Source organism: Ursus arctos, unplaced genomic scaffold (assembly GCF_023065955.2).
Source record: "Ursus arctos isolate Adak ecotype North America unplaced genomic scaffold, UrsArc2.0 scaffold_4, whole genome shotgun sequence".
Classification (NCBI taxonomy): domain Eukaryota; kingdom Metazoa; phylum Chordata; class Mammalia; order Carnivora; family Ursidae; genus Ursus; species Ursus arctos.
In genome coordinates, this window is record NW_026623056.1 from 89,210,705 (window position 1) to 89,271,652 (window position 60,948).

Genomic DNA, 60,948 nt, shown 5'->3' on the forward strand with positions numbered 1-60,948 from the left:
CAGACAGGGACCCTGGCATCCGTTTCTGTACTTGGCAGCTGTCCCTCTGCCCACAACAGCAGGTGGCAGTGGGGACACGAGACCAAGGTGGATGATGAGTACCACCCCTGGGAACTTAGAATTGGAACCCAAGGCGCTACTTAGTCTCTGGTGATGAGGAGATAAAAATGTAGGAGCTGGGAGGGTCCTGACAGTGGAGATGGAGGCAGCGGGGAAGGGGGAGGAGGGGAGGGAGGAGGAGGAGGAAAAGGGAGAAGGAAAGAGAACCACAAAGAGAAGCAGGGGCCCCGTGGCCTCAGCTGCACCTGGGAGCCCAGGCCCGGCTTCCTGATGCCCTCCCAGCTCTCAATTCTAGAACCTTCTGTCAGAATGAACCTCATGTTCCAGTTGTGGAAGCTCCAGAAACCTCCATGTGTTCCCGGCAGCCCCTCTGCTTTCTTGTCCACAGGGCAGGCCGCCGTCAGCACTGTCCTCCTAGATGACATCCAGCACGTGGTCCAAGAACCACAGCCCCCATCCACGGGGTCTCCCCTTCTATTCAGTATGGAGAAACACTGCTTATCGCCGATTTACCCAGAAACAGGTATCTTTGGAGACTATTGCCCCAGGATGTTCCCCCGTAAGTGAAATACGGGATCTTGGCCTCATGCTAAGTCTACCTCCCCATGGGTCAGGAGGACCCCCTTATCGCTGAGCTGTAAGGGTCCCACACTTACCTCAGGCTTTCCCCATCTTCTCCCTGCACAAGCCCTTCCCCACATCCATGAAGCATCTGCTACATCCCTGCCTTGGGGACACGCCTGATGTTCCAGTCTTCCAGGGATCCCCTCTGAAGGACTTAGGGGGTTTCCTGTCCCAGAGGACAGCGTACCCTGGTAATTGTGCCTGCCCTGCGAAGTCTGTCACCATCTAGTGGCCTGGTGTGGCCAGGGGAGAATTCATGCCCAGAACAGAGGTGGCATTCTCTTGGGCCAGGTGAAGTAGCCCAAGATGGAGTCACTTATGCTAGGCCAAGTGAAGAAACTGGGCCCTGATACCTAACCTCATTGCAGTTTCAATCTCCCCCAAAATCTAAGTTTAAAGCAGGTCAGCCAGGAATTTTCTTTTAAGCGCCAATGAGGTATTATGTCCTATGGGCCCTCTCCATTCCCCGGAGGAAGAGGAGGGAATCCACCTAGACCTCCTGACCTTCTCCCTAAGGGAAATTGACCTTGCTTCAAACAATCCTTTCTTTTCTTTTGCTAATAACTTCCTTGCCCCCCTGTCCTTCCTCTAAAAACCATTTTTTAACAATTCAGAGCCCTCTTCTACTTACTGCTGGGGCGCTACCCAATTTGTGAATCACCTAATAAAGCCAATTAGATCTTCAGATCTACTCAGTTGAATTTTGTTTTTTAACACCATGAACTTCCACCCCTTACCGTGGCTTAGACTATGGACTCACTTGTGGGATTTCTTTGTATTGCACGCCTTTCTCTTCCACCTGACTGTAGCTCCATGAGGCCGGAAACCACGTGTGATGTATGCACCTGTAGCAGGAAAACTGACCCTTGACACAGAGTAAGTGCTCCACATGTGTCGAGAAAACAGTGGGAGCAGGACTCCCTCTACGGTAAATGACAAAACTCTGGAGGTGACTTCACCTTGCCCGGGGTCAGTCTGGGCACAGAATGAATCCCAGGCCCTCTCTACCAGGACGTTGGCTTGGCTGAGGGCCAGCCTGGTCTGTTCTCTTCCGGGTCATGGTCAGGAGGACAACGGATGAGCATTAACTTATATCGGGGGGAGACCAAAGAAACAGACAAGAAATATAATCCATGTATGTCCTGTGAATATAACAGCCACCAAGTTTGCTTTACGCTGCCCCACAGAGTATTGCTTAACACCTTTTGTCCCCCAAATATTTTCCTACAAATATTACATGTAGAATATGGGAAACAATCCATTTGGTTTGGTATTAATGTATATTTCTGCCATAGCGTGTGCTGGCCAGGGATGAGGGAAAGCCCCCCGACGGCCTGATACACATGGGATGCCATTTTAGATGTCTTTCTAAGTCGTCGTGACTGCACATAAACTTTACATCAAAAGCCTGATTTATGGCCTGCCAAGCTTACATTGTCTGTAGCCTAAAGGAAAATTTCTTGTCTCTAAGATATTGCTCAATGGTCCTCCAGCTTCCTGCATTCCTCGACATTAAAACTCGTGATTCCTGCCTGTATGCTAATCTATAATCTTTCGAGGTTCACAAGACGTAAAGACAGTTCATTCTCTGGAGGACTTTCTTCACTGCGAAGACCTTGTTTCCCTGGCATCTGTCTTAACTTGGGCTCAAAGAAAACTCTCTTTCTTTTAGAGATTCTTTTTTTTTTTTTAAAGATTTTATTTATTTATTTGACAGAGATAGAGACAGCCAGCGAGAGAGGGAACACAAGCAGGGGGAGTGGGAGAGGAAGAAGCAGGCTCACAGCGGAGGAGCCCGATGTAGGGCTCGATCCCATAACGCTGGGATCACGCCCTGAGCCGAAGGCAGACGCTTAACCGCTATGCCACCCAGGTGCCCCTCTTTTAGAGATTCTAAAAGGCTTCTTCATTTTGCATCAACACCAGTGAGACCTAGTGAAGCCGACTGAAGCCGACCTCTATCGGCCCCAGGTAACCCCAAAGTTGACCTTTGTACTAACAGTCACAAAGCAGTCTTTCTCAATTTGGCTTGTGCCAATGGTATCTTGATGATTGAGCCTTCAACTTAACATTTTTTTGTCTTAGGCTTTTAAATTTATTTTATTTTATTATTATATTTTTAAAGATTCTATTTATTTATTTGAGAGAGAGAAAGAGAAAGAGAGCGCGTGTGCACACAAGTGCTGAGCAGGGAGCCTGACGCGGGGCTCGATCCCGGGGCTCTGAGATCGCGACCTCAGCTGAAGGCAGACGCTTAACCGAGCCACCCAGGCACCTGTCATAGCTTTAAAAAAAAAACTTTTTATTTTGGAATGGTTTAGGTTTACAGCAAAATTGTGGCTATAGTACAGTGGGTTTCTGTGTTCTCCTATAATTAACATCTTACATCTGTATGGCACATGAAAAACATGAAACAAATCCCAATTGGGGGATTCTACAAAATATCTACCCGGTCCTCAAAACTATCAAGGTCATCAAAACCAAAGAAAATCTGAGAAGCCTAAGGAGACAAGGTGACTACATGTCACACATGTGGTTTCCTGGACAGAATTCAGGAAAGGATAAAGGACATTAGAGGAAAACAGGACATCTGAGTAAATGACGGACTTTGACTCATAAGAAGGGATCCATATGAGCCATGAACTGTGACAGGTGTCACACTCATGGAGATCAATAATAGGGGAACCTGGAAACTTTGTGTCTATCACTGCATTTTCTCTTAAATCTAAAACTGATCCAGAATAGAAAGTTTACTTAACAAAAAAACTCATTTGAAATCTAAAAAATACAAAGACAAAAACCCCCTGAGCTCACAGATAAGAGATTGGTGGTGGTAGAGGCGGGAGGCAGGTGAAGGTCGTCAAAAGGTATAAACTTCCAGTTATAAAATAAGTCAGTCCCAGGGATGGAATGCGCAGCATAGTGCCCATAGTTAACAGTATTGTTTTGTGTATTTGAAAGTTGCTAAGAGAGTAGATCTTAAAAGTTCTTACCACAGAAGAGAGGCAAAAATGAAACAAGACAAAACCAGAGAGGGAGACAAACCATAAGAGACTCTTAATCTTAGGAAAGAAACTGAGGGTTTCTGGAGGGGGGGGATGGGGTAACTGGGTGATGGGCATTGGGGAGGGTATGTATTGTGGTGAGTGCTGGGTATTATATAAGCCTGGTGAATCACAGACCTGTATCCCTGAAACAAATAATACATTATATGTTAATCAGAAAAAAAAAGAAGAGAACAGAGAACTGCAAAAACAACTAGAAAAAAACAGTTCTCACCACAAGAAACAACGTTCTGTAACTATGTGAGGCAAGGATGTTAACTAGACTTACCCTCACAATCATCAGCAATATATACAAATGTGCACTCGAAACTCATATAACGTTTTACGTCAATTATATCTCCATCTAAAAAATCCGGACACTGTAAAACAAAACAAGTCACCATCACCCTAACGGAAAGGATTGTGATAGATGAAGGGGCTGATGAGTTGAACTGCAGCTGGCAATAATTTCATCCGTAGGAGTGGACATTTGAAATCACATCTTTCACTGTTAAGACAGTTTTCCAAATGGGAGGTTAGGTTAGTGAGGCATCTTATAAATCTATCGTGAATATCCTAATGGAAAGACAGTGCAGTCGCGTGGGAAGACCACGGGGTGTCTTTGGGGGCAGAGTCAGAGGCAAAGCTGGCTTCTGGATGGCAGGGCTCTGGGCAACATAATGAAATGTTGAGAGCCTCAGTTTTCACCTCTGTAAAATGTGTATAATAATGCTCACCTCTCACAACTGTTGAGCTGATTCACAGGCTGTAGAAACAAGCCCTTCCTCGATGCCTGGCTCAGGAGAAGCGGTCCTTCCAACTTCTGCCAACGCTGAGCCCGCAAATGGATATGAATCGCAGGGAAAGCTTATTTGGAAGTGGAAGCTCTTTGTGGACTGTATTTAATTCAGGGAAGTTCGTTTTTATTCAAGTGCATATACTGTCTAAAGCAGGAACACAGATTGGAAATGGTATTGCCTACCGTAGGTTATTGGGGTCTGCGTGCAGATAGAACTGATTAAATTAAACTCTCTGAAAATTAAACCCCAGGATCTTATTTGCATTGCTCAGTTGATTCGGAATAGTTTCAAATAATAACAAATTTGATATTATCATGAATTCCAAATTAAAGAAATCTAAATCCATGAGGTTTTAATTTACAGTTAAAATAACCAGGTGCTTAAAAGAATGTGGTATCCTTCCCCGTATGGATCACATTCCACTCTGGACAGCGTCAGATCCTGGATCTAATGGGGCAGCGTTAAATATAAATAATGTGCTTCCCCCTACTGCCAAACCCATGACAAACTCGCCCGCGGGGGGCAGGGATATTTACTTTCAGAACATTGCAGGGAGTGTCCTAAGGACGAAAAGGGAATCAGAGTGATGTAGGAAGACAAACAGCCAGCTAGCCAGCCCGCCACAGTAGTTTAAAAAGAGCTTCCATGAATAAAATCAGAGGAAATCAGAGAGGGAGGCAAACCATAAGAGACACTAAACTCTAGGAAACAAATAGAGGGTTGCTGCAGGGAGGGGGTGGGGGGAAGGGGTAACTGGGGGATGGGCATTGAGGAGGGCACGTGATGTCATGAGCACTGGGTGTTACATGCAACTGATGAATCACTGAATTCTACCTCTGAAACTGATAATACATTGTATGTTAATTAATTAAATTTAAATAAAAAGAGAGTTTCCATTGTTTGGGTTTGGGGTGAGATGATGCTTTAGATATTCAGAAATGTGCTGAGAATGTCTCTAGGGGGCTGAGTAGATCTGCTGTGAGGAATGACCTGAGAGGAGCTGGGCAGACCCATATAGAGCTACGGGGCTTCCAGAATAATTTCTGAATACAAGGTTTTCAGGCTTGGGTTCTCAGATTGCAAAGGTAGCGTGTTCATTGTAGCAACCTTGGAATATGCAAATAGGAAAAAAGAACAACATTTAAAAAAAATCTAATTTTACCATCCAGAGATAACCGTGGTCAGTGTTTTGGCGTACAGGTTTTTAGTTTCTGTTAGGGACCGAATGTTTGTATTCCGCATCAAAGTCACGTGTGGAAGCCCTAACACCCTAATGCTATTAGGAGGTGGGGCCTTTGAGAGGTGATGAGGATAAGAAGAGGTCACGGGGGTGGAGTCCCTATGATGGTGTCAGTGTCTTTAGAAGTGGAAGAGACACCTTCCTTTTTCTTTCTGCCATGCGAGGACTTGGCCAGAAGGTGGCCAACTGCAAATCTGGGAGAGGAAGGGAGGGCTCTCATTGGACACCATCCCTGCCAGCACCTTGGTCTTGGAATCGTAGCCTCCAGAGTTGTGAGAAATAATTGTCTGTTGTTTAAGGCACCCAGTGCTTGGTATCTTGTAATGGCAGCGTGAGAAGACTAAGTCAGTCTCCCTCTCCTTCTCCTTCTCCTTCCCTCCCTCTCTCTGACAGTCTCTCTCTCTCTCTCTGATAGTCTCTCTCTCTGACAGTCTCTCTCTTTCTGACAGTCTCTCTCTCTGACAGTCTCTCTCTTTCTGACAGTCTCTCTCTCTCACACACACACCCATAAACACCCTTATACATACATTTTTAAAAATTGCAATTATGTTACACAATTTTCCTCTATCTTAATGTAGAGTTTATCTTGTCTCATGACATTATTCCGCAACTTGGTTCTTATCAACTTTATAAAGTTCCATTAAAGAATTTCCCATTCTTTAGTTAGTTAGTTAGTTAAATGATCACCATACTGTATTTCAGCGATTTCTGCTTTGTTAGTTTGCTTCCATTCTCTCTCTATCTCATTGACCTGTGAAAACGACTCCATATTTCTCCTCTACTCAGTATTCCTGTTGAACACGTCTGTGGCCAGATATGCAAGGTGTTTCTCCCTGATACCAAGCGGTTCCGTGACACCAGCTGGCTGTGCTCTGATTTGACTCAATCCTGACTTACCCGCCTGAATAGCATCAGATTCCACAGGTGAAGGGTGCAGCCCCACAAAACTGCCCCCTCCGCTCCCACCCCCACTTCAGACACCAAGTGCAAGTCCAGGTTGTCTCTGTGCTTCTAACTGACTGGCTGTAAGTTGGAGGATCCTATGACCCCACCCCCTCCAAATGTGATTAATTTGCCAGAACCATTTGCAGAACTTGGAGAAACTGTTTACTTGCCAGATTACTGGTTTATTACAAAGGCTATTAATGGATATGAATGAATAGCCAGGTGAAGAAATACACAGGGAGAGAGCCAGAAGGGTCCTGAACACAGGAGCTTCTGCCCCTGTAATTTGGGCTGTACCCTCCTCCTGGCACATGGATGTGTTCTAGAAGCTCTCCAACCATCATCCTTTGGGGTTTTCATGGAGCTTCATTATGAAGACACAATTGATTACATCATAGGCCTTTGGAGATCATATCAACTTCCAGCCTTCTTCCCTCTCCAGGTAGAGGCAAAGCATGGGGCTGAGAGTTCCAACCCTCCAGTTCCGGGGTTGGTTCCCCTGGCACTCAGCCTCCATCCTCAGGGACTTTCAAAAAGTCACTTCAATAACATAAACTCAGGTGTGATAGAAAGGGGCTCTTTAATGAATAAAAAAATACATCTTTATCTCTCTTATTATTTAGGGAATTCCAAGGGTTTTAGGAGCTCTGTGCTAGGAACAGGGATGAAGGCCAAAATATGTATTTCTATCAATCAGTTGATCAACCAATCACCATCTATCTCTCTACTTGTATAAATGAGAGTTCCTCTAGAGAAGCAGAACGAGTAGCATATTTTATACATATATTTCCAGTGAGGCCAGTCTGAAATCCCTAGGATAAGTCACCAGGAAGGGCAGGCTGGAAATCTTAGCATGAGCTCAAGCTGCCATCTGCAGGTGGAATTTCTTCTTCTGAGAAGTCTCAGTTCTGCTCTAAAAGCCTTTAGATTGTTTGGATCAAGCCCACCCAGATTATCCAAAATAGTTTCTTTTACTTTGAATCAATTGATTATAGACATTAATCACATCTACAAAATGCCTTCTCAGTAACACCTAGTATTTAATTGAATAACTGGAGACTGCAACCTATCCAACTTAACACACAGAACTTACTCATCTGTCTGTCTGTCTATCTATCTGTCTGTCTGTCTGTCTATCTATCCATCCATCCGTCCATCTAATCTATCTATCTATCTATCTATCTATCTATCTATCTATCTATCTACTATCTACCTACCTATCCATCCGTCCATCCAATCTATCTATCTATCCATCTATCTATCTAACTGTCCGTCCGTCTGTCTAATCTATCTATCTATCTATCTATCTATCTATCTATCTATCTATCCGTCTGTCTATCTATCTATCATCTATCTATCTATCTATCTATCTATCTATCTATCATCTATCATCTCTATCTTCTATCTATGTATCCATCGAACACTCATCTCTCTATTGTGAGCTCTGTCTTATTGTACATTCTTTTGTACAAACTATGTGCATACTCCTGGTTGTTTTTTTTAGAAAGGGGAGTTACTGAATGAAAGGTGACACTCATCTTAAAGTTCTGAATTATATAGATCAGGGGTCAGCAAACTTTCTCTGTAAAGGGCCAGATAGTAAATATTTTGGCTTTGTGGCCCATATGTCTCTGTCACAACTCCTCAGCTCTGCGGTTACAGAGCAAAACCAGCCACAGACGGTGTGTAAAAAAATGAGCAGGGCTGTGTCCCAACAAAGCTTAATTTATAAAAACCAACGATGCGCTGGACTTTATCCCACTAGAGACTAATTACAAAGGGACGTTTTTAGGAGATAGTGGAAAAGGAAACTAGCAAAAGAAGCTGCTGAGGGCCAGTATGGAGGAAAGAGAGAGGACAGGGCACCTCATTAGTGCTCAGAGCAAGAGTGGGGGCACTATGGCTGCTGTGTGAAAACCGTGACCACGGCTGAGCTCCATGGGAGGCCAGCAGCGCTGCTCACCAAACATGGAGTTTCCCTCTTTCCAGGCATGTGGACTTCCCTGCCCCCTTGATGTTAGGTGTTGATTTGGACAGTGAAGTATAAGCAGAAAGGACATGGTACTTATGAGGTGGGCACGTGAAGAGCCAGTATGAGGTTTGTCACGTTTCTGTCCCAATGCAGCAGTTTTCAGAGAAGCCTTCATCCCCTGGGTGTCTGACGAAGCAAGATGAGTGGGATGCTCTGGCCAACCCACATTATGTGGGCGAGATGTAGACTTGGGCTGTGCGAGGCCAGCGAGATTCGGGGTAATTTGTTACTGTGTCAGAGCCTAGCCTACCCTGACTGCTAGACCTAACATCAACCACAGCCCTTGCCTGAAATAGTACCCCGTTACTGTCTGTTTTTGTACCCTACCTTATTTGTCTTTATAACACGTACCGCAATCCAACGTACACTTGTCTGCCCATTTATTGGTTGTTTTCCCCTCAAGTATATGCGCGTCCCCAAAACGGAGACTTCTGACGTGCTCATTGCTTTCAAAGCTCAGTGTGTATGTATTATGTGAATTAGTCAACATCACTGAAAACATCAACAATATGAAGAAGCACATACTAACTACAGGGTGTTGCGTGAGTTTACAGCAGTATCTCAGTTAGTCCTCACATACCTGTGTGAGGTTGAGTATTGTTATGCTTCTTTCCCCTTATAGGTGAATTATTCTCATTTTATCTACAGGTGATGTGTTTATTAGCTATTTCTATGTCACAGGTTACCACAATGGCAGCTTAAAACAACACACATTTATTATTTCCTAGTTGCTGTGGTTTAGGAATCCAGACACAGCTTGCTAGGTCTCTGTTCAGGTCCTTGCATGACTGCAATTAAGAAGTCGGTTAGGACTGGCATCTCATCTGAATGCACAACTGGGGAAGGGTCCACTTCCCAGCTCACATGGTTGCTGACAGGATTCAGTTCCTTGTAAGCTGTTGAGCCGAGGGCCTCACTTCCCAGCTGGCTGCTGACTACTGGAGCCTGGCCTCAGGCACGGTGCTTTGCCCCTTGGACCTCCCCAGCCTGACTGCGTGCTCCATCAGAGAAGGACAGCAGAGAAGGCAACAGTGAGCATCTGCTAGTCAGATGGAAGTTACAATCTTATGTGAGTACAGAAGGGACGTCCCATCACTTCTGCTGTGGTCTGTGGGTTAGAAGCCACTCAGAAATCCCACTCATGCTCAAAGGGAGGAACTTACACAAAGGCACGAATACCAGGATGCAGGGCCATTGGAGCCATCTGGGAGTTCAGAAAGGTGAAGTCACCTGCCCAAGGCGTGTGGTAGGTAGGTTGGTAAAGGCCTTGCTCCCTAGACCTTACCTCACTGAGATGGTGGCAGGACTAAAGGTGGGGTCACCTGGGTGGCTCGGTCAGTTAAGTGTCTGACTCTTGATTTTGGCTCAGGTCATGATCTCAGGGTTGTGAGATCGAGCCTGGGGTCAGGCTCTGTGCTGAGCATGGAGCCTGCTTGCGATTCTCTCTCCCTCCCTCTCTCTTTGCCCCCCTACCGCCTGCTCCTGTATGCTCTCTCTGTCTTAAAATAAAGAACTATAGGTGATTATGGATCAAAAGGTAGTTTGTATTCCCTGAAGCATGATACAAATATTGACTTTGTTCCCCCTAGGGTCAGAATCAGGGATCTGACTAATACACATCCTCTTTTTTCTTTTTTAAATACGAAATAGAAAATTTAGACTTACTTTAAGAAAGAAATCAGCTCTTAATGGTCTGAGATGATGAAACAAATTTCTTGAACCTAAAAGTACTTTGTGTTTTCAGGCAATGTAATAAATTTGTGTCTCTACACTGGTCACAGAAGCCAGCGGAACTATTTCTGTTCACCCCCTCTTTGTCTTTTTATTTGGGCCAACAACGTGTCCACCTGAAAGACTACATTTCCCCTCCTCTGCAGGCGGCATGGACGTCTGACTGAAGTCTGGCCACCGTGTTATGTGGGGCTCCCAGGGAGGTGCCTTGCAGCCGGGTGGCTCAGCCTGCCCGCAAGTCCTCTTCACCTCTCTTCTCTGCTCCCCAGCCACCAGCTGGGCAGTGAGAGGATGCTGGGAATGAGAGCTTCATACTGAGGGCGGAGAGAAGAAAGGACTCTGGGAGCTGGTTCAGGACCACTTACTGCTGGACTTCTTCTTCTTTTTTTTTTTTTTGGTTTTATTTATTTATTTGAGAGAGAGAGAGAGCGCGCGCGAGAGAGCACGAGCTGGAGTGGGGGGGCTGCAGAGGGAGAGGGAGAAGCAGACTTCCCACTGAGCGGGGAGCCTGCCCAGACGTCTGACCGACAGAAATAAATAGGTGCTCTTCTAAGCCGCCAACTTTATGGTAGTTTGTCACTCAGTCACAAAACGAATCCAGTGACACTGCGAATTTCTTGGTCCAGGCTTTAAAAGACTAGCAGCCTCCAGTTTTTGTATAATGGAGCAAAGGCTCTTCGACCCCAGCAGCTGTGCTCTAAGGAAACCCACAGCTCCGAGGAGAGGCCCGCGTGGAGAAGAATGAAGACCCTCTGTGCAGCCACAGCCAGGCTCCCAGCAAATAGCCAGGACCGCTCTCCAGCCTGGGAAGGAGGTGCCTTGGCAGGGCAGTGGCGGGGGAGTCCTCCAGCCGTAGCCGATCTGTCCCAGCTGACACGGTGTGAAGCAGAGAGGCCACCTCCCCTGAGCCCACCCAGATTGCAAAATAAATGGTTGTCCTGGTTTTCAGCAGCTAAGTTTTGGGGTGTTGTAAGTACAGGGTGAATTTTCTGCTCTGGGCCCTGGGCCACCATCTCTAATTGTTTCACCCATGATACGAGTGCCCTTAAAAGGAAAGTAAATTCATTAAAGACATTTCTACATGAGGGAGAGAAAACAGCCCTTGCAACCTGAAGGGCACATTATTCTAGCTGACTTTCTTCCTGGGATTTTGTGAATCAAGGAGCACAAGGGACAAAGAGCATTTTGCAAATTCCTGGTCACTAGGGGGTTTATTAACTTTGCATTCCAGTTAATCGCACTCACAAATATGACAGTATCCGCGCTGTTGAGGGCGTGGTGAAACAAGTCATCCTCGATACTGCATGTGGGATTGTAAGCTGGCATAGTTCTGGAAACTCTCTTAACTTTATCAATCATTTTAAAGTGACTAATATTTTTATATGATCCTAATGAAAAGAGCCTAATGCGGATAAGGCACCAAATGCATCACGCCCCCCCCCCCACCTTCTCTGTACATAAATTCATTCATCTCAGTATTACCTGCAACACTCAGAAATGGGAACCACGTGATGTTCAACCACGTGGGGTTTCTTATGCTCATTATGATACACTTATAATGATGCTCTATTATGTATCATAATAGAACTTGTTATTATGAAGCCATTAAGACGGTGCTCACGAACGGTTTTTAATGATAAGGAACAACGCTTATGATGTAGTGTGAAATTAAGAAGCCTGTAAAATCACATTCTACTATGTAATACATGAAAGTAAACATGGTTCTTCAAGTAAAAGATCTCTACTAGCTAAAGTATAGATGCAACTTAATGTTTAATAATAAAGAATTCTTTAAATAACTGATGGTACACCCATCAAACAATGCTTTTAGCCACTTAAAATTGTTTTGTAAGGACACACACATTTATGGAAAGACACTTAGGCGATTTGGTTAAGTGGTTGCACGAGTTCCCTACGGCTACCGTTACAAAGCACCACAAAATAAGACACGTTATTCTCTCTCCGCTCTGGAGGCTGGAGGTCTGACAGCGAGGTGTTGGCAGGACCGTGCTCCCCCTGAAGGCTCTGGGGGAGACACCTTCCTTGCCTCTCGTAGCTTCTGGGGGTCACCAGCAGTTCTTGGTATTTCTTGTAGGTATGTCACCCATCGCCACCCCTGTTGTCACGTGGTACGCTCCCGTGTGTCCTCATGCAAACGTCCTTCTGTGTGTCCTTGTGTCCACCTTTCTCTCTTCTTATAAGGACACCAGTCATACTGGATTAGGGCTCTCTCTAATCCAGCATGATCTCACCTAGTTTAACTAGTTACTTCTGCCAAGACCTTATTTCCAAATAAGAGCACATTCTGGGGTTCTAGGTAGAGAGGAATTTTGGGGAGACACTATTCAATCCAGTGTAGTGGGTTAGGTAAAAAAAAACCACCAGATTTTGTATATAAAATTATATATAATATTTCAATAAAAAGCTAAAAATTATATTTGACATACACACGTACACACAGTCATAGACATACAGATGCACAGACGCACGCATTCGAGATCGGAAGGCTTTATAACAAATATCCATGGTGGGTCTCCCTGGATGGCAAGGTTTTGCGTTCCGCTTTAATGATCTGTTATTATTTTTCCTGAATTTTCCCCATTTTCTACATTGACAACACATTCCTTTTGTAATGAAAACAATACTGAATTAAACAAAATTTGCCAAAGTGTCAAAAATTAAAATAGCTAACGGTGTTGATTGCATTGGACATTAGCCCCGAGGGGCCCTATAATGATCTTGGGGAGATTTTGCTAATCCAGGATATCTCAGACTTCTTGCAATGTGCATGTATTTTGCGGCAACAATTGCATTAAAAATAGAAGTTTATTTTTTAAAGCAGTTTTGGGATCACAGCAAATTTGAGCAGACGGTACGAAGAGTTCTCTCCACACATGTATAGTCTCCGGCACCGATGTAACCGGGCCAGAGGGGTACTTTTGTTGCAATTGATGGTCACAATCACACAAAATCCACAGTGGGCCTTAGAGTTAACTCTTGGTGTGGTACACAATATGGGTTTTGCCAAATGTGTAAGGACACCCACCCACCATTACAATACTGGGCAGAGTATTTCCACTGTCCCCAAAATCCTCTCTTCTCTGCCTATTTATTCACCCACCTTCCCAGCAATCACAGATCTCTTCACTTTATCCGTAATAGCAATTGCATTTTTCAGAATGGATCCTGAGGGAAGTGCTGGGGGTAGACTCCCGATCCAGCCGAGATGGTGTTCGCCACCGGCATGTGGCACGAAGCCTGATAGGACAGGCTTCGGTAAGTGATGCTACTTCCCGCTGATGGCATTATGCGCAGTCACTCAAAATCAGGTATTTACTGACTGCAGGCAGAGGGTTGTAATATATTAAGTAAATAAAAACTGGCTCTTAAACAGTAGATCTCATATGAGCCTCTTTTAGCAGATACTTGCCATGCTGTTAACAGTGCTTGTCTGGGTGGTACGCTGAAAAGCAATCTGTTTTAAATTTTTCTCCTTTTGGATTACCTGCATTTTCTAACTCTTTTTCATAGTGAATACGTCTCACTTTTTAATTAAGGAAAATAACAAGCCATTCATTAAAAATGGCTCATGCTTATCCATGGGAGATATTGAGATTGTAGATGGTTTTTATTTTATTCTTTATATTAGGTTGAGCCTAATACGACATTGCTTTCTGTAGGAAAAACAGTGGTCACATGTAGGCACGGTTATATTATCCACCCTACTACTTTCGATATTCTAAGAAAGTTCTACAGGGATCATGCCACTCGCTCATTTAAGTTCCTCAAAGGGCTCCTGCTGAGGGGTTTTAAGATTGTGGCTTTCATAGAAATCTGAAAGGAATACGTGTCCGAGATTTTATTTAACTCTCTAATTAACGAGGGAACCAACCAGCAAGACGTTGCAACAGCTCGATGGAGAATTCAAAGAACACACACGTACATGCTATCACGAATGTTGAAAAATTGACGAATAGAGGCAAAACTGGTCAATATCTGAAGAGCAAATATCAGGCGCAGCTTCACCAAAATTCACCTGCATCCCTATATTCTAGAGTCATTAGTATTACTGTCAGTCTTACAGCTTTGAGTTCGTCGGCTTCTCCAGAAATAGGTGCAGTAGGTGTGTTGCGTGGTAAGGTGCTGGATGGCTGGTTTGCACAAACACACCCGGAACGTCCCTGTTAATCACTGTCTCGAGAATATACAGATCCTGTCCTCCCACTTTATTCCCATCAAGCAAGAAACGTAGAAAAATGTGTTGTTCAAGGGGTGCCTGGTGGCTCAGTGAAGCGTCTGCCTTCGGCTCAGCTCATGATCCTGGGGTCCTGGGATGGAGCCCCGTGTTGGGCTCCCTGCTTAGTGGGGAGTCTGCTTCTCCCTTTTCCCTCGGCCTGCTGCTCCCCCTGCTTGTGCTCTCTTTGTCAAATAAATAAATAAATAAAATCTTTAAAAAAAAGAAAGAAAAATGTGTTGTTCAGTGTTCGAGGTCAGGTGCTGGGGGGGGTGCGACCAACCTGGAATGACCACCTTTGTAATGAAGGTGTCCAGATGGCAGGCCTTGATGGCCTTGGAACACTGGCCATGCAAGGAAGGGACAGGTGACACATAATTGCTGGGCTAGTGGCTCCCTTATAAAAGCAGCAGATGCTTTGTCCAGTGGGCTGCTCCTGGTCTCCCCATACGTAAGCTCCCCCAATAAACTGGTATCTTGATTGGTGTCTCTGGGTCAATTCTCTGGTCTTGTGGAACCATCACCCACCCTGGGCTTAGAGTCCGCTGGGGTAGGGCTGTACAGTATGTATGTATGTCTGTATTATGAGAAACTGACTCATGCAATTTTGGAGGCTGAGGAAGGGCAAGCTCAGGAGATCTGGGGCTGTGGTCCCCGTCCAAGTCTGAAGCCCTCAGTCCAAAGGCCTGAGGACCAGGGGCACCAATGTCTACAGGCAGGAGAAGAACGATGTTCCAGCTAAGAAGTAGAGAGAGACATTTCACCCTTCCTCACCCTTTTGTTCTGTTCAGGCCCTCAGTGGATGAGTGGAGGCCCGCTCACACTGGGGAGGGATATCTGCTTTACTCAGTGTCCTGACTCAAGTGCTAACATCCTACAGAGACACCTTCCCAGACACACCCAGCAATAATGTCTAACCCGCTCTCTGGGCACCTCGTGGTCGAAGTCGAAGAATGAATCTCAAGGACAATAGAGTGAAGTGAAGTGAAATTTATTAAGTGAAGTTGAGAACAGAGAAGAAAAGTTCCCTAGAGTGAGAGGGGTCCTGAGTGGGTTGCCATGGAGGGCTTTTATAGTCGATCTTTTCTAGAAAACTGACCAGGGAACTTAAATCTTGACGTCATCACCGGTAGCACTGCGTTTATTTCTGGTTGGAAGTTAGGTAACTTTCAGTGGTCAATTTGTGACGATTATGAAAATACCCGTTTATAACATTTAAGACAAACAAGATGGTCTCCTTATGTTCTCCTCTCTCTGGTTTTGTATCCCTCTGCATTTCTACTTCTGGGATTTCTGTGAGCCTGGTCACATAGCCCCCTGTGTGAGTCTGGTCAGGGCAGTCAGGGGCCTCCTATCTCTCCCTGCTTATACCTTAACCTTTCCTTAGGCTCATTGTTCTGGAATTATTTGAGTTTTGAATTGCACTCAGCCTTTAGGGACATCATAAATAAAACACTACAACCCTGGGTGTATGTGGGAGACTATTTGACTCATGCATTGCCTCCTGGAATCTCTCTGTTTTGCTCACCATTTTTTATGACCAGCTTCTAACACAGGGCCTTGTAGGGGAGGAGGAAAAAAAAAAAATCTTCTTTACCCTCTTAGGTGCTACACCTGGGACCTGTGAATTAAACTGACAGAAGACAGGTTAACAGGATAAAGGTTTATTCTGCATGCATATGGCAACCGACAGAGGAAGTATCTGGCTCACTAAGTGGTTAGAGTTAATGACTTATATACTTAATTTTAGAAGGGCAAAGTGAAGGGGCAAAGAAAGGCTTCTTATGGGAAAAACGAGTAGTATTTTTGGGTTTTGTTTTTTTGTTTTTTGTTTTTTTGTTTTTTTGGAGGGGCAAATAGATTTTCAGGAGAACAGACGGGAGATGGGGAAGTAGTGATAATGTTTATCTATACAGGTATGCGTGGTCTTTCGATCTTACTCACAGTCACAAACTCCCCCTGGAGAAAGGATCTGGAGTGGGCTTTGTCTCCCTTCTGTGGGTAGACCCACCCTGAAGGGGAATTTATGGCCACCTTATTTCCCAGTAGTTTTTGCTTTTAGTCGGAAAAGGGAAGCTCTGAGAAGGCTTTAAAAATATAATCCGTTAAATGTCAAATACAATCTTCATGCCAAACTCACATCTTTTGAGGTGGTGTATTCTGATCCTGTTCAACTGGGGAGAGACATTTCCCCCTATTTATTTGTGTCGGTGTTGTAGGCTGAGTGTATGATCCACGCCCTCTGTTGGTGTCTATTTTGGTGAGATGCCCTTGACCCTGAGTCCCCGGCAAGATGAAAACGCAGTGGGGGAGACAAGGCAGACACTCAGAGAGAACCCAGTGAGAGCAAACCGTTCAGCACGGTGCTGCGCATCCCGATTCTGGGTGGTGGTCTTTTCCAGAAACTGCCATGGTGCTCAGAGAAGCCAAGTTCCTTTGTTCACTGGGGGGGGGGGGGCACATTCCAGAGGGCTTCACCCTCAGGGCTTCTTTCCTTTCAGCCAAGAACCTGTTCTCCTGGAGGTGGAGGTGCCGGGCTGGAGAAGGAACCGGCTCCGCCAGCCCCGGGCCTGCGCTGACGTCAGAGGGAGGTTGTCCGGACCCATGTCTGCGGGCGGGAAGGACCCCCAGCCCGGGCAAGAGTGACCACCGCCCAGACCAGGGGGGCCTGGGAGGGGCTTGGCTCTGCGGGACCGAGAGCGGCCCAGAGCAGGAGGAGCCGGGGCAGAGGCCCAGGGGACGCGGTCGTGGCCCGGAGGCCCTGGCATACCCGGCCCAGCCACACTGCCCCGGCTGCTGTTTGGGGCTGGCTAATGATTAGCAGGAAAAATGTCACTCTGGGGCACGCACACCTCCCGGAAGCTAGGGGCCGGTGGCAGGCAGAGGCCGCCTCTGTGTTTCGAGCCCGGCCTGTGACGTGACATTTCGCGGGGAACTTCCTGTTACCTGGTGACTCCGGTCGGGATTCTCCGGAGTCCACACAGGTGTGTGCCTGCGTCTGTGCACGGCGAGAGAGGACGGTGGCCCAGATGCCTTTGGGACCAGAGAACCTTCTCTGAGGCCCCGAAGAGGAAGAGGGCCTTCCTGCCAGAGGTAAGCCAGCTCGCCAGTGGCCGGGCGTCTGTCCAGCGGGCTGGTCCCCAGGCACCTGTCTCGGGCTGAGGGGCGGGTCCCCGGCCACAGGCCTTTAGCTGCTCTCGAAGGAAAAGTGTCCCACGACCAAACACATCCTCTTTGTCGCCCACCTTCCACGAAGTTAAACATTAAAAGAGGGGGCTGCTCTGGGAGTTTAGGAATTCAGGATCATTTCTCATCGCGCGAGAGCCCCATTCACTGTGAGCCGTGCTCCGGGTACAGGGAAAGCCGAGACCCCACTGGAATTTGGGAGGTCAGGGTTCCAGGGCTGGAAAATCACTGCGCCTCCGTTGTTCTCTCCATGCACCTGTAAATGCCGTCTGTCCTTCTGTGGGAAGGAGAGCTACTCGGGTCTCTGGAGGCCAGCGAGGGCCCTGAGTCGGACAGGCAGGGCAGCCCTTCCAGATGTCCGAGTGGAGCTGTCTTGTGCCTGTTTATATTTACGCACGGACGTCTGCAGGCCGCCCCTTGCATGGATTTTGCTGTAGCTAATTTTCACTCACCTGACAAGCACTTGTCCTTACTTTTGGGTTTTGGCTTCATGCGGCTGCCTGGAACGGAACATTTGCAGACACCTTCAGATTTTACGATCTCAAGTTATTTCCAGGGACCCAGAAATAAGGGCTTGTGTGTGTGGGTAATCAAGTGACATGGTAAAATTCAGCACTCTCCTTCCGGAGATCATTCTTTCTGACTATTTTTGCCTTGTCCGGGCAGTAAGGAATCCCGTCTATTTGATACAGTTTATTAAGGTGTAAGATTATAAGAAGACTGCAGTTTTTCACCCAGAAGTAGGTACTTCCAGTCTTCCATCACAAAACGAATGAGAAGTTCCATCTCAGGGATCTGTCAAACTACTCCCTAGAGATATTAACTTGCAAATTACCTGCCATAGGTCCTAATTTAATTAAAGCGAAGTATCTGATTTCAGTTAAAGCCTGAAATCAGCTTCCTGACGGTTTCTGCCTGCGCACACCGCTCACACGGAGCCGGGCACACACCAGCGTGTGCAGTAATCCCGCCACGGGGTTCCTGTAGCTCTCGGGGTTCTCCTACCCCGCCCGCTCTGGGGGTTCTGCTGGGCTCTTTGGACACGGAGTCCCCCTCCTATGAAGAAAAAGCCGGAATGGCCTGAGAGGACGGCGGCAGAGCGGAGCCTGTCGTGAATGCAGCCATCTGGCCGCAGTCCGGGGCCTGACTCAGCGCGGTTATCAGTATCCCCTGGTGGACCTTAAGCTACCCCCGCAGTTTCAACAGCGCTGGCGGCGCACTTGGCATTTATTGCTTTCGGTGAAATGTGTAGGCTTCTCTGACGTGGTGCTTCAGTTTCTCCTCCCGCTGCTGCTGGGATGTAGCCCTCTGGGTGACTGTGCAGTGGCTGGCCTGTCCAGTTGTGCTCATCGAACCTTGACAATTAGTAAATGATTTATTTGGCGCTTCATCATTCAGGATTTGGAATCGGTCTGGGAAGGCTGTGATTTCAGTTCGGTTTGTGAACAGCTGCTGTACAGCTTGGGGCTGAGGTGTGTTTGTGTGTGGGGGGGGGCTCTAAGTCTGTTTTAGATTACAGCCAGGGGCCGGGCCCGCTGGGGAGGGGGCGGGGTCCTGCGGGGCCGGGGGCGGGGTCCGGCAGGGCCGGGGGCGGGGTTCGCCCGTGCAGGGGCGGCAGCATACTTTGAACCCTACGTTCTGCACACGAGTGGTTAGAGTTGAGCACACGTGCTGAGTTTCGCTTTCCCAGCACATCAGAGAAACCAAGGGGTGGAAAGCCTATGTTCCTCATGATTTGTGAAAAGCCAGTATTCACATCAGACAGGCCCGACGTCTTTACGATGCTTCACACCACCGCTCAGTTTTATTCGGCAACCTGCATGATGTGTTCTGCAGACTGAGGTGTGGCGGTTATTAATCTGTGCCCTGTTTCACTGCTTGCATTTCTGCCTGTGTGTTGCTGTGGGGTCTGCCTCTTTCGGTCTATACCGGAAGAAAGGGGACTGAAGCCCTGGACAGGTGTCAGCTCATTACAAAATCCCACGGTGGGAGGGGGGGTGTATCTGGCGGAATCCAGCACCCCACATTTCGGAGGGTTTGGATGGATTCCCCCGGGTTCCCCCCCACCAGCTGATGGGGCTGTGAAATCCGTCTGGATGCCGGAACCACAGAAAACCATCCGCTGGTTAGGGCGCTGTGGGCCACACGGTGGTGTTGAAGAATGTTTGGAAGAAAAAGACCCTTTTCTGAGTCTCAAGGGCTGTTATTTTTGCGGACAGCTCCTGATATGATCAGTGGGTGATTTACCTTAAATGCTGCAGTGGGGTCTCACGGTGCTGGTGACTGCATAGGCCTGTCTCAGGGGAGAAGGGGAAAATCAAAAGGCAACGTGCAGGGATAGACGGTGAGCAAGAGGGTAATCCAAGAACAAGGGACTGGAAGGAAGGGCCAAGAGGTGTATGTGACAGGATACCCTGTGCTGCCGAGGGGCCACAAAGGCCTTACTCAGTCTACACGGGCCTCCCCTGCCCTCTCCCCCTTTTCCTTGCCCCTCACTCTGCCCCAGCCACAGAGCCCTCTCAAACATGCCAGGCACCGTCCCACCCCAGGGCCTTTGTACCTGCTGCTCCTTTTCCTGGAAAGCTCCTTGCAGGTACCCACACGGCTGTCAGCCTCCCTTCCTTCACTGTTCACAGAGCACCTTCTTGGGAGCCTTTCTCCAATTTCCCTAGTTGTGGTCAGAGCCAGCCCCCCCCCCCAATCACTTGTACACACACTCCTGTTCTATTTTTCTACATACCTTTGGCACCTCCTAATAAGCTTTTGTTCTATTTTTTCATTTTGTTTCCTGTTTCCCTTTTTTGATAATGTGAACTTGTTGTGGGCAGGATTTCTTTTTCCCTCAGTGATTAAAACATCACGGTTGAAATGAAGAGCCGTAAGCCCACGCCCTCCATCTTGGTGAGGGCTTCTGCGGTAATGGTATGCCCTCTGCATTCCATAATTTATACACGGGCTTGGGAGGAAGATCAATTAATACAGTGATTCTCAAACTTGAGCATGGGCCAGAATGGGCTCCTTGTGGCATTGCTTAGACAGATTTCTGGGCTGGCCCCTGGAGCTTCTGATCCAGCAGGCGTGGGGTGAGGCTGGTGCTGTGACCATGCCGAGAAGCTCTGACTAACCCATCCACGGACACACGAGCCAGTAGGGGCTCCGCGTGCTCTGAATGGCAAATGTTCATCAGAGATAGACTGTGACCTGCCTGCTTTGTTTTCCCAGGGGTGAAGAAAACGTGTGGAGATGGAGGGCAGCTGGAAAGGCATCCTGGCTGTGCTGGTCGTCCTGGCTGGGCTGGCAGGTAGGGCTCTCGAGAGCTTGGTGGAACATTCGTGGTCATCCGGTTGATGTGGGCAGAAGGGAACCCAGAAGAGGCGGCCTGGACACGTGACTGCCAGAAGCTTCTTCCTTGGGTCCTTCCCACAGCGGGGTCTCTTCAGCTGGGCTCATTTCCCCGCTCTGCTGACTGAGCTGTGGGAGTGGTCCTCCATGGGCATCTGGCCCACCAGTCCTGTTCACTGGGTTGTCCCTGGTGTGGGGTTTGCCTTCCGTACCTTCCCATAACTCATTGCTGTTGTTGAAATGGTTTTCTCTTCTTCCATTTATACCTGGCTTTCCAGGAAGGCCCCATTCAGGCATCACCTCTTCCCTGAAGCCCTCCTGACCTGGTAGTGTTCAGGGTGATAATCCCAGCTCCCATTTAGTGATGAGGAGGGGCCCTCTGCCTGTGAGACCTGACATTCCTCCCATCACTTCTCCTCATCCTGGATCTCCCCCAGGGTGTCAGTCGGAATGGACTCCAGGGTGCCCCAGGCCAGGCTCTCCTGATCAGATTCCGCTTTGCAGGAGGTGGAGAGAGCAGACTGTGGGGTCATTAGGGTGACTGGGCTTGGCTCCCCTAGCTTTCTCTTGATAATGTCTTGTCTAGACTTCTTTGCTTCAGGTGTGTTTGTCCTGTTTTCCCAACTAGGTTTTATTTTTTATTTTTTTTATATTAAAAATTGTATTAAATGTTAGTGCACTAAATATTTCAGTTAAAAGTAGGAATGAATTTTAAAAACAAGACCCACCCATCTATGTATGAAACGGTCTATAAGTGAAATTCACTTTATTTTAAAAAATTTTTTAAATGTTTTTTTATTACATTATGTTAGTCACCATACAGCACATCCCTGGTTTCTGATGCAAGGTTCGATGATTCATTAGTTGCATATAACACCCAGTGCACCATGCAATATGTGCCCTCCTTACTACCCATCACCGGTCTACCCCATTCCCCCACCCCCTCCCCTCTGAGGCCCTCAGTTTGTTTCTCAGAGTTCATAGTCTCTCATGCTTCACTCCCCCTTCTGATTACCCCCTTTCTTTATCCCTTTCTTCCCCTACCGATCTTCCTAGTTCTTATGTTCCATAGATGAGAGAAATCATATGATAATTGTCTTTCTCTGCTTGACTTATTTCACTTAGCATTATCTCCTCCAGTGCCATCCATGTTGCAGCAAATGTTGAGAATTCGTTCTTTCTGATAGCTGAGTAATATTCCATTGTATATATGGACCACAGCTTCTTAATCCAGTCATCTGTTGAAGGGCATCTCTGCTCCTTCCACAATTTAGCTATTGTGGACAATGCTGCTATGAACATTGGGGTGCATATGGCCCTTCTCTTCCCTACATCTGTATCTTTGGGGTAAATACCCAGTATTGCAATGGCTGGGTCAAAGAGTAGCTCAATTTTTAACTTTTTAAGGGACCTCCACACTGTTTTCCAGAGTGACTGCACCAACCTGCATTCCCACCAACAATGTAGGAGGGATCCCCTTTCTCCACATCCTCTCCAGCAATTGCTTCCTTCCTTGTTGATTTTTGCCATTCTAACTGGCGTAAGGTGGTATCTTAGTGTGGTTTTGATTTGAATTTCCCTGATGGCTAATGATTTTGAACATTTTTTCATGTGTCTGTTAGCCATTTGTATGTCCTCATTAGAAAAGTGTCTGTTCATATCTTCTGCCCATTTTATGATTTGTTTATTTGTTTCTTGCGTATTGAGTTTGAGAAGTTCTTTGTAGATCTTGGATACCAGTCTTTTATCTGTAGCATCATTTGCAAATATATTCTTCCATTCCGTGGGCTGCCTCTTAGTTTTTTTTTATTGTTTCCTTGGCTGTGCAGAAGCTTTTTATTTTGATGAAGTCCCACATGTTCATTTTATCTTTTGTCTCTCTTGCCTTTGGAGATGTTTCATGAAAAAGGTTGCTTTAGCCAATGTCATAGAGGTTGTTGCCTATGTTGTCCTCCAGGATTTTGATGGATTCCTGTCTCACATCGAGGTCTTTCATCCATTTGGAGTTTATCTTTGTGTATGGTGTGAGAGAGTGGTCAAGTTTCATTCTTTTGCATGTAGCTGTCCAATTTTCCCAGCACCATTTATTGAGGAGACTGTCTTTTTTCCACCGGATGTTTTTTCCTGCTTTATCAAAGATTAGTTGCCCAAAGAGCCGAGGGTCCATTTCTGGGTTCTCTATTCTGTTCCATTGGTCTATGTGTCTGTTTTTGTGCCAGTACCATGCTGTCTTTGTGATCACAGCTTTGTAGTACAGCTCGAAATCCGGCATTGTGATGCCCCCAGCTTTGTTTTTCCTTTTCAACAGTTCCTTGGAGATTCGGGGCCTTTTCTGTTTCCATACAAATTTAAGGATTATTTGTTCCAGTTCTTTGAAAAATGTCATCGGTATTTTGATCGGGATGGCATTGAAAGTGTAGATTGCTCTGGGTAGCATGGACATTTTAACTATGTTAATTCTTCCGATCTATGAACATGGAATATTTTTCCATCTTTTTCTGTCTTCCTCAATGTCTTTCAAGAGTGATTTATAGTTTCTAGAATATAGATCCTTTACGTCTCTGGTTAAGTTAATTCCAAGGTAACGTATGATTTTTGGTGCTATTGTAAATGGGATGGATTCCCTAATTTCTCTTTCTTCAGTCTCATTGTTCGTGTATAGAAATGCAACTGATTTCTGAGCATTGATTTTGTATCCTGCCATGTTACTGAATTGCTCTATAACTTCTAATAGTTTGGGAGTGGCTTCTTTTGGGTTTTCCATATAGAGTATCATGTCATCTGCGAAGAGAGACATTTTGACTTCTTCTTTGCCGATTTGGATACCTTTTATCCCTTTTTGTCGTCTGATTGCTGTTGCAAGGACTTCTAGTACTATGTTGAATAATAGTGGCGAGAGTGATCATCCTTGTCGTGTTCCTGATCTTGTTATAGGGTAATTCAACCTAGTAGTCTGGGCAGGCTTTTTGGAGAGGAGACAACTAGGCTGAGAGCTGAGGAGTAAGCAAAATTGACATGCCAGGCTGATAACTGCCTGTGCAAAGTCCCTGGGGCCAGAAAGAGTCGGTGAGTTCAATAAATTTAGGATAGTCTCATGGCTGGAGGGTGGAGTTTGAGGCAAAAGGAAGTTGATGTGAGACTAAGTAGGGTCTCAAGATATGATAATGTTAATGGTTATCTGGTCTTTATCCAAAATGGATGTGTTTAAAATATCTAAACAAAGTCTGAGTTGGAGGAGGGAGGTAGGAGAGGGGTACCCGATCACCCCGGTTTGCTGAGAATATCCCGCTGGCTGGTTGCCATGTGGGTAGCAGTTCTGGGTGCTGGTGGCACAACAGTGATGCTGGTGGCTCCTGCCGTGCTCAGCAGGACTCTGCAGGTGCCTCAGGACCCCTCCCTCACATCTCAGATTCCTTCTGAGTGTCCCAACGCCTGACGTGTTCTGACTCCCATTTTCTTCCTCAGAGCTGCCACACCAGACGATTTCTCTGCTGCCAAATCATTTGCATTTCCCTTTCACCCTTCTGCTTTTAATTGTCTGCTTTTTGATTCCTTTCCGGTGCCCAAGAGAAGGGGACGTGGGGGGTCCGCGGGTGCAGTGAGGAACCCGCTGGAGGAGAGTGGAAGAATGGAGGGATCTAACCCCCTGCTAGGGAGACAGCCAGCTGCTCCTCCAGGGAGCCGAGAGAGAGCCTTCTCAGAAGAGTGGTGGGATCCATGTTTGGGGTCAGTTGATGGAGGGCTGGTAGGACGCGCGGAAGCAGGTAGAGGAGCTTCTGTCGAAGGGATTCCCATTTTGCAGACGGGAGGATGCAGTGAATAGAAGATATGCTTCTCAGTCCAGGCTGCAGCCTTTGGCTCATGGAGATGCATGGTGGAGTAGGCTGGTCGGCAGGGGAGGAAGCAAGAGGCGGGGCTGCAGATGCCGGTGTGCAAATTAGAGTGTGAGTGTGGATAAGGGTCTTTCAAGTGGATAAACTCCTGGTGGGGCGACCACCACAGCTGGCGGCCGGGGAAGTGTATGGGAAGGGGGCGCTGACCTTTCCCATGGCTCTGCCCCAGTTTGCCTGTTTGTTCTGCAGAGCCAAAGAGGGAGCACAGGGAAAGGGAGGTTTGATGTGTGATGAAAGGTCTTATTTATAATTTTCTCATATTTGTTCTGTGCAGGGCAGGGTTACACACACCACAGCTGATAGGATTCAGGATGACGAAGGAGGCTCTAGGAATTCGCATTATCAAGATAGGGCTTCTGAGTCACGAGGCAGGGCTGCAGGCGCGTTTACCCATGGTGGGAAGCCAAGACTGCAGGTGATGCTGTCAGGGGAATGTAGTGCTTAGGACTGGGTGCCTCTGGTTTAATTTAGAGGTCAGGCTCAAACTTGAGGAGTTTCCATTTGGCCTCCCTCCCCCTCACCTTCCAGGTGCGAAGTAAGGTATGTGGCCTGCATGTCATCGTGGTCACACATGCCGTCTGCTGGCTTGAAGCAAACAGTGTTTGGAGTGAGATAATCTCTCGGCCTTGCACCAGGCAGTGAGGGAGCCATGGTTTCGGATGGGTTTGCATATTCTGTGGGAGCTGCTTAGATGGAGCTCGTGGAGGGAAGGTTGGGTCTCAGCCATCCTGGCACTGCCCACGTCCGAGCTGCTGGGCTCTGTCCACTTAGCTGTCACCAGCCTGCGTCAGGAGCAGGGGGAGAGCGCTGTTGTCACACTGTAGGGTGGGGAAAGCTCGTCTCTTTCCTCAGGGTGTAGATTTGGCTTTTTCTTTTCTTTTGTCCTTCTTCTTGAGATATAATTCAGGGCTCGTGGAAAGAGCCAAGTTGGCACAGTGGCTGTGGCTTCCCTGGGGACTCATTTCTGATTTCCCTCCTCGGGCTTTTTTCTTTTTCTAGAATCCCGATCAAAGGTGTCCTTGGATCAGAAAGACTTGTCTAGGGATAAGGGAGGATACCCAGTAGGGGCTGTTCTTTAGAGTCTCGCTGTCTCTCTTTTCCTATCATGCTCAGAGACTAAAGAAAGAATAGCCATCGTGTTTACCCGAACACAGGGACAGTCTTGGTTAATTCTGACTTTCCCTTAGTACTGCCTCTTTGGAGCCCACAGGACCCCTTCATTGACCTTGACCCTGGCTGCCTCTCCCACGGCTCTTACTTGCTTCTGGGGCACTGTCCGTGCAGCAGGCAGGGCATGCTGGGTACTCAGGTGATGTGTTAATGGGTTAATGCCTGTCCGCGGTGTGGAAACTATGAGGGCTATAATGAGATTCTTTTAGAACCTGTCTTACAAGTTGACCTTATAAGGTTGGAAGGAGAGGGGGCTGCAGTGATTTGGGAGCACTCAGTGTATAGGGCAGGCTGCCTGGTGGACCCCCCCGGAATCATAAAGCTCCAGAAGGTCAGAGGAATCCATTGCAGTCTTACTGATGCGGCAGGCAAGGCTGAGAAGAAACCACGGGCTATGTCTGCTGGGGGTCCTTTTTGCTGCAAGCTCTGAGTGAGATCAGAGGGGAAAATAGCAAAGAGTAAGAAGGTCTGAGTTTGGGTCCCCGCTCACGGCTGTGATCGCAAGCCCTGGAGTATTGCTCTTCGTCGGTAAACAGTAGGTGGTAAAAAGACGAGCATTCAGAGATTGTGAAGATGATCCTTTGCTATGCAAGCTCTACTTTGAATTTTTATTACAAACATGGGAATGTCTGAAAACTCTAGCTGCCAGTGGGCTCCTCTAAGATGATTAGGACATCAGTCCTAAATGGCCAAAATATTTCCTGAGCTCTTCCGGTGTCGACCGTGCTCCATCTCAGGTAATTATGACTGAGGTCATGTGAGTTGGAGAGCCCTTGACGTACCCCATGTGGAAGACCAGTCAGACATTGTCGCTCCAGTGAAAACCGGTGTCACGGTGCATCTGCTGAGTTAGGGTTGAATGTGGTGAAAAGTGGGAAGGAAACAGTTTTGCTTAAATCTGAGACATTCTTGGCTTGTCGTACAAATCAAACATCCCTTCTTGCACATCACATAGTGATGAATGTTTACCGAGTGCTCGAGGGTCAGGGGAAGCGCTTCACGGGGATTATCGTATTTGGCTTTTGAAACAAGTCCCTGCAGTACTTGTGACCCTGTTTTGCAGCTGATGGGAGTGGGGCACGGAGAAGTTGAGATAATTTGTCCCGTGAACTGGAGCCTCACCTGAGAGTCCGTCGTCTTCTGCCTGGGACCCACCTGCCTGTCTGCTGGGAGTTTAAACCCAGCCCTGGATGTAGGGAGACTTGTACCAGGCGGCCAGAGGCATCGCTTGGTTGTTCTCATTAAGAGAGCCCACTCCCTGACATCCTTCTACCTATCCTCTTCCCCCTCTTTGTATCTCCCCTACTCATGTCTCGTCTGGTCCTTAAGAGGAGAGGCATGGCCTCCATGACAGACAATGCAGTTCTCTTGATAACTGGCGACTGACTTACCTATCGCTCCATGACTCAGGATGCCACTGTTGTCTCTCCCTAGATGGATTCCTTCTCTCTCGACCTTGTTTGTCCTCCAGCCCCAGAAACTGTCCCAAGCATCCCATCTAGGGGCTCTAAGAGTGCAGGGCGTGCATGGGGCTGTGATCGCCGCATGCTGGGTTCCCCATTCTCTTTGTGAAGAGGAGCTGCTTTCCACCTTCCCCTCTGAGCCTTGGGATTTCCTCAGAGGTGGGAGTCAAAGATCCTTCCCCTTTCACTGGGAAGATAACTCTCATTTCATAGGGAAGGTGAAAAACTTGCCTTAAATAACAGAGCTGAGCTAGGGAGGTGCCCTCAGGGCCAGGCTGGGATCCGCTTTTCAAGGTAACATCTCTCTGGAGGTGAGAAACACCATTTTATTTTGCTTCCAGTTTTGCCAGGAGTGCTGAGAACCGTGGAGGGAGGGATTGGAAAGGAGAGATGGGTGGCTTGCTGTTGGACATGGTGTTGGGACCAGGAAGACACGGAGTCTGACCGGTGGGTATCCACAGGTCACAGCTGGTGAATACAGAAGGGTTAAACCGTACAGTTGACTTACATGGATCCATGCACTTACCGCCTTGAAAAACTGGTTGCCTTCCAGCTTCTGGATCCAGCTATCAAATCATAGAAGGTCCCAAGAACGCAACGGTGGTGGAGGGCTCGGAGGCTCACTTCAACTGCACCATCTCACAGGGCTGGAGACTCATCATGTGGACTCTGAACGACGTAGTGGTCCTGAGCGTCACGCCCACGGAGCCCATCATCACCAACGACCGCTTTACGTCTGCCAGTTATGAAGAGGGCGGCAACTCCGTCTCCGAGATGATAATCCATGATGTGCAGCTCCAGGACGCAGGGCGTGTTAAGTGCAGCCTCCAGAACAGTGACCGGGATGCCTCTGCCTTCCTTTCTGTCCAAGGTGGGTGCACAGGTGGCTCCGAGCAGAGCAGGTGGCGTCTGCGGGGCCAGGTGCCAGGGAAATGGAAGGACCCTTCAGAGTTCCTGTCACGTGTGATGACGGGTCTGCTGTCAGCCGGAGTTACACTTAGAATGATTCTGAACCAACCAACATCTATTCTTTTGTTATTTGTGTTTCTCACCCTCCTTCCTCACCAATTCTCTTTCTACTTCCCTTCTTTCTGCTTCTCTCGTCTCTCTTCTCCTTCCCCTTTTCTCTCACTAAGATTCTTAAAGACAAGTCTTCCCACTTTCTCATCTGATCTATGTCAGTACTGATATCTTTTGTGACATATACCCCAGATTCTCCCCAGGCCACTTGTGGTCACTGCTCTTTGATTTAAGGAGAACTGTCCATTCTTGCCTTTTCTCTAGTTTCTTATACACTTGACTCTATCTCTGCCTTATGTCATGTATGCGCTTTGAATCATGCTTTACCCTTTACCTCTTTCCAGCTGAACTTCTCCAATCTTTTATTCTTTCCTGCCCCCAGCAGTTCTTATAATCAAAGGTGTGTGTTCATTAGATCTATCCAGTGTTTTCGAAAAGAGTAAATGAAATTTATCGTAATGGATGAGTTATTTTTCATTCTTAGAGGTAATTGTGAGGTGCTCCGAATCATGCTATATAGTGAAAAAAAAAAAAAGGATTCTTTACAAGAATTCAGAGCCTCTTTATTAAAGTTTAATCACTTGCACTCCTTATGTAATTGGTGTTTATAAATGCACCGAAGCTAGTAGAGCTCCTGATCTCTGTGGCAGCATTTCTTACAGCAGACCACATCATGGGTTTGAAATTTCTCTTATGTCTATTTATGTGCTTGTCTAGGAGAAATTTCCAAACATCGGATTTGTGTGAATGTTGCATCGAATCCTGTTTGATAACATTTGGCGGAGACACGTACATATCTATTTCTACTTGGTTTTTTCTTTCTTTCTTTTTTTTTTTTTAACTTAGCCAAGCTGTTGTCTCTTTACTTTTGTGTGTCTTTAATTTTATAAGGTTTAACGATGTTTTCTAGATAGTGATTTTATGAGACTACCTGGATTATTGGCTTAGTGTGCATGACTAGTTTCTTATTATAATAATTTGTGGTATAAGGAAAAGAACACAGGAAAAAGGGAATCAAAGACAGAGTTCTGGTCTGGCTTTCATCAGTTACCAGCTTGGTGACCTCTGAGGCTCAGCTGCGTCATCTCTAAAATGGTGACAAGGCTCCCCTGCCCACCTCGAAGGTTTACTGTGAGGATCTGGTGAAACGATGACCGAGGATAGCTCGAGGACTCCAAAGTCCTGTCTGATTCAGTCCATCGCACATGCAGTCGGGAGCCAGAGCGGTCTAGTGGTTCATGATGCAGGCCAGGGCCCCCGAACTCTAGGTTCAGATTCCAGCTTTATCACTTACTAACTGTGTGACCTTGGCCATGTTATTTGATGACCTCATGCCCTAGTTTCCTCATCATAGGTTTGTTGTGGGATCACATGAGTAGGTTCATGTAAAGCCTTTAAAACAGCACCTGGGTCCTAGCAATCTCCATATAGCCAATTGTTACTATTTATCGCATTCCCAATAAGAGCCCACCCTTGTGTTGGGCATCTGAAAGGGGACTCAAAGATGGATAGAATAAGGCTGAGTCCTGCCCTCAAGAGCCTTACATGAAGAGTAGATAATGCAAATGCATGAATAACATTGGTGCATTGGAGAGGCTGGCAAGGACCCTGAGAGGGCGACAAGCTCAGGTTTGAACTGGGAAGGGGGATGAAAGAATAAGCAAAGCCTTCATGGATGACTCCATGGTGAGGTGCCCTTATGTGCTTCTGAGGTCTGGGGATGATAGGCAAAATGGAAAAGCAAGAGAGGAGAAGGGCACCCCTGGATCAGGGAAACAGGGTCAAAGGCATGACTTGTTGATATGCCTATGTCATATCAAATTTATAAGTCCATGTGGTTTTAAAGTAGCTTTCCTCAAAGCAATGCATCTATGACGTTGTCTGAATATGTCTAAACATGCATTTTTATATGTTGGTAATTACTGTATCTTTTGGCTTTAATACAGATGGAAGAACAAGCATCTAGGGATGTTAAATTCTTCCCCAAGGTCATGCAGAAGGAACCCACAGAGCAGGGACCACACTTGGTCGCATTACCCAGGTTGCAGTGTTCTGAATGGCACTTTGTTCCTAGAGGAACAAATGTTCTCTAAGCAGCAGGATCTCTTTCAAGGGAAAAGAATCTTAAAAAAAGAGGAGACATCCATTTTATTTTTAAAATGAATTATCCAAAGATTTATTTTTTTCCTCCTCATGTATCCACAAGAAAAATAAGGACAGTTTACGTAACTCCATACTGAGTCATCCAAAATCTACATGAACATTCTAGTCATCACCCTTGAATAAAGTGTTTGTCGTGCTGTTCGATAAGCTCCATGGGAGAGCTGAATCACAAATATACATAGAAAAAGGAAATGCTTCAGACTGCTTCACCTGTCCAGTCTATCAACCACACACCAAAGTCTAGATCTCTTGTGTTTTGAGGGCCCCTAGACTTGAGTTCAAGATCATCTATTATTAATTGAGTTAATTAATTGAGGCAATGTCATCTTAAACCTGTCCATCAAATGAAACAATGAGTGGAGGGAAAGGAACAAGGACAAAACCCTTTAGCTTTGAAAGACAGATCTATTCCTCTCTGGTTGCACTTACAGTAGTCCTTGCGTTAGCAAAGGTGCTCTACTTATTCCAAGAGACTATTGAGGAAAGGAATAATTGGAAATTTAACATTTCAGAGGAAGAAGAGCTTTCAGAGCTGATCCAGTTCCATCTAGTTGGGGAACTCTTGGGCATCCCCTAGATCCTTTCAGGGTCTGTGAAGTCACAACTGTTCCCATAATAATACTAAGATATGCGTTGCCTTCCCTACAATCATTTCAGTGGTGCACAGGGAGGCTTACGCTGTACATTGGGAAGGTCTGCATAACCCAGTGGATCTGCATTTCCTAAATGACCAACGAATAATGATACAAGTCATGCAAAGGTGAAAGGTTAAGCAGAGTGCCAAATAGAGTGGTGGATTTTAATGTAAAAGAGAATAAATTCCTTTATATAGTTTCAGTTTCCACAGTGCAACTAACCTGTAAGAAAACACTACTTGCCAAGTTTTGGTACAGTATCAAAGACTATCCTTGATTATCTGAAAAGCCCTCTCATTATTCCACCTATGTATTCATGTGGGCTCAGATTTTTTTTATATACACCAACTAAAGCAATACATTGTAACAGATTGAATGCAGAAGCTAATATGAGAATCCAGCCAGACATTAAAGAGATTTGCATAAATATAAAACAATGATGTTCTTAATAATTTATTTTGGTTTAAAAATGAAGGTATTTTTTCCATAATAATAAGTTAATCTATGTTAACCTGTAGTGGGTTATCATTGTTATTATAAAATACATATTTAAAAATTTCTAATTTCAAGTATGGTAAATATTGGTAGGTAGAATCCACATTAACAAAAGGTCTTTGGAGTCTTCATAATTTTTAAGGTTGTAAGGTTGTAAAAGGTACTGAAACCTAAACATTTGAAAACCTCTGATCTAGTCAAATTGTTTCATTGGACCAGTGAAAAACAGAGAGCCTGAAAATGTCAGTGACTTGTTCCAGATGATGGCGATTTTGTGGGAAATCCAGGATTGAGAACAAAGTTTTTGATTCTTAGTCCAGTGTTCTTCCCGTTATATTATGCAGCAGGGAGGATATTTTAGTTTGGATGTTCCAGTGTTTATATGTTTCACTAAGGCTGTGTCTTTACCGAGCCAATCCTCAGGTCATTTTGTAAATATTAGCACACACAAGCTTTATATTCAGATGAGTTGCATACAGTGTTCACAGCTATGGCTTATGCAGGCGGGTCCTTAATAAAAGCTTTAAAATATTTTATCTGAGTATTTTATTCTGATGTGATTTAGGGTAATTATTTTTATAATTAGATTTTATTTTGATTTAATTTTTTTTAAAGATTTTTTTTATTTTTATTTATTCGACAGAGATAGAGACAGCCAGCGAGAGAGGGAACACAGCAGGGGGAATGGGAGAGGAAGAAGCAGGCTCATAGCGGAGGAGCCTGATGTGGGGCTTGATCCCATAACGCCGGGATCACGCCCTGAGCCGAAGGCAGCCGCTTAACCGCTGTGCCACCCAGGCGCCCCTGATTTTGATTTAATTTGTAATTGGAAAAATACTTAAAGGAACTATCACAGGAAGTTATGTTTAAAAATGTGTGACCCAAAAAAATAAATAAAATGGATCTGACTGAAAAGGCCAGGAGAGATTTGCTTTCCATAAGGCTTTGAGATGTGTTCTCCTTACAATGGAAAGAATGTAAAGGTTTTTCCCTTTTTGCTTTGGCTCCCAGGACAACTTGGCAATTCCACATTAGTGGTTGTGTAGCCTCTAATCACAGGCACATTCGTCCTCTTTCCCATATAATTTATCCCCTGGATCCTGATTTTTATTTATTCATTTTCTCTGGAATAATCTGTTTTCTGGTGAGCAACCTCACCTTCTTTAAGGAACCTGGCAGGCATGAATAAAGACACAGTTAAGGTTCTCGATACAGACATGGCCAGTGTGGACTTGTGAAGATAGTGCTTGTGAAATGTGATTTGAAGGAAAAATTAAAGAAAACCTGGAACCAAAAGAGTCACAGTCACTCCTTCAGAACATTTCTCTTTTCTTCTTTAGTTATGGGGGAGTTGCGCATTCCCAGAGGTAACCTTGTAGTCACTGAAGATAAACCCTGTAATGTGACTTGCCATGCATCGGGCTGGATCCCTCTCCCAGATATTTCCTGGGAGATTGGCGTTCCGGTGAGCCACTCAAGCTATTATTCTGTCCCGGATCCCAACGACCTCCAAAGTGCAGTGAGTGTCCTGACTCTCACGCCACAGGGCAATGGGACTCTGACTTGCCTGGCTGACATGAAGGGCCCGAACGCTCACAAGTCTGTAACTGTGAATCTTACCGTGGTTCATCCTTCTTGGGGTAAGTGAAAACCTTTTGCTTTATATTAGAAAATTATTGTTGCATTCCTATACTTTATATGTGGTGCTCTTAATCGACAATGCCTAGGAAAATTGTAGTGACCTTGACTTTGGGTAGGGATGGTAATGGAGGCAATCAACATCAGCTTCATGACCCTCTGATTCCACTTGCTTTTAAATTTCATCTTCAAGGTGTCTTTCTTTTCTATTTGCTTATGGAAACCATTAAGAACCTTGACAATTATTTATCACAAAACAGTATCAAGTTCAGTGATAAATACTTGAAGTCAGTGTTTCTCTGTAGCTTTTATCTGTTGTTCCAGTTTGATCCCATCCCCTGGGCCAGTATGAGACAAGCTCTTCTAATATTTGAGGAGGGTATGCAGGTGCTCTTGGATTCCTTCCAATCTTAGTAGAATTATGGTTTCTTTTTTTTTTTAATTTTGGCAAATCCACAGTGTATTTTAAAGTACCAAGTCTTATATTTTTTAAAACTCAACTAAGTGACATAAATAAGATTAAACCAGAGAGGGAGAAAAAACATAAGAGACTCTTAACTATAGGGAACAAACTGAGGGTTGCTGGAGGGGAGGTGGGTGGGTGGATGGGGTAACTGGGTGATGGGATTAAGGAGGGCACTCCATGTGATGAGCACTGGGTGTTATATGCAACTGATGAATCACTGAATTCTACCTCTGAAACTAATAATACACTCTATGTTAATTAATTGATTTTAAATAAAAAGTATTTAAAGTTTAGATCTGCAAGAGAACCTACTGTAGGGTCCTCAGCATACCAAAATCTCTAACTACACAGCCTACAGGGCGGCAGAGCCTGCTTGAGCTCTGAGTCAGTCCAGGCCAGTGAGAAAACATGGGACCCAGAGTTGGAGATTGACTTTAAGCCTTTGTTTTGCAAAAGAGGACAGAAAGGGAGGCCCAGAGAAGTGCTGTGCTCTATTCCAGGTCATGTATCGGGTTGGGATGGAACAGGGCCCAGAAACCAGAAAGGGATTCCCTCTCGGTGCAAAGATTTTCCCACTATGAAAACACCTTTATTCAAAGTTCAGAACAAAGCTACAGCCAGAGCAAGACTGATGATGATGAGGAGGAGGAGGATGAGGAGGAGGAGGAAGAGGCAGAGGAAAGGAAGGAGAAGGAGAAGAAGAAAAAGAACAAGAAGAAGAAGAAGAGGAAAAAAAGGAGGAGGAGGAGGAGAAGGAGGAGGAGGAGCAATAGGAGGAAGGGGAGGGAGGAGGAGAAGGAGAAGGAGGGGTAGGGAAAGTGGGAGGAGGAGGGGACAGAGAAGGAAAGAAGAAGAAGAGGAAGAAGAAAAAAGAAGAAGAAGAAGAAGAAGGAGGAGGAGGAGGAGGAGGAGGAGGAGGTGAAGTAGGGGTAGGGAGTGGGGGAGAAGGAGGGGACAGAGAAGGAAAGAAGAAGAAGAATGAGAAGGAGAGGGAGCAGGAGAAGGAGAAGAGGGAGATGAAGGAGGAAGAGGAGAAGAGGGAGAAGGAGGAGGAGGAGGAGGAGAAGAAGGAGAAGAAGAAGGAGGAGGAGGAGAAGGAGGAGAAGGCAGGGCAGGGAGGGGGGAGGAGGAGGGGACGGAGAGGGAGAAGAGGAAGGAGAAGAGGAAGAAGGGGAAGAGGAGGAAGAAGAAGAAACAGTCCTTCACAGCATGTGACAAGTAAAGGCGCTGTTTGGAGTGCTTCTCCGATATTAACCAAGTTAACCTGCACAACAGGTCTACGAGTAGATCCTCGTCCAGACGGATGTCTGAAATCAAGGTGTTGGTGGGGTGGGTTCCTTCAGAAGACTGTAAGGGAATGATCTCTAGGCCTCTCTTTTAGCTTCTGGTATTTTGCTGGCTGTCTTTGGTGTTTCTTGGCTTGTAGAAGCATCAGCTCAAGCTTTGTTTTCATTTTCACATGGTGCTCTCTCTATGTGCTTGTCTGTGTCCAAATTTTCTGTTTTTTAACAAGGACTCCAGTCATATTGGATTAGAGGGTCCATACCATCCAGTATAAACCCATCTTAATTATATTATGTCTGCAATACTCTATTTCCAAGTAAGATCACATTCTGGGAATACTGGAGGTTAGTACTTAAACATATGAATTTTAGGGGGACACAAATCAACCCATGATAACGTCTCTATGAACCTGTAAAAAGCCATTCAGAGTCTACCCTGGGGTCAGTACCAACGATTCTGTGCTTTGCACTGCAGGGATTGATCCTCAGTGCAGTGAGCACAAGCTTGCTTCCCTGTTGTTAGGACGTTGCCTCCGGTCTCTGACTCAGATGCCCCCAGAGACCAGGTGGACAACAGAAATGAACGCACGACTGAATACATGTATCAGGTAGAAGATGGAGTGGAGGGGCCCACTGGGAACCAGAAGTCGTGCTCCATCCACAGGGAGCAGCCATTCCAGCCCCAGCTGGTTGTTGCTAGAAGGAAAAGGGATCCAGGACTGCTACATCTTCGACGTGGGTCTGGTGACCATCAATGCTTTTGAGGGAGAAGGACACAGAAATCTGTGTTTCTTTGATTTTAAGTCAAGATTAACTTATTTTAGCTTATTTTAAAAATATTTTTAAAGATTTTATTTATTTGCGAGAGAGAGTACAAGCAGGGCGAGGGGCAGGGGGAGAGGGAGAAGCAGGCTCTCCACTGAGCAGGGAGCCCCATGTGGGGCTTGATCTGAGGACCCCCAGATCATGACCTGAGCTGAAAGCAGATGCTTAACTGACTGAGCCACCCAGATGCCTCTCCAGTTTATTATTTTTAACAACTAAAACCTTTAGAAAAGTTGCAAGACCAGTACAATGAATACTGATGTAGCTTCACCTGGATACAACGAATGTTAATATTTTGTCATGTTTGCCTCTCTCTCTCTCTCTCTGTCAGCTTTTTTTTTCTGAACCATATGAGAGTTTATGACACTTTACCCCTGTATCCCTCAGCATGTTTATCATAAGAATGAAGGCATTCTATTTAACCACACCTGATGTAGGTGGCAATCGGGAAATGTAATGTTGACACAAGACTGTTACATAATATACAGTCCATATTAAAGTTTCACCAGTGTTCTTTATAGCGATTTTCTTCTCCAAACCAGGATCCAAAGACCGCGAGTTGCCTTTCGCTGTCAGGTGTGTAGTCTCGTTCTTTTACTCTTTTTTTTTTTTTAAGATTTTTTATTTATTTATGTGACAGAGAGACAGCCAGCGAGAGAGGGAACACAAGCAGGGGGAGTGGGAGAGGAAGAAGCAGGCTCCCAGCCGAGGAGCCCGATGTGGGACTCGATCCCGGAACTCCGGGATCACGCCCTGAGCCGAAGGCAGACACTCAACGACTGCGCTACCCAGGCGCCCCTCGTTCTTTTACTCTTCAATGGTTCCCTCACCTTTTCTGTCTTTCCTGATATAAACATTTTTGAAGGGTCCAGGCCATCTTTGCAAGACACATCAATTTGGATTTGTCTGAGGTCTTCCAGCATACTTTGATTTGAGGCTAAATATTCTAGGCAAGTCGTGGGTAATGTCACCTGGACTCGTGATGCCAATTTTCTCTATCACTGGTAATAAGTTTGATCATTTGGTTAATGATTTCTCCATTGTAAAGGTCCCTTTCTCCATATAATTAATATGTAATCAGTGAATACTGTATGAATATCTTATTTCCCAGCGGTCTTTCCTCTAATAGTTTTTGCATTCATCAGTAAGTCATTGCCTGAATCTGTTGTTTCTATGGTGCTTGTAAAAGAATGATTTTCTGGCTTCATGTTTTTATATTTGTTGATGTCTAATGTAAGGAAGAGACTTCTCTTGACTTTCTTTTTTTTTTTTTTAAACCAGTTTTAGTATGGACTCATTTTTGTTCAATACACTATAAAGGGCTCCTCTCATTATTCATTCTGATGCTCAGATTGCTCCAGATTTGGCTAGCAGGAATCCCTTCCAGCTGGCTCTGGTGTCCTTTTGACATGGCCCTATTAGTTTTTGAGCACTTGGCCCAACATGAGGTTCTGAACTCCCTTTGCATTTCCCCCGTTTTATCCTGGAATCAGCCATTTCTCCAAGGAGCCAATCCAGCCGCCTTCGAAGCTATTTAAATATGATCAAGTATGGTCCAAGCTTTGAAAGGGAAGGTTTTAAAAAAAAAGTTCCATTAGCACCAAATGGAACGAAATCAACTGTTTAAACCACACATATTAACAAGGTAACAGTGCAACAAAGAGGTCTGGTCTGATGGATGATGCCCTGTCGAGATGGATTTTAGAGATTCACTCGCCTGCAAAGTTTTTCTTCTGTAGGGAAGAGCAAGGGGCACTTAATTTCCCTTGATCGGGTTTAATTCAGGGGAGTGCTTCCTTCGTAGGCTAGGGCTAGGGAAGTCAGCGGCCTTAATTACGGCAGCTGGAGTTCCCCCCCCCCCGCCCCCGCCTCAGAGGGAAGTGCAGTGGGTACCTTGCAATGCGTCTCCCTTTATTGCACCCATTTGGAAAAGGGTAATTTGTTTCTAAATTATTCATCAAGATCCAGAGCAGCGGGTGGCTGGGTGCACGTTGTGTATTTTATGCATGCGCTAGTAGCTGAAGACCTCATTACAGCCCCTGCTGCTGGTGTCTGGGAGGCTTCCAGAAGCACAGCCAGGGGTAAGGAGAGCCCAGAACAATCACGCCTACGCTGTGCGGGCTTCTCCAGGAATCGATAAGCATCCGTCCTGCCACCCATTTCCCTCTGAAAGTGCAAGGAGACTGTGTCCATTGTGTTCACTTCTGGAACAGTCCCTGGGAGTCGTTGCAGGAAGGACAGTGGCAGTTTAGGAAGGCTAATTAGTTCAAGCCAAACAATCATTGATTCTTGAAAGAAAAGCATCCTGGAAAGGGTGCTGCTAATGTTTTTGAAGAGACTGATTTTCTCGATTCCAGAAGCAGCACAGACTTCAAGCACTGCGGACACAGGTACAACAGGAAGGTGGGAGCCCCCGCCCTGCCCACCTTGGAATGAGCCCTGTCCGCCCTCTGTGCCCCCAGCTGTGTTGCTTTCTCTGTTTTCCCCGCTCAAGGGAACAGGCTGTGAAGTGTTAGAGCAAAGCAACGTTTTTAGAACAGCGGAGCACTCAGTAGGGTGCAGCGACTCCCGGTTGTAATCTCAGTTTGGTGAGGAGTGGCAACTTTGCAGGCAGACCGAGTGGGGGGAGTGACAGTCCTGGGTCACAGCTCTGGGTCTGGTTGTGAAACTCTGGGCAAGTCGCTGACTTCCGCGGCTCAGTGTCCTTGCCGGTAAAATGAGAGGGAGAAGAATAGGGCAGAAGTTCTCTCCCCTGGCTGCCTGTGAGCTTCCAGGACCTTCAGCACACGGGATGAGGCTCAGGCCCCACCCCAGAGGTTCTGATTGAATTGGTTTGTGTGGAGCCTGGAAATTGACATTTTTAAGAAAGCTCCCCGATTGCTGGGCAGTCAGACCCGGGATTACAGAACAGGGAGATCCTGAAGAAGGCCTTGTCTCCTGACCCAGCCTCATCAGGTGCCACTATCCACGCAGACTTGGACACCAGACAGCCTGGGCTCCGATCCCAGCTTGCCTACTTAGTTGCTGTGTGGCTTTAGGCAAGTTACTTAATCTCTCTGTGCCTCAGTTTTCTCATCTGTAAAACTGAGATAGTAATAATAATATCTACCTCACGGGCTTGTTGTTGGTGTGAGAAGTAAGTGGGTTAAAACGTCTGAGGCACTCAGGACAGTCCCTGCCACAAAGCCCACAGTGCAGGAGAGGGGACGGCTGTTCCCTCTTGTTTCGCTGATTCAGGGACCTCCTGCGTCCCCCCTAGTCTGCACAGGAGGATGCTTTGCACATGCCACTGGTGACATTTTGTACTGATCCAGTTGGTTTCGAGAAATTCCATGTGGCCTTTTAAAACTCTGAGCATTTCTGTGAGAGCATCTGGGAAGTCCTATCTTCCTTTTCTAAAAGCGCAGATGGGAAAAGGACAATCCTGAAGCTGAGATTAAAGTTGCACAGTAAATTCAGCAATGCGGTCCTGACGTGCACAGTCGTGTGAGGGAACGTAGGGAGGAAGGCGAGTGACGTTGAACTTGGAAGTCATCTTCCTCGGTTGCTAAGTGCACATATGCATCCTTGCCATCACCTCCGCCGTTTGCCTTGAACCGTTATGTCCACACCCTTCGCTAGGGCACAAGTCAGGGACCAGCGCCCACCTGGGCTCTCCATTTCCTGGACTGTATCTTCCCAGAAGATATTCCAAGTTGGACACACAATACAAATAGAAAGACAAGAGTCACAGCCCCGGGTTGTCTCCTGTTCTGAGTGCCCTTGTCCAGTTCACTGAGCCTCTTTTTTCCAAGTATCTTATCCACACAATGCCGGGGTTGGATTATGGACAAGGTCATTGCAAGATTCCATGCCTTCTGTCCACTGCTTTTTATCAATAGATGACCATTATTTATTTTTCTTTCGATCCACTGTAAATGTACTCATTTAAAAATTAATATCACACCAGGGCACCTGGGTAGCGCAGTCGTTAAGTGTCTGCCTTCAGCTCAGGGCGTGATCCCGGCATTCTGGGATCGAGCCCCACATCAGGCTCCTCCGCTAGGAGCCTGCTTCTTCCTCTCCCACTCCCCCTGCTTGTGTTCCCTCCCTCGCTGGCTGTCTCTCTGTCGAATAAATAAATAAAATATTTAAAAAATAATTAACATCACACCGAAGTGTCTATGATACATATGCATGTGTGCATTCATATATGTATGTCATATATGATAAATTAAAAATTATTATTAAAATAAGGAAGATTCTTCTGTGCAGCTCCAGTACCAAATGACACCTTCTCATGGCTCAAGCACCATGTTTCTTTGGAGGGGGCTCCACTGGAGTAGAGAGAGAATGTAAGTCTTCCCTTGGTGTGAAACTCCAGGGGAGGTTTGACCCCTAGTGGACTGTGGTCACAGCTTATAGGAAGCAAAAGAAAGAGCCACATGGCTTTGAGACCAGTTGCTGTTTTGGTGAGATTTGGGGGCTGTTAGGTGAGAGCAGACATCACTTTGCTAAACTTGGTGGTTAAATTAAGGGACAAGAGAGTGAGTGAGGTCACGATATCACCTGCTGTCTTCCTTGGTTTGGTCTTCAAACCCCGTGAGATGGCCCTTCCCTCCCTTTAAATAACTCCTCCCTGAAGATAAGTAGCAGTTTCTGTGCTAGATCAGAGGAAAGGTTGTCATGTCAAGACTTGGTTGACAGAAGCTTGGCACACTGAACATTTTTTCTAGTAGGGGAGGAAAGTGCCCTGATAGGGAATGTTTGAGTAAGTCAACAATGTGTGTTGACTTTTTCCAGTAGGATTTTCAAGCCCATCTCTTGAATCCTGAGCCAGATCTTAATTTCTAACCCCAGCTGTCTCCCTTATTATGAAAGTTTCTAATATTTGCAAACTTCAATTTGTAACAAGTTCATCAGACTGATTTAGGATGACGTCAGCAATATTGAACGTGTGTGTCATACCTTACGGTGTTCTCAGCACTTTTACCCACATCCCGAGTCTCTGAACAGCCTGAGGGGTGGGGGGCAGGAATTGTTGTGCATGAGTGAGCCAGCGGCCAGGGGGCGCTCAGAAACAGTGGTCACGGGATTTCACTGGATTCATTGACAGGAAGCCCAAAGCTCTTTGTCAGTCAGAAGCTTCCACGTGGTGATCTGAGTTTAAACCCCAGATTGTGATTATCATAAATGTGGTTTTGGACCTAATTTTTTTTATCACATCCATAACAGGGAGATTATGGGAACATCCTGTAATGTGGCAGTTTTCTTCGGAAGCGTTTCCATTTTGGGCATTCTCAATGTGTGGGTCACGAACCACCTGCATTAGAATCACCTGGGGTGCCATTCCAGACCCCCTGACTTGGCACCATGGGGGGCGGGCTCTGAATCTGCTTGTGTAACAACCATTCCCGGTGATGAGTGGGAATTTTGCTCTCTGTGTTACAAGCGGATAACTTGTATTACTCTATGGATGTGAAGAGACTGGCTTATTTGAAAGTTCCAGTTGCGGGGGTGCCTGGCTGGCTCAGTCAGTTAAGCGTCTGACTCTTGATTTCGGCTCGGGTCGTGATCTCAGGGTGGTGAGATCAGGCCCTGCGTTGGACTCCGAGCTCATTGTAGAGTCTGCCTGGCTCTCTCCCTCTGCTCCTTCCCTGGCTCTTTCTCTCAAATAAATAGATAAAAATAAAATCTTAAAGCTCCAATTCTGAGGCTGAGGAGGGTTGATATGGGAAGGATAGACTCCTGTCCCTACCACCTCCACCTTTCCTAGGGAACTCTATTCCTATCTCTATCTGTCCCAACTCATCTCACAAAAATGGTGGGTGATGTGGAGATCCATCCTCCCCCGCCCCTCCATACCTCCATCCCTCCCTGCCTCCATTCATCCAATGTGCCCAAGACATGCCGCGTGCTTGGGATATATGAAAAATGAGACAGTCCTCGACCTTGAAGGGACTACGTTTTGTTTAGACAGTAGCAGATGTGTAAGAAGAACTGGAAGTGATAACAGTCAATTTCACAAACATTTAAGGTGACAATGAAAAGGAGATGTTTTAAAAAAAGGAAGTTTTAAATAACAATCACACGTAATGCAGAGAAGCTTTGCACGAAGAGCAGAAGACACGTACCCTTTTATATTATGTAATTCTTCAAAGCACAGAGTTCTCTGAATTTTAGCACTTGCTTGGACATCAGTCCATGTATTATTTTTCAGTGGAATCCCTACTTGTCCATGAGTCAGAATCCATGTAGTCGATGATGGTAGAAACCAGGGCATTAGTGATCATCTCTAACCATCACCAGAAGGGACTCTGAGCCTTTAACTTTGACACAGGATTAGCAAATTATGATTTCAAGGTCAGTTTTCACGGAAAACTCTACGGAGGAACACCCAAGAACTGTTTTCCCACTACAACCTCTGGTTCCAATGTGCTGGAGAGGCTGTTGATTCACAAACTCTACCTTCCTTCATAGGAAGTCTGTTGTTTCAGTATTTTCTGATGACCTGCATTTAATAAAATAGCATTCATTCACAATGAGGGTCCAACCAAGCACTCAGGGTTGAGTGGCAGGCTTTATGGAGCAGCACTTCGCATTTGAACAGATCAACTTAAACGCGGTTTTGACCTCAGCGTGGTTCAGGAGGGGAAATGCAATGCCGGATAAGACCTCCTTGCAGTTCTCGCAAGCCCTCGGCTGGGCGGTGCTGTCCAGCGGGACTTTCTGTGATGAGGACAATGCTCTACACCTGTTGGAACTGAGCACTTGAAATGTGACGAGTGCGACTGAGGAGTTGAGGAGTTAATTACATATAATTTTGGTTCATTTAATTTGAATTTAGATAAATGCGTGAAACATGCTAGACAGTTCTGGCTAAGACAGGACTGCCGTACGTCAGGTTGGCTTTCTCCTCTCCCTTCCCTCCTGCCCCACTCCCTTTCACTCCCCACTGGCACTTGCCGATCCGTTCTTTTCCCAACTCCATGCCTACTGGACACAATGAGAGGGCAAAGTGGACTTAAAGGAAGGTGATTCCTGAAGAGCCTTGGGAAACAGCCGTCAGCGGAGAAAGGCTTTCTGTGGGTGGGGTGTGGGTGGGCTGGGGCTGAAAGCCTTGCAGTATGCTCCTTTAGCTGTGACCCCTCTTCAGTTTGTCCTCATATCTTTTGGACCCTGGACCCCTGATGGGTGGGAACATGGAAGGGAGAACCAAAATCTAGTCTTGCAGTCTTGTCCAGCAGTAGGCTTCTCAGTATGTCTTGGCTAAATAAAGAATGTTGGGAGTGTGGTAATTGCTACTCCAACCTGGGAGCTGCCGCCCCTTGCCATCTACTCTCCTTTAGGACTGGTCGAGGCGCGAACCAACGGATACTGGGACTGTGCTGCTCGGTGGTATTTACTGGCAGCAGTAAGTATCGTAGTGGAAGATATTGTAGAGTATTGCACATCTGAGCAGGCTCAAGAGAAGTTGGCCTATGACACCCAGCTGTGGCGGGCCGAATAGTTACAATATTATTGGAAAACAACATCTGACCTATACGGTGGCAGAACCAGTGATCACGTACCCTGGACAGTAGCAACACCACTAAATACAATTGTCCTCTCTCCTTTCCACCTTACAGGCAGCGTTGATAAAGCAGGTGCCTCCTTGCCTACCTGGGCCATAGCTCTGCTGGCAGTGTCCTTGTCATTGCTTTTGATCCTGATCATTGTTCTGATTATAATATTCTGCTGCTGTTGTGTCACCGGGCAAGAGGAAAAAGGTAATTTTTTTGTTCGTATAGATTTGTATGTATTTTTGAACTTTTGGTACAAGCACTTGAAATTTATTAGCTCCTCAGCAATTTTGTAAGATGCGCTGGGCTTCGGAGAGTCCTTCACTTGGAAGTGGACGTGTGAGCGTCAGAGAACGAGAGGACTTTCTGAAGAAGGGATGCATTCCTTCGGGGCCAGGTGTAACCCCTCCAGGAAAGACCGAGATCTTCACACTTTTGGGAAGGTGAAGAGACGGTACCTCTCTGAACAAAGACACTGACTATTTGAGTTTTGTGTATATTTGCGAGGATGTAAGGGCATTGTAATCTGCCATTCAGAAATGCTACGCTTTTTTTCTAGAATAATACCTACCCATCTGAGCACATTAAAAGATGATTTCCTATTTTGTATTTTGTATTCCATATTGCCTTTTGTAGGCAAATATTGTAGTGGTAGGAAGAAAAAGAAGGTCTCCTGTTAAGTAAAAATAGTACAGACAAAATTAAAGATAATTACACATCTCTTCTGAATGAGGTCTTTTGAGGTACTCAAAAGCAGTGGCCTTGTTTGGGGGTAAGGCTCATCATCACGGGTGAGCTCGTCAACATTGGGGTGGGCTTGTCATAGGATCCTTGTCATATGGTTGGCTCAGGACTTTCTAGGTGCTGAATGGATGTCCAGCCTTACATTGCTTTGTCTCGTAAAACCTCACCTATGCTTATTGGAGTCTTTTCTGCAGTTAACTTATTTTTCTTAAAATCAGACTTCTGATAGTAGGCTACGTGTCAGGGTAATTGCATTTAAAATTTTATTGATACGCACTGCCATTTATGAGCACTTTTTATGGCCGTGCCAGACACGACGTCAATAACCTTACACGGAACACGTCTCGAAGTGAGAGATTCTGTGTAAAGTGCACACTTATACTGCATCTATGCTAACTGTCTAGCCTTAGCCCCCTGTGGACTTGGGACTGGGAATCAATTCTGTCCTACAACTTTATTCCCTAGGCAACAGCACATGAAGAGTAGTGAGCCTCTGCTGGCCCAGATTTGACGGGAATTTGCTTTTACCTGGGAGTTACCCTAAATGCCACAGATGGATTACTCAAGTAGAATACACTGGATTTTAAATGAAAACTATTGGATAACTTAAATTTTAAGTGAGAAGTGACGAGGATTGTTCAGTGCCTTCAGATTACTATTTTCAACGTTAGCTGCTGTGGTATCCTCGGAGGACATTCAGGTTATTTGGGCTTCTGCTTCTCTTCAGCTGTTTTTTGTCTGTTCCACGGCAGCCTAGTAAGAAGGTGGTGGGGGTTGGTGGCCCATGTAAGATGTACACCAGGGTGACTCTCTGATTCTTAGCATCCTCATTTACAAGATGGGAATAAGTACCATCCTATAGGCTGGTTGTGAGGATGAAATAAAATGATACATGAAACTGTTTCCATCTTAGATTTTATCCTTTATTTAACATTGAGATGAAAAGCTCCTAGAAGAGTGAGCTGTTTTTATTGCCCTGGTTCATAACAGGTCTAGGTAAGGGCTATGGACAGGTCCTGCGACAACCTACTTACAAAGGCCACCCCTTTGGGTGGCGTTCACGGTGGACACTACACTTCACCTTGACGTAAATGTAAAGGACCCAGGGAGGTCCTGGACTTCCCCATGACAGTGATCTCCATGCTTAAAAACAACAAGCATCAAATGTCTTCAGAAGTATTTTCTGGCACTTTGCTCTGCCGATGGCTAGAGGATTCTCAGTGCTCTCACTGGTTAACTGGGGACTGACCGAGGAGGGGTGAGGACCCTGCTCGGTGTGGTCTGAAGGCTTGGGATTGCTTCCGCTAATAGAGCAGAGAAACCAAGAGCTCGTCTCCTGGAGCCTATCCCTTATGGGAACACTAGTGACATTCCAGACTGTCTCTCTCTTTCATTGCAAATAAGATTGCTTCTGAGGTCCAATTTGGGGTGTGAATTGGCAGATGTTATTTCAACTGGAAGTACGTGAGAACATATCTAAAAATAAAGAAGATGAATATTTTTTTTAGATTTCAGTAAAGCTTGATGAATAGAAGGCCTGGACAGGACAGCAGAGTTGCAAAGAACACTGGCTTTTGAGACTGATGACTGGGGACTGGTGTATGGCTCTCTTACTCCCTATTTCCAGGTCCTATGTCCCCTCCAGTCCAAGAATCAAGTGATTAAAAACATTACTAATTTAATGACAGCTTTTGGGGGTGCATGCAACTCTGTGCATTGATACCATTGTTACATATTGATTGAAAATGTATCTTAGAATTAAGGAAGTACAATGCTTCAGCAGTGTAATTCCTTATTTGTTGAAGTATGGTACTAAAATATAATAGTGTCTAGTTTGTTAAAAATATGACGACACTAACACCTACCTCTTGGATTGTTGTAACGATTGGATGAAACAATGTCTTGCACGGTGCTGGCACGCAGTGAGTGTGAATGAATGGCAGTAGGGACTGGGAATGCAGAATGCCTCTTCCTGGTGAATGGAGTCTTCATGTCTCGCCAGTCAAATTCAAGATTCATTAAGAACCTATTAGGTACCTACTATACTTTAGATATGTTATGAGACGATAGTTAACAGCGAATTCTTCCTGCCTTATGCTTGAAAGCCATTTGGTAATTTGGTGTGGGGGAATTTAATAATATCTAATGGATCACAAATACAAAGCAATGTATTTAAAATCGGGGGTATTTTCAGAATAACTATCCTGATTTTGCTAATGTGATTTTGTTCCCTTTTTTTTTTTTTTGCAGAATCTAGTTATCAGAGCGAAATAAGGTAAGTTTGAAATCACATCAATTTTCTGAAAAAAAACAAACAACTGAAAAACAACCAAACAACTCCAATCCTACCACCACTAACATACCCAACTGTGGGGTTTCAGGATTATGTTACTCAAAATTAAGTACTGAAAATGGACAACTCTGAAAAACACGTATGCCAAATGCAAACTCATATGGCAAAATTAATTATAGAATACAATAGGGGATGGGGCTCTTGCCTTCATTTGACTTGCCCTGGCTCACTTAGGAAAATGGAAATTTCCTCCTTGGTGTCTGAAATTTGCAACTCTTTCCACAAGAGGACACTATGCACCGTGACTGTTGTCCCTCCTGTTTTGAGTCAATGCAGGGGACTTGAGGACCATTTCAAGGATAAAGAACCAGGCGGAAGTCCTGCTGGAATTTCTGGGGCAGTGGAGTGAGGCCAGCTGCATGGCTTCAGGCACATGAAACTGACTAGGCAGACAAATTAGGTAGCGTTCGCTGCTTGTACCACTAATGGGGGAGGGGACAGAAAAATCCCAGCCATTCCCATGGCTGTCCAGACGTAGCTGCAAGCACTTTTATGTAGTTATGTCAAGGACCTACAATAATACAATAACCCGTTTAAATGTCTGCAATATTTACGCAAGTATAAATGCACTAAGGGGAGGGATTTTTAGACAGCGGTGGTTTTGCTGGGGGTGTTATAACAAAACCATATATAATTTTTAGTATTTTATCAGATAATTTTAGTTTTTGAAATGCTGCAATTTTAAAATACCTTTTGGCTACACATGGTGAATGAGGATGTGTGTAATCACTGTGTAACAGACACTAGCCATTCTCCCTTTGACCCCAGTTGCTCATTGGTGATAATGCCGTGTGGGGTGAGGTGGCTGGGGTCTCTCTGAGGACACTACAAAGCAGCAGTTTGAAACTACACCTCCTTTGGGGCCTGACTTAGGGCAAAAGGAGAGGAAGGCAAATGGACTCCAGTAGTTATTCCGGATTCTTCTGTTCACCATTATTGACTTTGTAACATCTTTTATTTCTATTCTCTGGGATCTTAGATGATTTCAAAACATAGTACAGTGGTCAACAGCTATTTGGGGTTGTGGATAGAGAATAAGAGAAATAATGACAACAGCAGCAATAATATGACAGTAGGGATGACAATAGCAAGGATATACTGAATGCTGAACATATGTTAGGTCCAGGGAGGAAAGACGGGGTGACTCACTGGGACCCCCGTATCCTACCTGCTTTCCCTGCATGGTGGCAGCTGTGCAAACGCCAGCTGCTCCCAGGCTCCTATGCAATAAAATCACGCATATTCCTTCCTACAGAATCAATGCATGTTTATTATAGAAAAAATTAAAAATACACTTTGAGGAAATGATTTTGAGGGGTCCTGGGGGGTGTAGTCGGTTGAGCATCGGACTCCTGGTTTCTGCTCAAGTCGTGATCTCAGGGTCGTGAGATTGAGCACATGTGGGGCTCTGGGCTCAGTGTGAAGTCTGAGGCTCTCTCCCTCTCCCTCCGCTCCTCCCCCCTAAAAATAAATGAATGAATCTTTAAAAAAATAGAAATGATTTTGAAATGACCCCAATTCAGAAGCAGGTATTGGTATGTAAGTATGTATTCGTTCACACACACTTGTGTTCACATAGACACACATATGCATTTTGCAAAATTTGGATCAGCATAAATCTTATTTTGTAGCTTGCTCCTCTCACTTGGCACTATTCTGAAGATTATTTCTGTTAATAAATTTCTGTAATAAAAAAATTTCCATTAGGGGCGCCTGGATGGCTCAGTCGTTAAGTGTCTGCCTTCGGCTCAGGGCGTGATCCCAGGGTCCTGGGATCGAGCCCCACATTGGGCTCCTCTGCTGGGAGCCTGCTTCTTCCTCTCCCACTCCCCCTGCCTGTGTTCCCTCTCTCGCTGGCTGTCTCTCTCTCTCTCTGTTAAATAAGTAAAATCTTTAAAAAAATTTCCGTTAATAAATAGTAGTAATAAACTGCTTAATAAAAATATCTTATTGAAGTATAATATAAGTTCAGAAAAGTATACGAATTGTAGGTGTGTAGCTTACTTTTCACAAAGCATATGGGCTTTTTTTTTTTTTTTTAAAGATTTTATTTATTTATTTGACAGAGATAGAGACAGCCAGCGAGAGAGGGAACACAAGCAGGGGGAGTGGGAGAGCAAGAAGCAGGCTCATAGAGGAGGAGCCTGATGTGGGGCTCGATCCCATAACGCCGGGATCACGCCCTGAGCTGAAGGCAGACGCTTAACCGCTGTGCCACCCAGGCGCCCCAAAGCATATGGGCCTTGAGTGGGGACACGCAGAACTCGAGTGCCCCCAGCACCCCAATCTCCCCACGCCCCTCAAATCACTGTCTGCCCCTTCCTCAAAGGTCATGTCTTTTTTTTTTTTTTTTTAAAGAGGGAGAGTGAGAGAGAAAGAGGGCCAGGGAGGGGCAGGGGAAGAGGGAGAGAGAAAGAATCTCTAGCAGGTTCCACGCCCAGCGCAGAGCCCAGCGCTGGGCTGGATCTCACAACCCTGAGCTCAGATCAAGAGTGGGATGCTTGACTGAGCCACCCAGGCGTCCCAAAGATTATGTCTTCTGACCTCCCTCCCCACATCCCCAGAGATTAGAGTTGAGGTTCATATGAACTTTATGTCAGTGGAATCGTACCACGTATACTCATGTTTTCTAAAGCATCACTCTGTGAGATTGGTCCATATTGTTCAGTGAAGAGGTAGATGGTGTATTATTATATAATAGCATGCTGTGGGTATATATGAAATTTATTTTTCTTTTAAATGGGCATTTGGATAGTTTTGGGGTTCATTATGAATTCTGTGCCACCAAGCAATTGAATATGGTGATGTGTTCGTAAGTACTCCTTCCTGTGTTGTATTCAGCTGGGTGTATGTCTACCAGTGAGAGCTGGGTAAGTAGAGTCACGGGGTAGGTAGGGCAGACAATACTGCCGTATAGTTTTCTGAAGTGGGTATGCCAGTTTATGCTTTCTCCAGCAGTGCATGAGAGCTCTCATCTGTAATAATTTTTGCAGGTGGCATGGAATCTCGCTTTAGAGATGTATAGTCATCTATCTCACTAGTCCCCTACGGTGGGGCACGTGCGTTGTTCGCAGTTTTTGCTGTTATCAATAGCTCACGAACGAACATTCTTTCAAGTAAATCTTTGCACATATCTTTGGTTATTTCCCTACAATACGTTCTTAGTGGTCAAGCATGAATATCTTTAAACATTTGGCTGTCCGTTGCCAAGTTTTCTTCCCCTGGGAAACTGCACAAATTTTTACTTTATTTCAGAGATTGGCATACGTTTTCTATAAAGGGCCAGATAGTAAATATTTTGCTTTTGCGGGCCACGGGCTCTCTATCGCAGTTTTGTGGTTGTACCATGCAGACAGCCGTAAATAATATGGAAGCAGACAGGTGTGGCTGTGTTCCAGTAAAACCTTATTTATAAAAAGAGGTGGGGGATTTGCCCTGTGGGTCATAGTTTGCCAATCCTGCTTAATTTGGTCACTGGCTTCTGGGTGTTGATTATGGACAGGGGAATGGAGTCCATGGGCCTCTCTCCACCCCAGTGGGAGCGTGAGCAAGCTGACCACCTACACGGTCGTGCTGGTGGCTGTGAGTTTCCGTCCTGACCCCGTGGAAGGCTCAGCGTGCAAGAATGCTCTGGGCGGGGCAGAGTGAACCAAACATCGCTGCAGATTAGCATTTGGCTTTTTAAAATGGTCTAAATAAAATAAAATAAAACAAAATGGTCTAATTCCAGGAAATCTGCAAGCGTGAAGACAAACAAAGAAACTGTGGAGACAAAAGTAAAAAGTGGGAGTGAAAACAAAGCCTACAGCCCAGATGAGCCGAGGACGACAGGTGAGTGGGGGGTGGGGCAGTTGACCTGAAGGGGAGTGTGGGGGAGGGGCTGACCGAGCACTGACTGTGCCGGGCAGGGGACTCGGCCCTTGTTGGTCATTATTTTTGGAGTAATTTTCAGAAGGAGAAATTTCAGGACTAGAAATATTCTAGGATATAGAAATATTCTATAAAAAGTAAAAATCCACCTTTTCCTCCAAAGTTTAAAATAAAGTGGGATGAAAATTAAAGGGTTTTAAAATGAATTTTCTGGGTTTTTTTTTTAATGCTTTCTCTTTTTTCTTTTTTTAAAAAATATTTTATTTATTTATTTGACAGAGAGAGAGACAGTGAGAGAGGGAACACAAGCAGGGGGAGTGGGAGAGGGAGAGCAGGCTTCCTGCTGAGCAGGGAGCCCAATGCGGGGCTCCATCCTAGGACCCTGGGATCATGACCTGGGCCGAAGGCAGACGCTTAATGACTGAGCCACCCAGGCATCCTGCTTTCTCTTTTGTTAAAGCCTTCTACCTTTAGTAAAGCATGTGAGGAGGCATTTTAATACATTGAGGGTCATTTTTCCAAAACGTCAAATAAAAACGAAACTCGGAGAGAAATCTGTTCTTGTCGAGCTTTGGATAAGACCATCTCCCATGGTCTGGGAGAATGTTGAAAATGAAACCCAGTTTTGAAAAGTCTTTGGAGCACCTGAATGTCTTCCCTTTTGAGGACACAGTCCTGGTGGGGGCATCTCAGAAGGCTCGGCCACCAGCAAGCAGCAGGGGTAGGATTTGATCTGAGATCCTTCTGGAAGGCAGATGAGAGAGGAGTGGAGTATGAATGGGTGGGAGAGGGAGACCCGGCCCTTACAAGTTACCTGGCAAAACAAATTCCACAGAAAGATGTTTCGTTAATCAGTTCTTGGCAAGAGCCTCCCCCCCAACCCCAACTGTCTTCACTAAGATTGGGGGTGCCCTCCATGGCCCATTTCTCCCCCTTCACCAAGGCCCCCTCCCAGGTCCATTCCAAATGGCTCACTTAAGATTCTCAAAAATTCCGGGAAGCATGACTGTGTCCTTTCATATTCTGATCACAGCTTACAAAATTTCCTGTGGACAAATATTGATTTGTTAGTGTTTTGAGCAATTAATCAAGCAGCTTGACCAAAATCATGGCCCAAACCAAACCTCTCTGTCTGTTTGTCCTCTTGGGCCCTGTGTTTATTTTCCTTGGTCAGCATTAAAGCTACAGATTCACCTTGTCTCTGGATGAGACTACTGAGTCTAGGAAGGACTGGATTGTGAGTTCGCCATACTTTGATTTCATTAGAAAGAAAAGATTAGAAAAGTATATAACCTCAAGGGAACTCTAGAAACAAGTCTGTTTATGGTTAAGGATTACTTTATGCTCGGGTTACTGTGTGAAAGCAAATGAGTTTCCCTACAAATCAGAATTGCTAGGATGTCATTTGGGTTTTGTTACTTATCACTCGAAAGTCATTCTTCCTTTGCAGAGCTCGTTTCTCCCGCTCTAGAGTCCTCTGAATCCAGTGTTCGGGAACAACAGAGAAATAGGCGACCTTATCAGGTGACTCAGACCGTTTTCCCCATTTTGAGGTTTTTTTTTTAATTTTTCCATTTAAAAACCCTTGCCTGGTGGTAGGTGATTATAGAATGGTGCTTGTTTTGTGTTCGTGATGGAAGAACATGGCCAGTGCTCACTGGCTAACCTGTTAGCGTGGGGGATACTGCATCTCTTATCTCTTGCACAGAAGTGTAGGTGGGGGCTTGTAGATCTTGGGGTATCTCTTACACGCCCACATAGAGACGCCAAGTGGGCAGTTGAATGTGCAGGTCTCGAGCTCCAGGCAAGGACCACTAGCTGTAGATATTGTCGGTTGTGAGGCAAACTCTGATGGGCTCCATCCTTACGAAGAACACAGTCACTCAGGACCCGTGAGGACCTGGTATGTTACTTTTCTGACTGGAGTCAGTGTTGGTTGCCACAGATGAGTGAATTGGGGTGCATACACAGAAAATACGATCCTTTATATCCATGGTCATAGTAGGCAAAATACATATTTTCTTTTTTTTTTTTTAAAGATTTTATTTATTTATGTGACAGAGAGACAGCCAGTGAGAGAGGGAACACAGCAGGGGAGTGGGAGAGGAAGAAGCAGGCTCCCAGCGGAGGAGCCCGATGTGGGACTCGATCCCAGAACGCCAGGATCACGCCCTGAGCCAAAGGCAGACGCTTAACGACTGCGCCACCCAGGCGCCCAAAATACATATTTTCTGATCATTTTCTGACCTGCGCAAAGGCACCTTCAAGTGAGAAGCACTTTGATGTGACTCTGCAATGCTGTCCCCGATATGTATGGCTGTTCTCCCCTTTAGCTGTTGGAAAAGGCCCGCCTGCAGATTGGGTTTCCGACAGCACGTGGGAGCCGAGGTCTGGGCTGTGTTCTGCCTACGAGTCGCTGTCAGTCTGAGGTGCTGCTGCTGGGAGTGCCTTCCCAGACCCATCATTCTTTCTAGGGGTAGATATTGACTTGGGTTTCTGGGCAGCTCCAGGCCATAATATTTCTCCCTGCAGTTGGGATTCAGCTCAATCCCTATATCTTGCCAGTGACGTGTGCCTCCAGGCCTTTGTGGGGGAGGCGAGCTTTGATTGATGCTCAGCTATGTATCGGGGGGACCTAAGTGATGCCGTTAGTGGAAAACCAGGGGTAGCCAGATGGGAAGACATATGAGGGATCTGTGGCACCCAAGAACATCGGCCTAAGTGACAAATTGTTGGGTTCCTGGTACAAGTTCAGGCCAAGTCCTTAGGCTGGGTGTCAGGAAAACGGAGAGGTAAATTTCTTCCCAGCAAGGCTGCTCTCTTTGGCACGTATGTCTTCTGATGCGTTCAGTCTGGCCCTGGGAGCGCTCGCCCTGGAGATGCAGCAGGATCTCTTCCGAGGGGCCATCTCTTGAGTGAGGGGTGGCTGGCCAAAGGGAGTAATCACCAGGCTATGAAGGATGTTTCCTGTCAAACCTGCACAACTGGACCCGAGTGGGGGCTGTGGGCTGATGGACGGTTCTCTTCTCCCCGAACCCAACATACTCACCCAGGAACACTTTTCCTCCAGCCTTGATTTCTGTGGCTTTTCTATGGTTACCTTTTACTGACACGTGTCTTTCCACCAGACAAGTCAAAGTGCTTATGTCTTGAGTTGGGGGCATGTGTTAGGCAGGGAGGGAGTCAGAAAAGATTATGTCAGATGATCCTCCCCCCCCCCCAACGAAGTAGAAATGAGGGAAAAGGGGGAACTCTAGATGCTTTTGGATACAGGAATGGAGAGTGACGTTTTGGAGCTCAGAGTAGATGCTTCTTAGGCTTGAAGTGTTTTGAAAATACGCAGGGAGAGAAACTTAAGTTTCTGCTACTTAAACATGTAACCAGCTGAATAATCTACTGGTGGAAAAGGAGCAGTGGCCTGAAGGTGCTGGGCCCTAGGGGATGGTCACGCACACCTGTGTTTCTTGGAGTGTCTGTCAGGCTTCTAGGGAAGGGTGCGTCTCAGCCCAGAGCCTTAAGAAGGGTCCTTAAGAAGTCAACAGAACGCAAGGAAGATGAGCAGTTTTTGCGGGGCTAGAGACTGACCTGGGGCTATTTAGTGCGAGCACAGTTTTGAAGAGGTCCATCTCTGATCGTGAACCAAAGGGTGCCTCTCGGGGACAAGCCTAGGCCCTGTCTGCAGGTTGTCTATTTGGAGAGCACGGACTCGAGATGTGGGCTATGCTTTCCGTGAGCATGTAGGGAAGGGAGGGAGCAAGACGGATGGTGGAGGAGGTGGCCGGGCCTCGGAGCCCATGGCCCAAAGAAGACGTAGTCCTGCATGTGGGCAGCTGGCCACTCGAGAGCTGCCAAGTGGCCAAGCCATTGAGTATAGGAGCAGGTCAAGGTGAGCTGCGGTGCAGAGGTTCCTTTTAGGACTTCCCAAGGCCAGGCCTGCAGCCATGCCTGGTCCATGCAGCCATGTTCTCGCTGTGCACGTCGAGAAGGACCTTCCTCAGTGCGCTTTCTTTTCTCCTAGCCTTTCTCCATTCTGTAGGGAGTCTTGACCCCTAATGGCCCAGGAGGCACAGCTGAGAGTTTCTCAGAGCCTCTTTGTCTCACTTTCATCCTGGCCTCCTCCCCACAGGCCTCAGTGTGCCTCCAGCCTATGACAGAGCTGCCGTACTGCTGTGGGGTCCTTCCATGCACATGGGCTCCAGTGCGACTCCTGCCCCAAAAGCAGGCTTGTCGGAGTTGTTGACACCAGACTACATGATTGTGCAGAAATCTGCACTAGCCTCGGGTCCTGAACACCCCGTGGCTCCAGCTGAGAGATTTCCAGCTGGGAGTCAGCCTGCAGCGAAAGCTCTTCCCAGTCCCCATGGCCGTGGAGCTGGGGGGGCAGATGCACGTCCTATCCGTGGAAGCGTGGCACATGCATCGGCCACCGAGGCTCCCATTTTGTATTAATAGGTCTCACAGGGGGGCGATCTTGGCTTTGCCAACAGCACAGCCACTGTGGAGTCCGTGCCCCTTGTTCTCTCTTCATGCTGGCTTTCTCATCTGCTCAACCTGCTGGTCTTATTTTCACTCAGTATTTTTGGATCTTAACTAACGGGTGGCCACGGACCACGCGGTCTAGCACAGCGTTCCCAGGTGCTCATTAAAAGTCATTTGTTGAAGCGGAGAATGTCTCCAGTGCCTAGAGTTATGCTGTCACAAGCGAGGCGGTACGAGCAGTGTGCATGCAGCAGACACCGTCACACTCCAGTCGTGACAAGCAATGCTATCAGACTGGTGTAGATGAGTGCTGCATAAAGCACTGTTTGGGGGTGTTGAAGAAAGGACATAATTCCACGTTAGGTTGCACTTTGCTCCTTTGCAACCTTGGGCACCACGGTTTTCCGCAAGGGTATCCTGTTCAAACAAGATCCAAGGAAGGGAAAGTCTGAAGGGCCAGGGGCTGCATATGGAAATTGTCGATGTGGCCTTTAGGATACCTAGATTCTTGGTCCCGCCTGTGGGCCCCCCGGCTCAGTGGACTTGGGGTGCAGTCTGAGTGTGTCTGAGTTTTAAGACAACGTGAGGTGATTGTCTAGGTGACTAGGTCTAAGGGCAATTGGCTCCCTTATAGCAAGATGGAAGTGAGGGGCTGCTGGGACAGTGGGACATTGCCGATGACCAACTTGCCTACTTTGTAGCTTCATGCCACCTATGATTATGATTTGCTCATGTTCCACGGCATTCATGATACCCATGCTAAGTACGCTGGGGAGGGGTTGCCCTGGACCCTTCCCAGGGGCGGAGGATGCCTGTGCCCTTATTGGAATCGTGGGGATCCCCTCTAAGTGGAGGAGGGTCCAGTCCTGAGCCTCAAGTGTGCCCTCACATCTGGCTCGGGGACCAGGGAAGCGCTCTGAGGAGCAAGAAGTGTCTTGGGGTTTCTCATCCTCACCTTTAAGACCACAACTTCCAGCCCCACCCAGAGTTCCCCATCTGTGTCTGGTCTGCAGACTGTGGGGAGCCTCCAGGCACCGCATCTTCATCATGCAGGACCAGGCATAATTGTATTACGTCCCGCACCCAATGGTTACCAAAACAGGAAGCTGGACTATTAATACTTAAGACGGGCTACGAACCCCACTTGTTGCTGCCCCAGCCTCCATGACCCTTGCTCCATCATACCCTTCTGATTGAGGTCCAGAATGCCAGAGACCTACACTGCCTTGGGGAAGATCAACCTGAGATGCTGTGGGGAGCCTCCTTTGTAGATCTCTTGTTATGTCCAGATGCTTTCAGTACTGACAGCCCCGAGAAAGCTTCAGAGCCGTGAGGGCTCTGCTCAGGGACAGGCTGGCATGAGTCAGGTCTGTTGGATACTCTGGGCTGTAAACACAGGAAAAAGTACCTGCTGGCTGCCTGGAGCTCCCAGCCTTGCTCATCCCACCTGTAAGCCCTCTCCCCTGCTAGGGTCTCCCCTAAACATGGGGCTTTTCATCAAGGGCTGAGAGGTGGGGACAGTCCCTGTTCCTACAACCAAGTGGCAGAAAGGAAGGATGTGTTTCCAGTGTCTTGGATCCCAAGGAATGCTTGCTGAGCACGGAGGAGCCTCTAGGACCTATAAGCTTCTATATCTTGATACCTTGCTGCTTCAGCTGTAGGTCTCAGTGGAGCGGTATACCAGAAGCTCTTTGGGTGTTTCTTACAATGCAAAGTTGAGCCTCTTCCAGCCATTCTGGATCAGAATTTCTGGGAAATAGGGCCAAAGAATGGATAGTTTTGCCATGTTCTCCAGGTGATCTGCTTCGAGGACCATATTTTCATGGCCCAACATGACAACGTAACAGACAGGCACAGCGCTGTTCTTAAGGGCAACCCATGACAGGGTGCGGGGCTTTTCCTTAGTGCGTGGGAAGTGACTTCTACTCCACAAGCCTGCCACAAAGCATGGAGAGGAATTTGGGGTGCTATGCGATGCTGTGATGAGTATCAGATGGAAGGGTTTCAAAGCAGAGGCTCTTCACAATCTAAGCTGCACTGCTGTGGGGGAACACTTTCTAAACCTCCTGCACTTTAGGTGGGTCCTAAGGCACACTACATTCCCTGTGGATGAAAGAAAATCAGGATTTTATTTTTTATTTTTATTTTTTTAAAGATTTTATTTATTTATTCGACAGAGATAGAGACAGCCAGCGAGAGAGGGAACACAAGCAGGGGAGTGGGAGAGGAAGAAGCAGGCTCATAGCGGAGGAGCCTGATGTGGGGCTCGATCCCATAATGCCAGGATCACGCCCTGAGCCGAAGGCAGACGCTTAACCGCTGTGCCACCCAGGCGCCCCAGAAAATCAGGATTTTAGACTATGGACTCTGGGAAACAAACTGAGGGCTTCAGTGGGGGTGGAAATGAGATAGACTGGTGATGGGTAGTAAGGAGGGCACGTATTGCATGGTGCACTGGGTGTTATAGGCAACTAATGAATCCTGGAACTTTACATCAAAAACTAGGGATGTACTGTATGGTGACTAACATAATATAATAAAAAATTATTATTAAAAAAAAAAGAAAGAAAAAGAAAATCAGGATTTCAGGCTGCAGAGACCCCAGAGCATGCATTCAATTGTAGGAAGGATCAGAAAGGAAAACAAGAAGTGATGTTGCAAACTGACAAATACCAAAACATGACGCTTCTCTTCACCGCTGATTCCTATCCAGGCTGGGCTTACAGCCAGGATACCTAATACTGACTTTATTTCTAGAAAGGACTTTCTGTTGGTGAAGTGCAGTAAGCTCAGGTATAACTGCCCATGAAACACGCGAGGACAACACTAACAAAATTAGAAAGTCTTACTAACAATTACAGCTGGTGGGAAGGGCAAGCACCCTTTGTTTTTATATGAAGTCATGGGCTTTGCCAACGTTTTGCATCTTGGTGACTAGTGCACACAGAGTCCTCCTTTTCCTCTCCTCTCTCCAGGCCTCAACTCCCTGCCAGTCATGTTTTCTGTTTATTTTGGGCAACTCCATTTCTTTCTCTCCTGAGTCTGTCAGGTTTGAAGGGTGAGGGCACGAACGACGTGAAACATGGATCCAGTCTTCCCCGCTAATCACCACCCTCCCGAGATAAACAGAAATACACTCTTGGTAAATTTAGAAAACAGCAACGCGTTTGCACAGCCCAGCAGGGAAAACACAAGGCAAACAACAACTGCAAAAATGTCACGCATATTCACAGCAGAAGGCCAGTTCTTAGAGCAGGGCGGTGAGGGGTTCCACCTGCCTCCCGTCCTCCCTGCATGGCTGGGAGCTGCTAAGTGAAGCCCGCGAGCAGAGTGATTCTATCCTCAAGGCTTACTGACATTGCATCGCAACGTAAATAATGCATGGTGCCCACTTACGTTATTTAGGGCGTGCAGTGTGGCCGCAGTGCCCTCGAGTCTAAGCCGGCGGTGTCCGGACCGGCAGGAAAACTTAGTGCGTGTTTTGCAGTAGGGCAGTACTCCTGGGCAGGCACTGGCCCCTCTGGAGGAGTGTGTGGTTTGCCTGGGATCACATTTCCCAAGGAGAAAGGCAAAGACCCCATTTCTGAGAGCAGGGCGACCTGTACTGTCATTTGTTCAACTTCGCCCCTTGCCTTTAGAAGGAAAGTATGCTTTTACAGAAGGTTAGAAATATTTTATATTTTCATCCAAAAGTTAGAATTTCCATAGGAAGATTGGGAAAAAAAAAATGAAAGAAAACAAACCGGAACAGGGCATCTTTGCTGTCATTTGCCTTCATACGAACAAATACTGGATTCTTTGAACTGCATTACTCGGTAGGCCCTGAACTCGGAAACTTCTGGAGGGTGTGGTTATTGAAAATAATGAAATAAAGGAAGGACGGGTTTTAACACCTTTGGTTCCTCTCTGGGCCCTCACGTTTCTTCTCACCTGATGCGTGGAGCTGTCGGCTCAAGTTTGCCTTTCCTGTTGCTCTCCACTGATTAAATACACTTTCTTCCCTTTGTCGCCAGGGACCTGACCACCGGTGGCAGGGCCCTGCAGGTCCCCCGCAGGTTTCCTTCATCATGGCCAGTCCTAGGACCGTCAGGAACGTAACTTTGGTCTAGCGAAGGTGTCCCTCCGGTTCTGTTTTGCACGTGGCTGATGACCCGCATCCCGCCGACATGGGCTCGTCCTTCCTCTCTGTCCCAAGGCTGGACTCCCGCTTTGCCAGAGTTACGGGGACGCAGCGAGGCTGGAATAATCTCCCCTTTGTGGGGAGAGAAGGAGTCTGTTTCCCCACCTCCCAAAGTAGAATTTGGCTTTCGAAATGTTTCAAGATTTTCGTGAATTCCACCAAGTAGCTAAGTAAAATCTGCAAATTCATCATTTTAATTTACTCGTCACTTGACACTCCTTCTTGTGTCCCATCGATGGTGGATAAGCCTCTATCTTACATGACGTTCAAAATATTTTTGTTATCCTACATCATATGAAGACAATATTTATGTATGTTTAATATGTGGGGCATTATTGTATATTATCCGTGAAAAAAGAGCATACGTATCAGGATCAATCAGAAATCGAAGATCGCCCGAAAAAATCAGAACTTATAGGTTAAGAATAAAATTAAATTCAAAGCCGATGTGCACACTGTGAAAGATCTCATTATTGGATATTTACGTGAAGACATTCACGTGTATCTGCTCTTATCAGGCTCGCTCTCATGTTACCCGATGATGTAGGTCTGGATCATGCTTTGTAGGGGACGTAACTTACATACCACAAATGCCGTGAAAATACTGGAAATGGGTAACACATTCTTCAATAAATAAAAGAGAAAACACCAAAGAATGTTACTGCCTTTCTGAGTTCCTTACTATGCAGGTGGTGGTTTAAGGAGTCTTGATGTTTAAGAATGAAGCATTTCTAAGAAGCAAAACAGGAGATGTCTGTACAAAAAAAACAAAATCACATCCTCATGTTAGTCTTTGATGATTGTACATTTGCCCCATAAAAGTTAATATGAATGTTGCTATGAAGAATAAACTTTTTCAGATATTTTTTTTTCGTGTGAACATTGTCCGTGAATTTCCTGCCCACCCATCTCTTCGTATTTACCCCAGAGGCAGGGCTGTTACTTGGTGGAGCGCTGAGCCAGTTGGTACGGATTTCTGTGATGGCTGGTAATTAGCAACTGCTCAGTAATTAACAACATGCCCAACCTTGGCACTGCTAACGTGGAACGTGACTTTTGAAATGTGTTAAGATTTTAGTGCTGCCTTCGAGTTAGTCGGTAGCGATGACAATCACTAGTATGTGCTGAATGCTGGACCCATGTTAGGCCCGGGGAGGAAAGACCGGGCGACTCACCGGGACCCCCGTATCCTCCCGGCTTTCCCTGCACTGTCCCTGCTGTGCAAACTCCAGCTGCTCCCAGGCTCCTTTTGCAGTAAGATAATATACGTATTTCTTCCTATAGAATCAATGCATGTTTATTATAAAAAATTAAAAATACAGTTTTAAGAAATGATTGAAATCACCCCTAATCCCATTGTTCAGAAGCAGGCGTAGTTAGGTAAGTATGTAACAGCTCACACACACGCGTTTACACACACGTACGTGTTTTGTGAAATCTGGACCATCATAAACCTTGTTTCATAGCTTGCTCTTCTCACTTGACACTATTC

At 46.2% G+C, this 60,948-nt stretch overlaps 1 protein-coding gene across 2 annotated transcripts; it reads left to right on the plus strand.

Moving 5' to 3' along the window:
• Positions 1-17,556: 17,556 nt before the first annotated feature.
• On the plus strand, positions 17,557-60,323 carry IGSF5 (immunoglobulin superfamily member 5). Of its 2 annotated transcripts, XM_026501235.4 has the most exons (9): positions 17,557-17,803; positions 21,119-21,197; positions 28,318-28,635; positions 33,418-33,717; positions 43,897-44,037; positions 46,825-46,849; positions 50,658-50,758; positions 52,248-52,321; positions 59,290-60,323. In XM_026501235.4, the coding sequence occupies exons 2-9, from the start codon at positions 21,140-21,142 to the stop codon at positions 59,383-59,385; spliced, it is 1,113 nt and encodes a 370-aa protein (XP_026357020.2). In that variant the 5' UTR covers positions 17,557-17,803; positions 21,119-21,139; the 3' UTR covers positions 59,386-60,323. The 2 variants fall into 2 exon arrangements, with proteins under 2 accessions (XP_026357020.2, XP_044245072.2); XM_044389137.2 differs by lacking the exon at positions 33,418-33,717 and having other exon boundaries at positions 17,575-17,803.
• The last annotated feature ends 625 nt before the right edge of the window (positions 60,324-60,948 follow it).

What these genes read in the sequence shown, in the direction of transcription:
- IGSF5 (XM_026501235.4), top strand. Translation starts at nt 21,140, where the DNA reads ATGGAGGGCAGCTGGAAAGGCATCCTGGCTGTGCTGGTCGTCCTGGCT. An exon ending in CGTCCTGGCTGGGCTGGCAG is followed by an intron (nt 21,198 to 28,317) that starts GTAGGGCTCTCG and finishes GTTGCCTTCCAG; the next exon opens with CTTCTGGATCCAGCTATCAA. An exon ending in CACCGGGCAAGAGGAAAAAG is followed by an intron (nt 44,038 to 46,824) that starts GTAATTTTTTTG and finishes TTTTTTTTGCAG; the next exon opens with AATCTAGTTATCAGAGCGAA.